This window comes from Astatotilapia calliptera, chromosome 11 (genome assembly GCF_900246225.1).
Source record: "Astatotilapia calliptera chromosome 11, fAstCal1.2, whole genome shotgun sequence".
NCBI lineage: Eukaryota > Metazoa > Chordata > Actinopteri > Cichliformes > Cichlidae > Astatotilapia > Astatotilapia calliptera.
Window position 1 is genome coordinate 30,445,635 of NC_039312.1, and position 72,089 is coordinate 30,517,723.

A 72,089-nucleotide genomic window follows, 5' to 3' on the forward strand; every position below is an offset into this window, starting at 1 on the left:
AGATTCACAATAGAAGAATCTGGGTACTGAACCAGGCTACCTGCAGTCCAGATCTTTCACCAAATGAAAAGAATTTGGAACATTATAAAAAGCCAAGCTACTGTTTCATTGAGAGGGGATGAAGGGGGAATGCTGCACAGTCATAATGTGGTCAATAGTAATACGTCCCCATCAAATTTAAAGTTTTTTAATTGTTTCTTAAAAAGAAAATTTTGTCACTGTAGACATCTGATATGTGTTCTGTTTTAATAAAATTCAGATTAATAAAAAATTAATTATTGCATTCTGCTTTTATTTACATCTTAAAAGGCATCCCAACTGTTTTTTGTAAATAGGGTTGCATAATATATCATATATGCCTTTTTTTTTTAAGTCAAGAACTGTAATTAAAAATACAGCTTGCTTGACTCAATCAATTGTGATCAGGCAGTGTAGAAAGGAACAAACAAAAAATAAAGAAAGGAAGATTTAGTTCTTCAATAGTTTTTGCAGGTGACTTTGTGGCCCTGTGATGATTCCTCATCCTCATCCCTCTCCTACACCCACCCCCTTCTCTTTTCGTTTGACCTATCCTTCACCAAGGCCCAGTGTAATCCCTTTGAGTTTGGGCAAAACAGAGTTTACAGGGGAAGGAGGGGTGAAGGTTGGACTGAGGTTAAGAGAAAGCCTGCTTGTTTATTAAAGAGTCAAAGATGTGAGCTTCCTGCTACAGCAGTGTTCTTCAGGGAATTAATGTATTAATGTACTTTATGTATTAACACTCTCCAGTACAATGAAAATGGTTTTGAAAAGCATTTTCAGCATTTTGCAAGTATATAGTAGCAAATACAGTGTTCTAGATCATCGTTCAATTGTTGCTAGTCAACACTGCATAGCATGAAGAGTGTGCTCTGTTTGGACATAAAAAACATGATCATATTGACATCACTTCATTTTTCAACTCACAGTTCAGTTTATCAATTAACTAAGCCGACAAACAAGCTTTGGTTGGGTGTCTTTAGAAGACTTTACTCTCTCATCTGTCAAGCCAGCATTCTTCTGATTGGTTACAGCAGGTAGGTGGGGCTTCTTCGCTCTCAATGACTTCATGTAGAGCTAAGAGTAGAAAAAACATTCACAAACCATGAACCCTCACTACCACCCACCCCCACCAAAAGAAAAAAACAATGTAATATGCATTTGAAACATTTAGTGATGCATTCAATATCATCACTTTGTTATTTGTTAATACTTTTTTCTCATTTTCATTGAACTATACAAAATTTCATTGGATAAAAAACAAACAGAAAATGCAGTTATTTAGACTGTTACAAAGACCAGCTAATGCTGAAACCCAACTCTGCTTTTAAATCTTTGTTAAAATGTATACAAATGTAAATAAATGTATGCAAAATAAATAAACCTAATGGGTGGGATATGTAGCCTTGGTATATTCTTGACTCATTTCTATCCTTAGCTCTTTTGGGAGGGGCAGGGGGAGAGAGAAGTTAGTGGAGACGTCGGTCCTGCATTTGAACTTAACCTGGCTGTGGCCCGGGACTGACGCAGCAATTAGCACCAGGGATCAGCATCAAAAGGAACGGCACAGTGTGAAGCTGGTCTAATTAGTCATATGAACGGAGGCAACAGACCGACCACTGCATGCCTCAGGTTGTAGGGGTGTGGGAGTGTGTATGTGTGTGTGGAGGTCTGACTAAGTGTAGTCAACAGCAGGTGAATGAGAGTCCATGTTGGTGAAGACATGCTTCAGATCAAAGCTTTCTTATGTGTGCTAAGTGACCTGATCTGATCTGTTACTGAAATAAAGCAAAACATCCCCACTGCTTCTCTGCAAACTCTCACTACTCCAATAGGATTATTATTTTCATGCTTTGGCCTTGTTGCTTATCTCATGAGCAAGATGAATTCTTATCAGAGATTATTTGAAATGAACCATGCAACAAATTAAAAGAAGCAGAATAAGGTTTTAATGGTTGAGACTGGCCCTGAACAGTTTCATAATTGAGTACGTAAGTTGTGAACAGTTCAGGTGAATAGTTGAATAGTCCTTGCACATTTGTTACATTAATTTACTTATCTTGAAAACGGTTTTATTGCCAGGATTAAGAAAGTATCATTTAAGTAATAATTCTTAAGATTTTAAATAAAGATTATAACAGGTTATTAAAATGTACATTTTATAAAAAGCAAGCTGACTGTTAACAGTAAGCGAAACGGAGGAGGAGGTTAGTGAGGAAGAGAGTAAATTAATTTGTTGAAAGGAGACAGGTTTTTTTTGTTTTTGTTCTTTGAAATCACTAATATAAAATTTGTTTATAAAGAGGTAAACAGTGCTGAACTGAAAATTTATTTGGTCTAACAGTTAACCATGGTAGCCCGTAGTCAGCAGTAACAGTAATAGCAAAAGGGTGCGGCACTAAAAAATGTTTTAATCAAAAAGATTGCTTTAATTGTTAGAAAACTGCTGCTTCACCTGTAGTTTGCATGAAAGAGTTGTCCAACTTATGCAACTTGTCTGTAAACAATCCCAAGCTACTTGGCAAGCGGTACTGAAACTGGGAAAAGCACCACGTAAACCGGAAAAAGAAAAATGTTCATCTTGTAGGTAAAAAGTATTTTGAAATGTGCTGGTTGCTGTTTTTGAGGCACAACTTTTACTTTGAAAGTTACATTTCTTGATTTCAGGTTTATTTCACATTTCTGTATGTTTCACAGCTCTGTGGGGAAATGGCAAGTGTGTGCAGACAGGTCGACATCTTCCGTGCAACCACGGCAATCTTCTAATGATCAGAGCAATCACAGCAAAGCTTTTTAGTGCACCACACTCTTTGCAACCAATTTCACCTGAGGACAGCTAACAAACTTCAGCAACCACTTTTCAACCAGCTACCGGAGGTTGCCAGGGGGTCACCGATTGGTCTCTGCGCCTAACTGAGCCCTAGAACTCTTTCCTTTATTAACATATTCTTGGTCAAATATTAGTAGGAGAATCAGCACCTCCAAATCTGAAGCCATGGTCCTCAGCCAGAAAAGGGTGCAGTGCCCACTACGGGTCAGGGATGAGTTCCTGCCCCAAGTGGAGGAGTTTAAGTATCTCAGGGTCTTGTTTACAAGTGACGGGAGAAGAGAGCAGGAGATTGACAGATGGATTGTACCGGTCCGTCGTGGTGAAGAGAGAGCTGAGTGTAAAAGCGAAGCACTCAATTTACCGGTCGATCTACGTCCCTACACTCACCTATGGTCACGAGCTGTGGATAGTGAGAAGAACAAGATACAAGCGGTGGAAATGAGCTTCCTCCGAAGGGTGGCTGGCCTCTCCCTTAGAGATAGGGTGAGAAGTTTAGCCATTCAGGAGGTGCTCTGAGTAGAGCCGCTGCTCCTCCACATCGAAAGGAGCTAGTTGAGGTGGTTTGGACATCTGACAAGAATGCCTCCTGGGCGCCTCCTGGGTGGGGTGTTTGGGACATGTCCCACTGTGAGGAGGCCCCAGGACAGACCCAAGACACTCTGGAGGAATTATATCTCTTGGATAGCCTGGGAACACCTTGGTGTTCCCCTGGACAAGCTAGAAGCGGTGGATGGGGAGAGGAAGGTCTGGGCTTCTCTGCTGAGGCTGCAGCCCCCGCGGCACAGCCCTGGATAAGAGGAAGAAGATGGATGGTTGGAAATATTAGTAGGTGGGTGGCTATACTTGACTTCTAGTGGCATAGTGGTTTAATACCTAAACAAACAAGAAACTGGGAGACTACATGTGACCATCACTGACTTTTACTTTTCAAAAGAAATTTCTAACTAAATTCTACAATATGTTTTTGTAATAGACAATAGCTATACTAGCTGTTCAATAATACAGATCTACCACAATTACTGTGGTTAAATATTATTACAAAACTACTGCAATATCTACAGAAAGTGTAATAAATATAGCAGACGTATCTTAATTTTTAAATACCACTTTCATTGTCAATATATATTTATCATTTCATCTGTCAACCACAGCACCTTAATGACAAAATCACCTTACAAAAAGTGTCAGTGTGGAGTTTCTCCTGAAGTACCAAAGGGTTTTCAAAACACTGATGACCATTAATAGTTCTAATGCTACAGTGAATAATGGGAATTTGAAAAATCCGAATGCATGGGTGCAAAAATGTTCACAAACCACATGTTTTCCACACATTCTTGGTCAATTTTAGTCAAAAACAGTGAAGAGAACATTAACAAAGAAGGAGGGATGCTCTTTATGGTTCTGATGGATGATCGTGCAGGCATTCACAACTCTTCTGATCATGCCCACTCAGCAGAAACACTGGTATGCAATGTACAACATAACAATGTAATATATGTATGTAGTATTTGTATTGTATTATGTACCATCTTTGTTTGAGAGCATCTTTGGAATTTGATGCACAAAGATAATAAAATATATGTAAATTAGATAGTTTAGAAAAAGCTTCACACTAAGGTATACACACTGCTGTTAAAGTACAGCCATTGACTGGTTGTGCATAAATCAGGTTTCTCAGCCCCCCCCCCCGGTTCCCCTTCGGGCCCTGTAGGTGAACAAAGACATGTAATATGCAGAAGTAGCTGTGATAATTGGGATTTACATTGGCAAAACAAACCTATGCACATATATTAAATATATTCCTGTAGGCAAATAGTCGCCCCTGCTGCCTGCCCTGTAATCTGGTAAAAAATCGTCAGGGAGGTGAAAGGGTTGGGTCACAACAACAGCCATTTCATTACTGTGGCTCAAATGTCCCAGGATTCAATTCAATCACAGGGCGATTATTTTTACTCAGTTTCCACTCTGCGGGGAATTGGCTGTCGTTTGTTGCTGACCTTTTCACACGGCGGCCATTTATCCCGAGGAATAATTGTTTAGATGGTTTCATTGTCATATCCCTGAGTGCTTGGGGCTCTCGTTGTGGTGAGATGTCACCTATCCTGTTATCTCCTGCCACTGATGCGTCGCAGGAAAGTACTGCAAACACTTGTATTGGGTCAAGGATTTTTTTCTTTCTTATTTTTAAAGAAACCTGTGAAATGACAGTTTTAGTCTTTCCTTGAAAACTTTTGTTGAGGTACTTTCAACAGTTTATGACTAAAAGTCACTGAAAAAAGGTGTGTTTTTACACTCAAACATGCAATGAGTATAAAAGTTCCTCATTCCTTTATTGACTCCATGTTACTGTTGTTAATTTGCTCCATGTTTATTTTTATCAGACTGCGAGGAGTCAGTTTAGGAAACCGTCAACTAGATTGAAGACTCATGGTGCAAACCACCAATTTTGTTAAGAATGCAGATACATATGAAGGATTTCATAAACTGAGATAGGATATGAATCAAATCTAGAGCAACACAGGAAGTTGATCCAGATCTCAAAATGTTTTAAAAAATAAATGTGTCCATAAACTTTGAAAACAAACAAACCAAAAATATAAACAAAAAGTATTTGTGTTATTTAAGCACAACCCTTTTTCAGTACAGTGGCAACAACTCGAGTTCTCTTTAATGATCACATTAACTCCTTAAGTGTGTTTACCGAAAGACTAAATATGAACAAACATGGACTCAGTGTAGGTGTGCTTGTTCCTTAAGCTTAATGCCATAATGGTCTTCTTCGGTTTAGGACATCGAAAGTGTCTCTCGTATGTTTATAGGTAATAAGATTTTTAGGGAATATTTAATGTAAAGTTTGGTGAAGATCAGAAAAGATTTAAATGCAGAGTTGGAGGGTGTGTGTTAATCTTAAAATGATGTTAAAACTGTTAAACATTGATGTAGGTTATATACTTTATAAAGAGTAAATCTTAACAATGCTTTTTCAATCTGGCCCAAGATTTTGAGGCAGGTTTTTGGGTCATTTGGCTTTGAATCAGCCACACAGACATTTTTTTCTGTTTTCTCTGTGACTCATCTTGTATTCAGGCACCAAGTCTAACCACCATCTGTGTCTCACTTCCAGGCCGTCTGCTTCTTTAAGGCTGCACCGGCCCCTCAAAGTGTGAATAATATTCAGTAAGGAGTAACGCTTAAGTGGGAAAGCTTTTAGCACATTATCCACTAGCAATTGCAAGGTAATCTAATTTGCCAGCGCAGGTCTCTTATTAAATATCTGCAGCAGCGGATTTGCATTCAGGAGTCTCCTAATGGGTTTAGCTGCCCGGCAGAGCTCTGGCTCAGTGTTTATGTAAGCCTCCATCTTTGAGAGAGAAGAGAGAGTGACATTGAGGACACACACTCGCACACACACTGAGAGAGGAGAGAAAGAGATACACCTTTAGAAGAAAAAAAAGTAGTCAACGCTTCAGAAATACGATGCTTTCAGGTGCTCTTCGAAATCTCAGTTTTCCGAGCTCAGCTGTGGCTTCCAGTGGTCTCTGTGATTGGTTGCTAGTGAATCAAGCAGTGCAGATGTTGTGTATCCAGGAAGAAAAAAAAGAAATTGTCTTGATAAACACTCTCCATTAGGTGACGTCTAGACCGGATTCAGTCCCTATCAAGTTAAAAGCAAGGGAAATAAAAGAAAAAAGATTTATTTAATCTGTCTTGAAAGCTTTCTTCTTTGATATAAGATTGAATGAGTGACTAAGGACAGTAATAAGATGATAACAGTAGGGGATCTGAGCCTGGCAGACCTGCAGTATAGACTACAGGCTGGACTTGTAGACCTGCTGGTGGGCCTCTTAAAAATAATGTGAATTTCCTGTTGTCACGTGAAAACTGTGTGTGTTCAAGATTAGGTGATTACTGGTGTGTGTCATAGAATGGATTAACTCCAGCACTCAGTAAGGTCCCTGTGTGTGTGTGCTTAAGGCTATCTTTGTGCAGACCAGTGGTGTAAGTTTTAGACCTTTGGAAAGTGTGGACATTTTGGTTGTTCCATTTTGTAAAGCACCCTCAGAGGGCTGATGGTGGGTTCATTCTTAATTCAGGTTAGAATTAGGATTAAGACTTGGGCATTATGCCAGTGTCAGAAAAGCAGAAGTACCAAAAATGATGGCAGAAACCCATGGACTGGTGCGCCTGGTTAAACTGGAGTTCAGTTCAGAGGACTTTGTCTGGATTTGGAAAGGTTAAAGGGTATTACACTGCAGTCAGCCAAAGATATTATTTGCTAATCAAGTAAATAAAAAAGACTTAAAATAAATTGGACTTAATACATTTTTAAATTTGGGCTAATTTCCACCTAAAATTAAATTTCTCATTCATGTTCACGTTGACTCCTTTTATAAATCATAATAATCTCATTGTTTCAACTTTAACAGCAATAACAACGTAATTTTACGCTTTTGTTTTTTATATATATTTAAACCTCACTAACTTGTCCAGTTGTAGTTTGGGGCCATATTTAGCATTCTTTAGTTGCTGGATGTGCTAGCTGTTATTCCCATTAAACAACACAGAGCCACAATTATTGAGCTTGAAGTGAGGCTGGGGTCAGCTGTAAGACAATGAAATCATTGTGGAAGATTTTTTTTTTAAATTACAGAACAACTATATAACTCAAAAAATGATAACTTCTGGCATGAATAGATAGTTTCATCTATAAATGAATTGTGAGTGAGTGTGTTCACACACCAGGCAGCACTGCAGGAAGGGGTTAGTATATGGAACACCCAGTCATCTCAAAAGGATGGTTAGTACCCAAAAGAAAGAGTGACCCAAAAAGGTTTTAACCACTTTAAAAAATGTGACTAAAATGCTTCAGTGTTTCTTTCATATCAATTCATAATTGTGACAGGAGCAGATATTGTGTATGTTAAGCTTTCCTCATCATCTCACTTCTGCTATTAATTATCAAATAGCTCCATCTTGGGCAAACATCTCCTGGAAAATCTCTGTTGTTGACATTTTGGGTTTGTGGTTCCCAACATGTGGTCTGGTGGGGGTCCTTGAGAGGGCTCCAAATATAAAGTACATTTCTCTGTTTATTTCTTTCCTTTGTGTTGTGCAATGACAGCAAAGAATTACATTTTCCGAACCATATGTTTGTCGTTTCCTTCTGTCATCACCCGAGTACAGACAGTCATAAAAATCTCACATCAGCCCTCTCCAACCACACTCTCTCCGGGGTCTTTGGCATGAAAAGGAAACCCTGTCAGGGTATTTAATTGGCTGCCTGGTAGCAGGGTGCCTGTGGGACAGTGGGACTGTGACGTGGAGAAAGAGGCAGCGATTGGAGGACAGACTGGAATTATAAGGGGAGCGTGAGCCGGAGTGAAGCGTCCCATAGAGCAGCCGGCCTCAGATCTGGCACTGCAGGACGCGCACAAGTCTGTGGAGTCAGCCCTCCTCCGCCTTCTCTCACCATGCATCCAGCAAGACTCTCAACTCGGCAGTGACAAGCGTTTCCGAAGTGACAAGTTTTAAAGCTGAGTATTTGCGCAGAAAGGCCGAAATCGAGGAGAAACTTTGCGTATTTCCCTGCACATTTTTCTTTACGTCGCTGGCAGTTGGAAGCAGGCGGAGTTAAGCCTTTCTGGGGATTTTTTTTCCTTATTCAAAGGGGAATATTCTGTTCCAGTCTCTTCACCAACATGGAGTATACTTCATCCCCGAAACCGCAGCTCTCATCCCGGGCAAATGCTTTCTCCATAGCAGCCCTGATGTCCAGCGGGAAGCCCAATAAGGACAAGGAGGCGGAGGAGAACACCATCAAGCCTCTGGGTAAGAGAAGAATTGAAGAATTAAATCAGAAAACTTAAACAGGCTCAACGTGAGTTTAGTTTTGGGGTTACACTTTCGAATTACTTCGAATTGCAGTTAAACATCCAATAATAAAAGCGAGTTTATCAACGAATGGCGTTTGTAACCTCAAAAATGTGGAACCGTAAAACAAATCAGTCACTATTTTACAAATAACGATGCGTTATAATAAAAGGAAAATGCTGAAGAAACAAATTAAATAAAGATGAACTGTGATAGCAGTGAGGTGAGGTTCTAGTCTGTAAAATGTAAAAGGAAATTCACGAGGATACATAGAGTGACAGTAAACATCCATGCAATTTATTATATACGTTAATCAAAAAGTAATGTGTTCAATGAAAGAGTTTTTAATATTTAAATGATTGCAAATAAAAAGGCTCTAAATTGACCCTGCGCATTCATTGTTCCAACATTTAATTTCCCTGTATTTTAAAGAGCATTTTCTTTTTTAATTCTTTATATTTTGTTTTGCCAATCGAATCAAAAGACGAGCTGCTTCTCCAAAATATCTTTTTATTTTTTTTAAAGCGGGCATGTCAGACAAGTATTACACTTTAATTTTCAGATTTTCTGTAAGAATGTAAATTGTGCTTCTTCTCATTAACGACAGACGTGTTCTACAGAGCTGATATGTGTGTTTATTTTATTTGACCTTATCCATGATAGAAGCCGCTCTAGTAGAAATGAGGTATTATAATAAAAATATTTATTACATTTATTATGCTGCAACACAACAGCATAGCAGGATATTTTAGCAGACTGTGGTTACATACTTGCTTTCCCTGTTTAAGACAAAATCTTGCAGTTGTTCCTGATGACATCAAAATCAAATGAGAATAATCATCCCTGTTTCTCCACAAATCCACCTTAATTAAATAAAACAGAGCAATTCGTGGAGAAGTCCTCCTGCAACCAGCAGTCCCTGGCTGACCTGTCCTCCCTGGACGGGCATGGGGACTTCAGCGCGCCCGCCGTGTGCACGGAGCCGCTCATCCCCACCAATCCAGGCATCCCAAGCGAGGAGATGGCGAAGATCTCGTGCAGCCTTGAGACCAAAGAGCTGTGGGACAAATTTCACGAGCTCGGTACTGAGATGATCATCACCAAATCTGGAAGGTAAACTACCGCTAATTTTATTTTCATATTTTGATGTAACCTATTTATTGTCCCATAAATAGGCTATAAATATATCAGAAAAAAAGACGGGTGAGAGAAAAATAAAAGACGATATTGTGAGAAATACAAATAGAGAAATGAATTATGGTTCGTTTTTGTTTGGAACTTCTTTGTGAGCCTTTTGAAAGTTGAAAAAATAAAATTAGGATAAAGCTCTTCTGCAGCTCTGTCTGACTTTTCTTTAGATAGAGCAGCGATCTAAACAGGAAGCTGCAGACATCTGATGACTTCCCGCAGGTGCTGTGAAAGGACATTTACACCGTGATCTAATGTTTCACTGACCCAAGAGCCACCTGAAAAACACACCGCAGGTTACTTTAACATAAAGGCAGACACTGCAGCTGGTCGATGTGAACCTTATTCACAAAATTAATAATAATAATAATAATAATAATGATATATATATATATATATATATATATATATATATATATATATATATATATATATATATATATATATATATATATATATATATATATATGGGTGTAGTTTTAAGGGAAACGTGAGGCAATGTTAAGGACCTGTGAACGAATTCGTGAAACTTGAACTGCATTTAACACATTTACGGACATTGGTGAGGCGTAGCGTCAAACCCAGCAAATGCAAATTAATAATTCACTACTCAGAGCTGTATTCCTGCACTGAGTATGGCTTGAAAACACAAACTGTTTGTGAATATCCGAAAAAAAAGTTAACTGTGCATTTACTTTATTTATTTTTATTATCTTTTTAGCAAGCGCTACATTTAGAAAGACCAGTGTTCTAACTCAGCAATTATTTCTTTCTGCTCTAACAAAACACCATTAGGAGGATGTTTCCAACCATTCGAGTCTCTTTCTCCGGGGTGGACCAGGACTCCAAGTACATCGTGCTGATGGACATTGTCCCAGTGGACAACAAGCGATACCGATACGCTTACCACCGCTCCTCCTGGCTGGTAGCCGGCAAGGCCGACCCCCCTCTCCCCGCCAGGTAGGCAGACCTAAACTCCCTCTCTCTCTTTTTAAAATATGTATACCCTTTTTTTAAAATCCTCTGTGTAGACTTGAATTTGAATATGAAAATGTTCCAAAGACATTTTCAATATTTTGAACGACTTTCCAAGTTAGATGAAATGACCGTAATTACGTTGGAAGAATGGGTGGATATTCGAAAAACCTGAGAACAATTCGCTAATAATTCTGCTCTTTTCTGGCACTTATGAATATTTTATACCTGATTTATTTCAGTTGCAATATCAAACTTTATTCTTTATGAAAATATGGACACCGCTGACTCTCTTCTGGTAGGCTGTTGTTTATGTAACCTGACAATCAGTTACATTTTGTCTTACCTTTAACTAAATATAATCAACTTATAAAAAAGTGGAGAGCAGACTTATATTGATTTGATTCAAGAAAGAGATCATTTGGAGGCCTCTTTTCAGTAACTATTCATTCTTATTTATTTATTTATTTACATAGCTAGCCATTTATTTCAAGAACCTGGATTTTAGAGCCCATATGAAGATTGTAGTCTTCACTTAAATGCTGTTCAATTAAAAAATGCATTGATATGTGCTTATTAACGACTTTTCTATAGTTAGCCTATTAAAACTTTTGAGATTAGGAATTATTAAATCTTACAAAATAAAATAAACACAACATATAATAATACTGAGTAAAAAAAACATTCTGACAAAGGTGTAATGCTGTTTGGCATTAATGACTTTTTGTGGTAGTTTTACATGTAGCGTAGCTAATTCGATCTCACACCAAGCGGCTGTTGTGAATTTATAAACAGGGCGTGTTAAAGTAGGCCTACTTAACCTCATAATTATAAATACAAATTATTATAATTATTATAATTCTTATTATTATTATTACATCACAGTATTTATTGTAATTTCAATTAATTGGTTAGTCGCTAAGCGATTCTTAATTTGCCAGTTTGCTGAACGTTGATTGGATAGGAAACGAACGCCTTTCAGCCAATTAGAGGTGCTGTTCTTTTTCCCCGCAGGTTGTACGTCCACCCAGACTCTCCATTCACCGGCGAGCAGCTGATGAAGCAAATGGTTTCCTTTGAGAAAGTGAAGCTGACGAACAACGAACTGGACCAACACGGACATGTGAGCACCTGATTTTTCTTCTTTCTTTTCTTTCTTCACATCTTTTTGCCTCGAAACAACACGTCAAGTATTTATCTAGCATCATGGAGGCTTTAGTGTTTCGAAACCCCGTGAAAATGAGTTAAGCTAGCTTCATTTCAGGCGAAATATACGACTTAAAGCAAATTGTTCTTTTAATCCTCCCTTCACTGACATCATCATGGCAAGGACAAGCAGAGACCAGAACAGTGCCGAAAAAATAATAATAATAACTGTCATCCATTAATAAGTCAACAGAAGGGCACAGTCTGGGAAACGCGGCAATTATTAGTTTAAAGGGTGTGTGCACTTTCTCAGTCCAAAAATAGCACCTCAATTGAATCTATTGAGGTGGATGTCTCCAAAACAAATATACAATGTGATGAGCACATAAAATTAAAAATGCTCTACACTCCTTTTATTTATTTTAGTTTTGCCAGATTCTTTCTTCTGCCGAGTAACAGTGGAATGCAGCAGTAAAAATAATGCAGTGTATACATATAAATACATATCATGCGTTTAACAACGTATAATATATACAAAATAATACATTGCAAGACTATTTTAAATAAAATAAAAAATAACAGTAATATCGCTTCTTACCCCAATAATTCTTCTCATGCTATCATATAAACTGAATGCACACAAATTCCCATTATATACTCATCCGCCATTATTTCTGTAACACTGCAGCTTAAGTCTGATCATTTGAAAGGTCAGCAGCAACGGTAAAGACATGAAATTTACTAAAATATCACAAAAATATAATGACATTATATATTTAGAATTTAGAAAGCGATTTAAACATTAATTTTTAACTTTATAAACAGAATAATTGCCCACATATACACATGAACACACACCCACCACCACCAACAACAACAACAACAACAACAACAACAAAAAGTGGTGCAGAAATATAACTTTGTACTCTTAAAGACTGAAGTTATGTGCATAATATTCTATAAAATAAAAAATATTCGGCATAAAATTTTGATTACCTGTAGCAGAAAATTACGTTTTCCAATTTGAAGACATCACTTTCAGGTATAAATGAATTTTTCATCTCTGGGCTTCTTGAACCTTTTTTTCTGACAATGAATACTTGAGCCAGTTACTGTGAAGCAGTGTTTTCATATTGCATTATACTTTTTATACTTCATTTATTTTATTTTCCAAAACTACAATTCATAGTAAGGAAATAAAGAGAAGCAAGAAAAGAGAAAATATATCATAACCAAATGTAATATACATATAAAAAATTACATATATAAAACATAAACCACAGTATGACAGGGAGGGGCTAGATTAGAAAGACTCAGCATTTGTATACAAATTCACTTTATTTAGCTTTACACACCCCGTGTTCATAGCCTTTCAAATTTATACTAAATGCTTAAAATGATTTTTTTTTCTTTATGGTTTTAATGGCAAAATTATCCTCCATGCAAATGAATCTTTTCTCAAATACATTTGTCAATTCTCATTTTGTGGATCATCTTTGTGGAAATCTTTTAAAATGAGTCACAAATGTCAGTGTAATTTGGTTTTTATATTTGTAACTTTGATGAAATGTTTGGGAACTATTTTATGCTGCACATTAATAGAACGCTTGTGGATTGCCGAATACATCCAGCGGCAAAAGGGTGTGAATTGGATTGGGTAAAAGTAAACTGAAGTTTGTGTGTTCACACAATGAATAGTCACTGCGACAGTATGACTCCCTGGTATGTTTTAATGGACAATAATAGTGCTTTGTGGTGCAGAGATGGAATACATAATCGAATAGAATATATCTGAACTTGATCTTGATGCACTCTGACTCCAGTGAGCTTTCACATCATCATCATCATCATCATCTTCATCATCTACATGTCACTGTAAACTAATTCTTGCTCTTCTTGTCCTCTGCAGATCATCCTCAACTCCATGCACAAATACCAGCCACGGGTCCACATCATAAAAAAGAAGGACCACACTGCCTCGCTGCTCAATCTCAAATCTGAGGAGTTCCGCACCTTCGTCTTCATTGAGACTGTCTTCACAGCTGTCACAGCCTACCAGAACCAGCTGGTGAGTGATTGTTGACTCCTGCAGGCTTAAGGACTCTGCCAAAAATCTGCTGCTGGTTCCCATGAAATTTTTAAATTATAAAGATTGCCACAAACTCCATTTAAGAGTCAATCTGGAGCCTTTGATTGTATCACATGGGCCTTATCAGCACAGCGAGTTGTGCTGCCTGAGCAATTTAAGGACTTCTCATCCTTGGAAAGGGTAAAGGTTGAGATTAAAAGTGCACTTTAGACCTAACGAAGATCGAGAGATACCAGGTAAAAGCTCAAGCGTGCATCCACTTCTGCCTTTAAGACAGTATAGTGTAAATAATATATACAGTACAATATAGCGAACAACTTTGTTATTTGATTGACACCATATACCGTAATTAAAGCTCATCTTTGTTAGTGCCTCATTGGTGGGTGTATGTGTTGGACATGTATACAGTTGGTTGTTTCTATACCTATTCAGTTTAAAATTTCATCTGTAATAAACCCCATGACGCTAACCTGAATGTGTAAATCAAATAACAAAGTTGTTCTGCATAATGAAAGTGCTGAATAGCTTGTCTGCTGTCTTTATCCCCTTCTTTGTGCACCTTGTAAGTAGGTGAAGTTCATCCAGAACAGAATTTCTATAAGAAAATCACGTTTCTTATGATTTTTAATTAGTTGTGAAATTCTCACAGTTTTCCCCAATAAAACTAAAATAATTGATTAAAGTTTTGTGACCTGCAAACCTTTTGGTGCTGTGCTGGTGGAAATAAATAAATCTGGTCATTTAGAATTTAATCAATTTAATTGTAAAAGTGTCAATGAAATAAGAGCTGAGAAACTGTGCTGCTTTTCCTGTGTGTCCCTTTATTTACTGCTTCTTTTGTAGCACAAAGAGGAGACATGCATACAGACATTAAAAAATATAAATAGCTTTAAAACCTGGCTATGCTTTGGGCTTCTGTGGATGTGGTAGCTGCAGAGAACCAGCGTGAAGAGACATGTTGACTCAAAAAAAACCAAACAATAAAATGAGGTGTCAAACCTGACCTGACTGACTCGTTTCACTCTCCTGCTCCTGTGTTTTCCCAGATAACCAAACTGAAGATTGACAGCAACCCGTTCGCCAAAGGTTTCCGGGACTCCTCGCGGCTGACGGACATGGAGAGGTACATGGGATTCTGGGTCCTGCACTGTTTGTTTACCTCTCTCCCCACCGCTACGGATAAGATACACGATTAGGGGGGAGTGTTACATAGCCGGGGTTGCTGCTCATTAGTAAATACAGAAGCTGGAGTGTTTATTTCCCTCTGTTTGTGTCAGTGGAGAACAGATAATCCATGCTCCACATACTGTACTCTGTCATTCTTTCTGTTCTTGCTTTCACATCTTTTATTCTTGTTTTCTTGTGTCTTCATACAACCCTTTTACTTTTTATTCCCTGTCTTTGCTTCAATTTTCATTCATCCATTTTTTAAAAATAGTTTATATATTTCTCCCCAGTTTTGTCTTTTTTCTTTTACTTGGTCTCTGTACTTTTCTTTATTTTCCCTTTTTTGATTCCCCTCAATCCTTTTTCATTGTCCCCTTTTCTTTAAAATTTTCATTTTACTTTTTCTTTTCCAGTTTTTTTTCTAGTCTGTGTATTAGTTGTATCCTTCTTCTTCCTCGTCTCTATTTTTATTTATTAGTTCACATTCTCTTTGCTTACCTTCTTGATCATCCTTCCCTTGTATTTCTTTTTTCTTTCAGTCTTCCCTTTCTGTCCTCCCTCTTTAGCTTCTTTGTTCTTCATTTCTGTCTGTCTTATCTTAAACAAATTTTAAACACTGAAACTCCCAGCTATCATCCTCGTTTCTTTCCCCCATCACTTGTGCCCCCCCCCCCCCCCCAGTCCTTTTATCTTGCTTTTCCTTTTGTTATATGTTCTATTTTCATCTCTCTATATTCTGCATGAACAAGAATAGTTTGTCTGTCCTTTATATATATACACACACACACACACACACACGTAGAGTTATAAATCACCCCTCCAAAGGATTTTTTTTATGAACGCTGCCAAAACACACACTTCTCGTAATTCCCGATTCCGGCACTACGGCCAAAATCAGCTGACAAAATCAGACCATCTGCCCATTTCCTTCAATCAAATATCCCAAACAGAGACTGTCGAAAAACAGCCAGACAAACACTCCTCCCTCCTTCTTCTCCTCTGTCTTTCTCTTTTTTGAGGGCTGTGAATTAGACCAGATCAATTGATCTTAGGGAGCTGCAGAAATCACATTAGTCTGGAGTCGGCCACTGCACTAAAACACACTGTAATTCAATTGGCTGCAATGACTGATTGAAACCAGCATGCCCCGCCTCTTCCCCTCCTTGTTTGCCTCCCGCCTGATGCTGCGTATTGTGGGAGTTCACGGTGGCCCCTCTGCCGGAGGGGCCCGACGCTGATAAAAACACACACATTTGTACTCCTCTGCTGACAGATATTGCACTTTCCTAACCTAATTGGAGGCAAAGGGGCTGCAAGGAGGGGGGCTGCTAATGTGAACGCATGGCTCTCGTGATGCAGACCACTTGCCTGTCCACCCAGACATGCACACGCACTCGTGAACACTCACTACCCCCACCCCCCCGCAACAATTTGTGTCACTGTGTTTGAGAAGTGCTGTCTGACAAGACTCAAATGAGCTAATGCACTTTGTTGGATAGTAAACACACACAGAAGACGCACACACAAACCAAAATCTACATGCACAGTCAACACAAACGTTAAAATACACAAAAGGGAAATTCACACTTAGACATGCTGCCAAAAAAACATCACGTAAAGAGGAAAGATCCTGTTACTGCACAGAAACAAAGAATGGACCAAAAGGCAGATACTAGAAAATTGCACTGGTATTAAAAATAAATCTGTGACCTGTCAGTTTCAGTGTCACTAACCCCTGAACATTATCACATTAGATTATAGGTGAAAAACCCAACTCATTTAAAAAAAAATTTATTCTGCTCTTGATGTTGTATCTGTTTTATGTTGTCAGACATTAATGGATAATTGAAGTTTCTATCAAAACGATTCAACAAAACTATTCTGCAACTATTTTATTAAGCTCCTAATCAAATATTCTAGAAATTATGTTTTACAAAAAAAAGTGACATAGTTTCTTTTTTGTTAAGTCTGCATCTCATCAAATAAAAAATGTCTTTTAAAATATTTAAAATGACAAAAAGAGATTTATTTTGGGGCTCTCTCTTCGGCTTTTGCTGTAGGGAAAGTGTTGAGAATCTGATCCACAAGCACTCATACGCCCGGTCGCCAATCCGAACCTACGCGGGTGACGAGGAGAACCTGAGCGAGGATGGACACGCCTCACACACCAGAGGTAAACACTCATAAATGCAGACACCACAGATCCTGAGAAAGCATTATATTTAGTAGATTTCTTTCATTTCCTTTTTTTTCCATCTTCCATATAAAATAGAAACGCATCATTCTCTTCATCATTTTCTGCAGTTACAATTTAAGTTAAGGAAGTTTACCATTTAAAAAAATATAGGTGTACTAATATTTGAGGGATAATTACAGTGCCACTGATAACCGAACATGACCTGGTGAGTGTATGTGGGAAGAAAACACAAAAGAACTACAAAATGCATAATAAAAATAATATAGAGGCTATTTGTCATATACACAATATATGACAAATATGATATTTTGATATAGTATTGAGATGAAGACCAATATCTGAGTTTTCTACTAAATGTAAACCTGTTTGTTTGGGGGGGGTGTTTGGAGCTTTATAACGTCATAGAGTCAGGAGAGAGGACTTCATTTTAGCTGATGCAACATCCAAAAATAACTGAAAAGAATAAGACTGCAATGTCTACACAAAGCAGGAATCCAAAAAACAAGCAGCTAAGTAACAAAAAAGGCAGAAAATAAAACTAGAACAAGAAACTCACCTTTAAAACAAAGCAGGAAGTATCACAGTATAAATAACTAATACTGAGACATGAAGACAAACACTTTACATAATGAAAGATGCAGGAGAATAAAGTAGATCAGGGAAACTAGAAAGATGGCAAAACAAACTAATACAGCAGATGTAGTACAAAAATCCCAGAGACCATGACAGGAATTTAAAGTTGGTTTAAATCCAGTTTTATTACATTTATGTGAGCCTTTTTCTGAAATCTATTTGTATCCCAACTGAACTGACATTCATCTGTCTCTTGTAGGCTCAGCGTTCACCGCCTCAGATAACCTCTCCCTGAGTTCCTGGGTCACCACGACTTCAGGTTTCTCAGGTTTTCAACACCCACAGTCCCTATCGGCCATGGGCACCGGCACCGCTTCCCTGCCCCACCCCATCCAGGGCTCCCTGCCCCCTTACAGCCGACTGGGCATGCCGCTGACACCCACCGCTCTGGCTGGAACCATGCAGGGCAGCGGCCCCTCTTTCCCCTCCTTCCACATGCCACGCTACCACCACTACTTCCAGCAGGGCCCCTATGCTGCCATCCAGGGACTCCGCCATTCCTCCACTGTGATGACACCATTTGTATGACTCTATCTTGGGGAGGAGATGGATGAACCTCGCTCTGACACTCACCCGTGTTTCGGAGCATCAAGCTCTGTCCTCACTCCTCATCCAGTTTGTATCTTTCCCTTCGGTCTTTGTAAATAGTTCACCTACAGTAAGTGAGGTGACGGTCATGACATAAAGAGGATGAGGTGTACTGACAGCCAATCAAAAAAGGACTGTGGCGCCATCCTTTGGACCTGCGGAAACACCAGCAGATCCTGTGGTTTCTACGAATGCTTAAAAGACACTGTACAAACACTTGTGACCTCAATACAAACTAAAAAAATCTAATGCAAGGTGATAACAGGAGTATGTTTGATCTTGGCCCTTCTTGAACAGAAAGTGGATCTTTGACTTATTTAAAGAAACAAGTAGAAAACCCTGTCTTCCCTTAAACAGGCACTAATGGTAGCAGGGGCTCGACCGGCTCTAAAGATGGCAGGCAATTCTGTGGTTCTCCAAAATGACTCACAACTCCACCGGATGGACACCGAGGCTCAGTCTGTGAACATTTCAGCATGTCATCAAGCCGGAGCAGCCATCTCAGGTTTCCTCTGTTTTGGAGAAAACCAGCCATATGTACAGTTGAAAGTTAGAACTTAACACTGTTTCTCCCACAGTGTTTCGAAAATAATGTCAAAAAACATGTTAAAATGCATTGTACAAAGGCAAACGTGCTACATTTACTCATAGGAAAATTGTCACTGTGGAGTTAAACAAATAATAGGACGCATGCTGACCGCAGTAGACATACACACTTTATATGGAAAAATATGAGCCAAAAAAAAAAAAAATGAAAAGGTGCTTTTTGCTTTGTTTAAAGGACCAGTTAATGGAAGCAGCAAAGTTGCTCAAACCACAGATGTATCGAAAGAGCTGGATACCATGCTACTACTGCTGATTTTTTTTTTTCTTTCTTGGTGCCCGTTTAAATCTCTATAGACACCTGAAACTCAAGGTTAATATGATTGCTGTTTGTTTAAATAGTGTTTAATCAGTGATCTAGAGGTGATTTGATAAGGTTCCTAGCAAGAAGATATTTTTGGCATTTTTAGGCAATTTTCCTCATATTTTAGTATTCCTAAAAAAAATGGCACTCAAGTGTCATTCAGAGGAGTCACTTTTAATTATGTGTAACTTCAAGACAAAGTACAGTCTAAATTGTTGAGTTACATAACAGTTCACTTGCACCACAGTTGTCATGAAAGGGGAAATTAGCTACAGAGGCCAAAACCAGTTTTTGTCACAGGCTGTAAACCTGTTTAATTCTCCTGTAAAGTTGGGCATTTTAACCTGGGTCAGCACTGACTCACTTTAGCAACAAGCCTCAAGTGGCCATTTAGGGAACTGCAGTTTTTGGCACTTCAATTTATTCCAGTTCTTATAACACGTCCATGGTAAACACATGCAGACCTTTAATCTAAGATTCATCTTTGAATTTAACACAAGTCCCACCACGGACCAACAGCAAACTTTCTAGACAGAGGTGTAGATAACCCAAAGCTATCATGGCCTCGTAATCACCACGTTTATCTGTGATAGAAGTGTCATAACGTCGAGTTCTTCAGCATTTAATTTTTTAAATACCTGATCAACTTTACTTCAGCATACAGTGTAGCTCAGTAACTTGTCCTTGACATCTGAAACCAACGATCCAACACGCCGCTTGCTCATCTCTGTGGAGTTGAGAAAGTACGCTTGGTTTGACGAAAGTCGTTCGGTTTAAGAATTATTTCACACAGACTGATGAATTTCACTATCTTTGTATAGTGACTGGACTCTAACTAAAATCACTTCAATGACACCTTTTTTATATAGCTGTATATTAATTTGCTTAGGTTAGTGAAAGTGGTTGAGTGGCCCTTATAAATCTACTCTGACTGGCCTCTAATGGGCTGAATTACGACTCATTCACTGTAGTCTGTTTTATATCAAAAGGCACATAAAACAGCGTGAAATGTACAGTAGAAATATAAACCCCGACTCCTCCTTGCTTTCAGCCTTTTGGTGGTCTGTCTTCATTGGGTGTTACAGAGGCTGAATGTGTGTATGTGGTGACAAGACACAGCTGGAAATATTGGCTCTTGGGTCTCATTTAAAGCATGCAGAAATGAGGAAGTTGGCTCACACACTCGGTTACAGTCATTTATTTTAAAAGCTCTGATGACACACAACAAAGTCATTTTAGCCAGTATCTGTGGTCTATAACTGAGTCCTAAAAACTGCAGTTGATGATAAATCATCCAGGCCAATATGCAGACTGACATCAATGTAATCTGAGCCTTTATGCCAGAAAAATCCAATTAGTTTGTACTCAAAAAGTGAAACGATTTACCTTAACAGTTCGATTAGTTCAACCTGTGCTGTGGTACAGACTTTCATTTTAAAGATGAACTCAAAAAATAAAAAGAATAATCCCATCACTACTGATAAAATGTGCGGTATGGATGGAGTTTTTTTGTTTGGTTTATTTTGTGTATTTTGATTAAAGGTGTCCCTTTAACACTTCTCTGCAGTTGCACAGCGATCAGCACAGAGAAAAGATTGAAATTAAGCTGAAAGAGCAACATGAGTTGGTTAAACAAACACTGTAAATGTCCCAGTTTGACTCATACCATATATTAACATCACATGTAGCCTAACGCAGCAGAACATGGGTGTAAGAGTTGGCAGTACTTGATTTTATCTCAGCTGTGTAGTGAGCAAGACGGGGAAATGTACGTGTTGTGGAAATCAAAGTCCTTTTCTGTTGTTTACTGAATGGTGATTTCCATGTTGATGTAAATGTTTAACACCTCTGAATCGCAATTCACCACTGAAAATGATTTGTTTTTGAAATTGTTTTGTTTTTAATGCCATAATCCAAATACACCCAGTGAGATTGTGTTTTGATGATTTTTAAGTGCAATATATTTATTTTATTCTGCTGTATGGAAATAATGTGTAATGTACTATGCCGCATCTAAAAAAAAAAAACAAAAAAAAAAGTTATTTGTAAACCATGAGAAATATATATATATCACCACCCAGACACTGAGCGCCTTTTATTGATGTTTTTTCATTTACATCTGCTTGATCAAAATCACAGATACTCAGTAATGGAATGAAATATTTATGTTTTGTCTTTTCTTGAAAAAATAGATTATAATCAGGTATTTAGAAAGGTTTGTGTAATTCTGAAATAGAGTAAATATAAAAGCAAAAACAAAAGTTCAGTATAAAAAAACAAAACAAATGAAGCATCATCAGGATTTAAGCTGCTTCAGCACATCCTGCATCACCACCTAGTGGTCAGTCTGCATCCAAGCCTCACTTAATGCTGATGGTATTTTTTTTGCTCTCTGAAACTTTGAAGCTTCATGCACTTTGACAGCTGCACTAATCAAGAACACCACAAGTCCAGATAATACCAAAGAGCTTTGTGGTTTTGGTTATGCAAATGATGAGAATTTTAACATTTTCAAACTAAGGCTGTGAGTTACAACACAGCATTTAACTGCATTCTATTAGTGTTGTGGTTTATCTCTAAATACTGGAAAGGTAATCAATTTCAGTTCAATACAGAACTCTTTACTTTACTGTGACACTGGGCAAACTAATACCAAACTATAAGCCATTAGGTTGATTTTAGGTTTATAAATTGTGTTCATTGTAAAATGAAACCATTCCTATGTTACAGTTTGGAGCATGGAGCGGTTCACAGGTGATAGCAGGAACTGATGCCACAGGTTAACCGGAGTGAATCTGAAGCAGCTACATGAAACTCAGCTGCCATTTATTCAAGTCTTTACATCTGTGCTTCTTCAACTGACCTCCACAAAATTGCAGTGGAAGGGAAGTCGATATTTACAATGGGGGCGGGATTTTTTAATTCAGTGGTGTAACATCAGGCCACTGCTGCCCTGCTCCGACTGCAGAGTATAGAAAAAAATGTGTGATGTAAATGATCTAAGCAGGAGCTAAAAAAAAAAAATCACACTATATCATCTCTTTAAAAAAGAAAAGTGTAATTTATTTCGAATAATTCAGTATGTTTATTTATTTATATATATATATATATTGATTACTAGGAAACAAATGAAAGTGGTCACTGCACTGGTATACATATCTCAGCTATGTTTAAAAACTACCGTATTTCCTGCTTTTCATAAGCATGGCAATGAAACCCTGATAAAAACCAGGACATAGCAGTACATAAAAACTTTATCTGGGTGCAGAGGGTAAGAAAAAACATGGAGCACAATTAAGATGATACAAACTATAATCAGGACCAGTGTTGGTCAAGTTACTTGAAAACAGTTACTAATTACTGATTACTTCTCCAAGAAAGTAATCCAGTTACTTCACTGATTACTTATTTTCAAAAGTAATTAGTTACAGCAATAGACCTTTCAGCCCAATTTCTGCACAATCCATCATATAAAATTGAATCAAATTATTTTCAAAAGTAATTAGTTACTTTATTATTTCTATTTATTATGCATAATACAATTGAATCAAATGCTTTAAAAATTGCTTTATGAGTTTTAATCTTTTAACTTTATGCACATTGCATCAAGCAAAAATTAAATTATATGTTACTGTCTTTGTCTTGAAGAATTGTATTTAACATTTAAACCTATTTTCTGCTTATTCCACCATATAAAATAAAATAATGGTTTGTTTGCATTCACTCTTTCAAATAGATGCAAGTAAAACACAGCAAAAAGTAAATAAAATCAAAGACTCAGCGTCAGTAAGTCCTGTCTCTCCTAAACCTACTGTCACCTGTTTAGCAGGAGTGGGGCCGGTGGAGGTTTGCCCGGTGCTGCAGTGGTCATGTCAGTGGGGGGATCTGGGGGTTTCTCTGTGAAGTTCACATTCCTTTGGCAGCGTGCTAGGTGCTTGCTCAGATTTTAAGTTTAATTTTTCGCTGTAGAAAGAAGTTTTCTTCCCATGCAGGGTGTACAGCGGACGCTAATGTTTTTCTCACTTTTTAAGGAATCAAACTCAAAGGAATGTCAGTACGTCCACGCTTTAGATGCTGGATGGTCGTACTCTCTCCCGCACTCCATATTATCCATTGTTAATCTGCACGTCTGTTGCTGCCACAGACTTTGCACGCTCCTACGTCATTGTCATGAGACACAAACAAAATTACGGTTTTGAAACGCAGTAATGCAGTGTGCTTACGGGAAAGTTACAGTAATCTAATTACTTTTTTTGCAGTAGTAATCCCTTACTTTACTCATTACTGAAAAAAGTAATCGAATTAGCGTTGCTGCCCATCTCTAATTTAGTACGAACTTAAAATCCTTCAGACTGCCTGCAGCAGAGTTTATTCCTACTTGTGATGTTTTACTTCCATGAAATTAGCCTTTTAAATTTATAATAAATACAAACAACAAACATAAAAAGAAAAAGCATCAAAATGTGTGCTTTATGCCATTCTGGAGCTTCTTTCACTGCATTTGGACTTGATTGGACTTTCAACAAGTGTCCAAGGCGACTATGACAGTTAGCCATCATGAACAAAACAAGGAAATTACTACCATTGTTAAATAAATGTCCACGTGTCCTTTTCCTGATAAGACACACTGAAAACTGACATAAGGGTGGAATTTTTGTTTCCATTATTGTTAATAGAAATATTATGCAGGAATTGGGTAACCATGTATTTAAAATATCTTGAGAAAATGATTTAAGGTTTTACCAAAACTGTGACCTAATTAACAGCTGATCTAAAGATAATACGTTGCAACGGATGTTCATACTTATTCTAAACGTTAAAATAAATGATGCAGATACCTGAAGCCAAGAAATTTTAGTTTTTAAATTTGAATTATTATCTATTAAAACATCTAAATGCTTTAAAATATATATATCTTCTTCATCACACTATGTTTAAACACTTCACCACTAGCAACGAAGAAATATCTGATGTAAATATCAGCCAACAAAGCCGATATTGGTACCAACATCAATATCAAATTTCATTTTAAACAGTTAAGAGGAGGTTAAGGTTGCCACAGACAAGAACACAATCATCCACTCAAGAAGTCGTTCAATTAGCTTATTGTAGTGAATCGACTTTTGCAACACCTGTGAGGTGATGTGCTTTGAAGGTCAGTTTAAATCAAAGAATTGCAACTTCATGCATTTATGTTTTTTTAAGGAGACAATCTTTATGGCAGTGCTTGAGGTAAATGCCTGAATGTGTAAAAAAAAGTCATTTCTAGAATACATTAAAATAAACAAGTGAGAAATGAAATAATCTCAAAATCGACATCTTTTAATGCAATCTAGAACATTAAAAAAAAGAAAACAATGTGTGCACTGATGACTCTGTTGCACACTCGCACATAAAAACACAAGCAGAAAAAGTCTTCTATCACCAGACGCATCACCCGCCACCGCAGACGAACTGACAGATCGATGGCTGGACGTTAGTCACTGTTTCACCAGGAAGAAGGCCCTACTTCTGCCTTGATAAGAATCGGTTACATCCTTTGAAAATAAATAAATAAACAAATAAATAACATCCAGCGTGGCTTTGATTGGATTAAAGGGAGAAGGGAAGGGCAAGACAAGCCACCATGAGGTATGGCCCAACAAATTGGAGCTAACAGTCGGGCCAGAGAGTCCATTTTGGGGCATAATTTACACAGTGAGGAGCATGAGCTGAATCTAATGTCATTTCCATCAATTTTGCATTTTGGACCCCTTTTTTGCCTCCCTCGGGCTTTTAGCGGTCATTTGAATCATCTGGCAGAGGACAGTCGGCGAGCATTACAATGTCGGAGACGACATTTAGCAGCAGAGTGAGAGGTGGTTCTTTATGGTGTGGTGACTGGCTGCAGCACAGCAGCGCGTATCCACGGCTGCACCATCTCACAAATGGCTAACAATATGCTAATAGGTTAAGAGTACTGAATTGCTCCAGACAAGACACTTAATGGATGCTTTATCTGCAGGTCAGGAGTCTCATCAGCTGCAATCTCTCCTGCCAAGACGTGCCAAGTCAAATTTAGCGATAAAGTGCTTTTAACAAACAGGCCGCAAAGTGCTTCAGGCAGGACAAAGGACACAAACACACGGGAGAGTTTGTGGTGAAATGTGAAACCTGTTGGCAAACAATGGAAAATTGTTTTAGAGGAAATACACCTTGAAAGCAAAGTTGTCCGAGGACAGACAGATACGACAGACAAAGTACAGTCTAATTTCACTTCCTGCCCACAAACGCTTGGATTTCTACTCAAGAGCAGATGATTTTGCCAAAAGGTTTCCCAAATGTAGTCTGACATTGACGCTGCTGCAGTGGTTTCCAGATTTCTTCTGATATATTAGTTTTAGTAATGCCATTACGAGATGAGAAAAGTAAGTACAGTACCTGACTTCTTCCGTATGCTTCGCCACATTTCAGAGGGATTTTATACCATTACATTACCCCGACAGCTATGTTTACATGGGCGATTGTGACTTTGAAGCGTAGCATTGCTTTGAATATGATTTGACTATATAAAGAACAATAAAAAGACCTACTTCTTATAGATAGGTCATTTTATTGTTCTTCACTAGAGGGTAAAAAAGAATATATAAAAAAATGATTTTAGTTATCATTTAGACATCCATTAGTAGAATTATTAACTGTTATGCGCATAAGTCATAATTGCCCCCATTTTAGCTCTGTTTTGGTCTCCACCAGCTTCTTTTCAGTGAAGGAGGTGCTTTCCCTGAAAGCAGATTCAAATTATTTTGGAACACGAACTGAGAAAACGAAAAGCATCAACAGTAAAGAGCAGAGCAGTGATAATTCCCACTTGTTACCAGAGATGGGCAGTAACATGTTAATAGTAACACGTTACTGTAATCCAATTACTTTTTTCAGATAACTAGTAAAGTAAGGGATTACTATTGCAAAAAAAATAATTAGATTACTGTTACTTTCCCGTAAGCACGCTGCATTACTGTGTTATTAAACCATGATTTTTCTTGTGAGAGTGTCTCATGACAATGACGTACGAGCGTATAATGTCTATGGCAGCAACAGACGTAACAACCTAGCACGCTGCCAAAGGAATGTGAAATTCACAGAGAAACTCCCAGATCCCCCCACTGACATGACCACTGCAGCACCAGGCAAACCTCCACCGGCCCCACTCCTGCTAAACAGGTGACAGTAGATTTAAGAGAGACAGGACTTACTGACGCTGAGTCTTTGATTTTATTTACTTTTTGCTGTGTTTTACTTGCATCTATTTGAAAGAGTGAATTCAAACAAACCATTATTTTATTTTATATGGTGGAATAAGCAGAAAATAGGTTTAAATGTTAAATACATTTCTTCAAGATAAAGACAGTAACATATAATTTAATTTTTGCTTGATGCAATGTGCATAAAGTTAAAAGATTAAAACTCATAAAGCAATTTTAAAGCATTTGATTCAATTGTATTATGCATAATAAATAGAAGTAATAAAGTAGTTAATTACTTTTGAAAATAAGTAATCAGTGAAATAACAGAATTACTTTCTTGGAGAAGTAATCAGTAATTAGTAACTAATTACTATTTTTCAAGTAACTTGACCAGCACTGCTTGTTACTACATGCAACACGGTAATGTCACAAGCAGCCATTTCATCTTTTGCTAATACAGCACCCCCTGTTGTGTAGATTTGGCATTCGTGAAATACGTGGCTCACAAACCCAAACCAAGTTCTGTATCATAAAATGCAGCTCTCAAAATGACAGTCAGCTTATAACTTACTCCCTTTTAACTGTTTTAACCTGACCCAGCACTGGGCAGTGTGATGGCGGTGCACTTTATTTACAGTCTGCTTTACTTACGGTGCTTTTCAGCTCCTCACCGCCAGCTCAGCGTTGCTTGCCTGCAGCTGTTGCTGCTACTCCTTCTCTTCCTCGGGCCCCAGCATGCTACTAAAATAGGAGAGACATGATGGAATTGAAGAAGGTCAGCTGTGACATCCAGCCTCCCCTAGCACTGCCCCTGAACCCCCTGCTCCACCCTTCGTCTGCAGCTCAGCCACAAACAACACCCCACCACACAACTGTTCACATTTACATCAAAATGATACACGATAGCCAGAAATTGGGTGAACTTGAAAGAAAAACACAAACAAGTACAAATAAATTGGATTAGAAAAAAAATATATATATATATAAATTATTTATATAAAATTTATATTAAAAATGTATGTATTGAAACTCATTAGTGTTGTGCAATACTGCAAACTTCAGTATTGATCTGATACCAAGTAAATACAGGGGCAGTATTGCCTGTACTTCTCACTTATAAAGGCAGCTTATGAAGAGAGCAGTCTGTTTTGCCTTTTGAGATTAATTCTCATCAATTTGCACATTTGGAACATGTTTGAGGTACTTTTTTCATTTCTAAACAAAGCTAATAATGGATCCAAAAAATTCACTGGGCTATATACTGAACTTAGAGGATAGTTTTGATCCTATTATTACGGTGGCCCTGAGAGGCCAAACGGACTGCAACTTAAGAAAACACCAGCAAGAAAAATGATACAAAAGCACACAAAACACAACGGAAATAGGAAAAAACAGATTTCCAAAAGCACAAGGGAAGTGTTTCTGGGGAGACAATACCGACGGACCAGTTGCAGGAACCAAAATATGCTAAGAATTGCGCAGGGAGACACTTAACAGAAGTGGAGGATCTATCGGTTTTGTGAGAAAACAAAAGATGAGAGGTAAGTGTGTTAGCCTAACTATTAGTCTAAAACTCTGTCATCAGTATTATATGAATCATGATAAAACACACCTACCATTTTTTCAGTTCCTGCAACTGGTCCGTCGGGTTATTGTCTCCCCAGAAACACTTCTTTTGTTGTTTTTTCCTATTTCCGTTGCAGTCCGTTTGGTCTCTCAGGGCCACCCTATATTATGCTAGTACCGTCCAATATCAATATCAGCGTTGGTATCGATACTGTCGATATCTGGCTCAATCCATCCACCTCTATCTCACATTTACACAAAGAATGTTAACCTTGTGCAAATAAATCCATGAGAAGAGACTGATGGCTCTAAACTGACTGCTGACTGTAGGTGTGAATGTGAGAGGATGTGGTTGCCTGTGTACATCTCCAGGGTGTACAATGACTTTAGCCCTGTGTGATCTGGGATAGGCTCCATCACCCCAAAACTCGGTTAAGAAAACAGATATGTGGAATTCAGCATTAAACCAAGGAATTTAAAATCAGGCAGAAGTAAAGACAAAATGGGAGACAAAATATCTCAAAGTCTCAAAAAAAGGGATAGATATTAAGCTAATAAGTCATCTCGCTTCCCTATTCCTTGGGGAGCTTCCCATTGCCTGCGCCTCCTGAACAGAAGTTCTGAACAGCAGGTGGGCGGGGCTTCTGTTCTCACATTCAGAGCTGTGTACCCAAGATGACCATATAAGAGATCCCTGGTCTCCTTTACAAAACCAATAGTAGAAAAAACTTTACTTATTACTCCACTAAACTCATTACTTAACATAATCATGTTTTCTTTGAACATCAACCCCTGCAACAGAAAAATATTTTAAAAAAATTTCTGTCATATATGGTCAATCTATTGTAAAGTTGCCGAATTGTAATAATGACTTTGTCCTGTGTTCTTGGTTGGGTCTGTCTTGAAAAAGGTTTTAATCTCAGGCAGACTTCTATTTGGTTAAATTAAAGGAAAATTGAATTATACTCAGTATGGGACACTCCTTGATCAGTACAGTGAAACTCAGAGTAAATATCAAATTTGAGCTCTAAGCATATGCAAAAACAAAGGGATTTTTTCCTGATGTAGATGCACTTATGTTGGGAACCAATTGAATCACAAGATAATCACGTAAATCACAACATATCCTGTATGCACAGTGCTTCTGACAGTCGACAGCAGCACAATTACACTGGCCAAAAGACACAAACAGAAGTTTTACTTGCATTAATGGACACACCCAAAGAAATCCACTTAACATGTAATATAATTACAATGAAACCCATATATGCTAGCCTACCACACATATACTGTATATTAGTATCGACAGATATGCTTTACATGAAATGTAGGAAAAAAACAATTTTAGTGGTCTTACAAGCACAGCAGGCAACATTAGCTAAAGGCAGGGCGGCATCAAGAAGTGTCTGACCATAAACTAGCGAAACGTTCATAAATAATGACTGTATAATTTTTTATTTATTTTTGTATAATGATGGCTGATATGGCATAAGTATTGGTGTAATATTGATTGGCTCTAAATATAAAGTTACCTCTGTCAACTGCCTGAGGCTAAAGTCTGAAGTTTCAAATGTAATATATACTCACCAGATGCTTTATTAGGTACGATTGCTGTTACAGGGTTGGAACCCCTTTTTCCTTTAGAGTTGCCTTAATGTCTTTGTGGCAAGATTCAACATGCTGCTTAAAAAATTCATGAGAGATTCTTTTGATAGATATTGACATGATAACATCAAACAGTTACTACACTTCCATGATGTGAATCTCCCTTTCCACCACATCTCAAAGGTGCTCTATTGGACTGAGATCTGGAGACTGTGGAGGCCATTTGAGTAGAGTGACCTTACTGTCATGTTCATGATGATCTGAGCCTTGTGACATTATCCTGTTAGAAGCATCCACCAGAGGTCTAGAGGAACACTGCCATAAAAGGATGAACGTCATCAGCAACAACACTCAGATGCTGTGGTGTAAATCGTGTTCATTGGTTCTGAGAAACCCAAAATACCCCACACACCATGACACCATCATAAGGTAGGTTGGATTCATGCTTCCATGTTGTTTATGTCAAATTCTGACCTTACTATCCAAATTGAATAAGAGAAATTGAAATTGAGACGATGTGATAAAATACTGTAAAATGCACCCACAGTTCCTCTTAAAAACTAGCTTAAGATATTCAGTTTATGGAGTAAAGCTAAAAAATCCCACTGTTGTTGGGCTAGGTTTGCTGTGAAACTGACAGAAACACTATATGAAGTTAAAACTATAAATATGACTAAACTAGATCAGTTTTGTCCATTTTTTAAATCAACTTGCACAACCTGTTTTTTATATATTGTTAATCCACCTTCCATAACTGGAAAGCATTTTGAGTCAAGCTTTGTTGTTTTTTGGATGTGTTTGCAACAGCCTACAAAAACGTGTGACTTAACTTGAGGATAAATTTACAGAGAATTCACAGCAATTAGTTATTTACGGTCTCTCTGTTACTGGAGCAGCAAAGCAAACGTAGGTGTTTTTCACTGTGTGACATATATGGATACATCCAAAGTAACACCTGGCCTAAACACACTGTACCACGTTTACAGCATGTGCTCAGTCAAGGCACTTTTACTGAAAGCACTGCATCCCCATATCATCCTCACAGGTGTCACACTCCATCTCTCCTCTCCATCTCCTCCGTGTTCACCTAATGAACTCAGTCTATCTCTTCTCCCCCCGCTGTGGCAGGTGTCCAGCCCAACTGCTGCCTCTCCGAAGACAACGAGGCCTGATAGCAGGGAAACAGGAGTGAGCCGGCTGCATAACAAGGACTTATTATGATGATGAAATGTCCTACAAGGCCCCAAACACCCTCTTAAAGAAATCTCTCCCACTGATAAGGGGAGTCTCAGCCTCACCCCGGAGCTGTGTGGAGGTAGAGGAGAAAGTGTGTGTGTGTGTGGTGGTGCGTCCTAACCTGATTGGATCGGCGGCTCAGAGGGGGCGCACGTTACAAAATCAAATGGCCGTCAAGCCGCTGTCATGCATAATTAATTGGACCTTCCACTCCCAACTACACAAAAATCCATGGTCATTCGATTAGGGGTTTTTGGAGGACTCTCTGAAGTGCATCGCTGTCTGAGCTGCTTCCCAGCTCACCACTCTATCAGTGAGGATTGTGTCAGCCTGCACATGTTCAGCCAGGTAAATTTTAAACTTTCAAGCCCCTAATTCATTGTTAGGCTGTTTGTTGTAAGGACCAGCTTTTTACACAGCTCGGCAATCGAAACATTTGCTGATAGTCATTAAAATTTGTAGATGCAGAAAGCCTGCAGGTCTCAGCAGGTAAAGTTGGGGAAAAAGCCATGCTCTGTGCTGAAGGCTCAGTTTGTAGTGCAAGCAGTCAGAAGCAAGCTAACCCTGTATTCAAATCTTCCATTTTCTTTTTACTTTTAGTATATAGTCTTCTGAAGCTGCCTTTGCCTACTGTAGGGGTTTTATTTTATTTATTGCTTGTTTCTGTACAGTTATGTTTCTGGGTCAGAAAAAAGCATGTAGTAAAATGTGACCAGATGGAGCATTCAGGTTCACTGGAAGCAAACAGGAAGCACTGTTAACAGGACAAATGTACTCTGTAAATGTATCATTATGATTAACTTGCTGAATCAGGATTGGACTGCCAAACTGTGAGATTATTGGTGCCGCCATTAATGACCATCAGCATCTGTATGAAAAGAGAGCGTTCTCAAAAGGCAGAGACCACCACTGTGGACCCAGACTGCGAATGCAACAGTATATCAGCTGATCTACTGTCACATCCATCATCACACAGGCTTTGTATTAGAAAGGTTAAAGACCCGCTAATATTTTCATTCTCACATGCACTCCTGTTGGGATAACATTTAGGAAAGTTCAGGCAGCAAAATATGCGTGAAAAAGATTCAAGTGTTTGTACTTGTTTACATTTCCCACTTCAAGCAGAGATAGGGAGCCCAATATATTTTATTTTCAGCACAATCAGTGGAAGCTTTCTACTGACCTTTTAAGTTGGAGAGGTTTGTAATGGCCAGGCATCTTAATTTTCCTCTCTGTCTTGTACTGTCTTTACCTCGTGTTTTAATCTGACCCCCTTTTGCTTTTTGCTGTGAAGAATTTTGCACAACAGTTCAGAAACAGAAATCACACACTGATTAAGTGCCCGAACAAAATTTGTGTAAGATGGGACATAATACATAAGGAAACAGAAGAAAAATCAGAACTGACTTCCTGCAGACATCGAGCTTAGGACGCCATCTTTGAAAGACATCTCAAATCTTAAAATGCATCTGGAGAACAAAGTGATGAGAAGAGCTACAATCAAGGATGCATCCTCTGTGGAAGTGTGGAAAAGAGATGAGATGCACAGCTGTAAAGGCCAGCACAAAACCTGGCCAGAAAAGGCTTTCAGAGACAGAACCTTTATATTCTTATTTTTTTTGTCATTTATTATTGAAATGTTCAGTCAAACTCTCTACCCTTCAACTTTTTTATCTGTATATTCTTTAATATTAAGCTACACTGTAAATTTAATTAAAAATAGATTTAAATATATAAGCACATCTGACATCTGAGGTCATATGATACATTGGTATACTTATATTTTACTGAAATCACTTTAAAATGACGGCCTCAAAGCACAAGGGCGTCTTATTTTGTTGCCTCCTTATGTCTTTTCCTCAACTCCTGCTGCTCCCATATCTCTGATGGATGGAATAAGAGTGAGGAAAGAAGGAAAGGAAGAAAGGAACTGCAAAAGTATAATCTGGGAAACGAGAAGAGGAGGATACAATATCTGCGTGTGAATGCCGCCCCCTGCTGGACATCAGTGGAACTACATCAACTGCGCACTAGAGAAAGTACACCACAGCAGGCAAATTAAACTGCAGCAAGATTTTTTATTCAAAAAAAGCATATATTCAGGAATTAAAGATGCATATACTTACATGTGTAAATAGATATTTAAAATACACAAAGTGGGAAAACAATGTGCTTCAGTAGCTGCAATGTCTATATGCACACTGTGTGCATACATGAAAATGTCTTTGAGGATGTGTTTTCCATGGTTTGTTAAGGAAACGTTTCCCTATTATTTTAGAGAAATTCCTTACTTTGTTTTTCTTTTTATTTCTGGGTCACATCCATTATTTAAAAAAATAATGAAATAAAATATTCACAAGCATAACCATATCACAGCTCAAAATGGAAGACAACTCCCTTTAGCGTCTCTCGTCATCGCCAAGTCTTAATGAATTCACAAGCGATGAAACAAAAACAAAAACTTTCACTGCTGAAGCTTTTACTCCATTAACACAGCACAGACATGACTTTACCAAAGGTTCCATTACTGCAGCAACACACTGCAACTGCTCTTACACTTCATTCATTGGTTGAGGACAGGAGGCTAGGCGGGCACTTCGGTCAAGGAGTATTTGACCACATGGGATTGTGTGAAGATGCGTTTGGGTTATTTATGGCCAGTAAAGGTTTGGTGGGGGTGGGGGGTGGGGGTCCTGTAGCAGGAAGAGGAAGTATTTTTAGAAGCAAGGGGGTCTACCTAGTTGTCTGGGTGGGGTCGTCCCTCGGGGATCAGTGAGGTGAAGAAGGTGCTGATGAAGGACCACGCGACTGTAATGAAACTCGGCTCGGCAGCAGCAGCCGCCGCCCGGCCCTGATCCTCCGCTCTTCCACCTCCATCCTCGCCACTGTCATCGTCCTCCATTCCTTCGTCCATCAGTCGTTCCTTTGCCACAAACAAACAGAGACAAAAAAGATTAAAGACGTTCTCTTTCAGACATATTCTGGACTGATTGCTTTAAACTCCACCTTAAAATGACAATAAGACCATTTATATTTTGAAAGCGCTTCCTGTGAGTTGGCAGGATATTATGTTGCATAATGCGCTGCAAGTTTATGTTTACTTGACACATCATCATGTACACAAATGAAACACTAAAAACCAAACGCAAACGAGTGAAGCTTAAAGATGAAGTCAGTGTTAAGAAACAGAGAATAAAAGCACTCTGAAATGCCAAGTTCCTTAAACCATTTTCCCTTTGCAAACAACCCTACAGCAGAAACCTTCCTGCTTTCATTTCTGTTTTTATCAGCACATCTCTCTGCTGTACTCTCATGTTAAGACTCAGAAAAGACCTGAAATTATTTGAAAAGATATGAGTGAATAAGAAGTTGCCTATTAAAAACAACTGTCTTTATTTTTTCCAACAAAAAAAATAGGCCTTGTTAGAATAAACAACTCTCTTGAACAATTGGTTTTATATTAGAGATTAAACTGCTACATGCTTAAACAAAAGACATTCATTTGGCCAAACTCCAAGATATTTATAATATCTAGTGACATCTACAGTCTTGTTTTGAGTTGTCACATTATCAGCAATCTGAAATTCTTTTTTTAACAAAGGATTTTTCTGTTTACAGGTAAAGGATCATCCTAGGACTGCTGTTGATCAGCTGTAAAAGCTATAATCTATTCTATAATTTAATACCAAAAATTATGATTTTCACATTGTATGTATCCACTTCAGACATCAAGGTAGCAAAGAAATGCACAGAGATCAGCAGGCCAAGACAAGAAACTCAAAGTACAGTGCAAAGTATTCTGCAGTCTCTGCACATATTTCAAGTGGGGCAAGTGCTGATTTTTGTCACATCATCATTGACTTCCAAAGATGGGAAACAGTCCAGAGTGTACTTGGTGTGATGCAGCCAAACTTCATCAGGTCGTCTGTCAGTCTGAGAAATTTTAATTGATATTTGTCTTTGAAAACAACAAACTAGAAAAGTAAGGCAGAAAAACAGTGACAGACAGTGCCCAGCTCACCATTTCCTGCATGTCCTGGTGTCTCTCTGCTTCCTCCTGTGGAACTCTTCCTCCTCCTCTGAGGTTTTGCTGCTCTGGCCTGAAGGGAAACCAGCCAGCCTGGTGCCTGAACCATAGACACACACTTGACTTTAAAGTTGTTTTTAACAGATATATCTAAAATGACTGAAATGATTGGTGAAAATAAAGTTGCAGTAAAAACACATTCAGTACACTGTCATGAACACAGATGTGAAAATGTCAAAATTAAAAGTACAAATTATACGTTTTTTGTTTTTACAACTTCTGCAGAATGAACTCACAAGTAGACGAGCAACATGGCTCCGACCACCATGACGAAGCGGCTAAAAGAAGAGTAGAAGTAGACGATACTGAGCAGGACGCCCACGCGAGACAATGTGTAAAGCCAGTCCAGCCAATCGCGGTTCATCTCGTCGTCATTTAGGACGGCTCCGCCCTGAGCGTTCATCTGGATGGGGTTGGGCGGCTGGTTCTCTGGCAAGGCGTTGGGGGCCGCGTTAGGTCCCAGTGGTGGCTGCACAGCATTGGGTTGGGCAGGCTGATGGGGTGAGGGGGTGGGGGAGGAGGGAGGGGAGGTGCTGGGAGGCTGCGAGGCAGCTACTGCTGCTTGACTGAGAAAGAAAATGGAGATAAAAAGAAGGAGAATAGGGAGAGAGAATGGAAACAAAATAGACAAACAAACAAATCAGCACGCGAAGTAATCATAGTAAATAAATGTAGTCTAACAAATATGTCACTGGGCAAACTGTCACTGGCATGATGATAGCAGGACAGTTTTTGCACTTACTATTGCATGTAGTAGTGACGAGCGTACATCTGTTGCCACCACAGCATCTGCATTGGCATGTACATGGGGTGGGGGGGCATGTTGGCAGGTAGGCCCCCATGAAAGGGAACCTGAGCAGCATCGGGCCTGTGGAGGGAGGAAAGCGTCATATTTGTTATTAAAGGCATTAACACAAAGCTGCACAACTGATACACATTCATAAACTGATGTTCCATCTTCAGGGTCGTCCCATTAGCTTCTCAGAACCACAGACCTGCTTTCAACCTGATGTCAAACAGAATATCTCACTAAACTTTAGTGAGTACTTATGTCATTAGCACCTGGCTGGCAATCTATTGCAAGACCTATTTATACAGTGGTGATTCCTTTGATTTAAATCATATTATTTTATTTTATATTTTAGCACAAATTTATATTTTCTATAATTTAAAGAGGCATAGATTAGTTTGGGGGTAAATGCTCAGATGTGACTCTGTCAGAACTTTTTCCCATTAATATATAATAACAGATAGCAGACATTATAGCTCTTTGCTCTGTAAACCTGTTAACTTGTCTTTTTATTGTTTATTAAACAAACGAAAAACAATTCAAAAAATCAAAAAATAATTATCATCTTTCAGGAACCATCTGAATTTTCTCTCTAGCCCAAAATTGTTTAGATTAGATTAGATTAGATAGAACTTTATTAATCCCTCGGGTGGGTTCCTCTGGGAAATTCGATTTCCAAAAAAGCACAGCACCGACAGAAGTTACAGAATTATATATAATTATATATATATATATATATATATATATATATATATATATATATATATATATATATATATATATATATATATATATATATATATATATATATATAAAATATATAATTATATAATTATATATATTATATATATATATATATAAAATATATAATTGTATATATATATATACACACACACACATACACACACACATATAAATACAGAGACAATATAAATAAAATATACGAAGGGGATAAATAGAATAAATAGGAATAAAAAATAAAAGTACAAGTGAATTGCACATTTCAAGTATATTGTTGAGGAGTAATGTGAAGTGCATGTGGTAAAATTTAGGCAAAGCTGATTTTTCTGTTTGTGTTCAGACAGCAGTACCTTGTGAATGCTTTGTGCTACCCTGATACACGGCACTTAAAAAGTGCTTGTAAAATTGCCCCTCTCCTGTATAGTGATACCATAAAAACTCACAAACGCTCATTTAGAGCTAAAAAAAAGCCCAGTCTCGTGTCTTGGTGTTGTTTGCTTACCACTGAGGGATACCAGCGGTGCTCTGAGGATATTGGGCGAAGCCGCCGCGGTACCTCAGCCCATCAAAACTCGCTGGATCAGAAGAGGAGGAGGATGAAGAGGCTGACTGACTTTCCTGATTTGGTGTGGTGGCAGGAGATATGGAGCCAGCACTCTCTGAACTCTGTGTGAACACCAATAACAAACCAATAATTAAATCAAGCACACACAGAAAAGATCAAGTTTGCCCTGAGAGAAGATGAGAGGAGCATGGAGGCTGCAGCCTAATCAAACAGCTTTCATAGTTTTTACAGGAAATCACAGAAACACATCCAGTTAAAGTTGATTGCAACTTAATCAGAATAAGTCTCTAACTGTTTTAATTATGACAGGTCAGTTTAATAAAATGTTTTTAAAAACATTTGCTTACCAGAGCTTTTAAAACTGTAAAAATACATTAAAAGCACGAATAAATTGTGTTAGTAAGTGTTGATCTACTCACGCTGGAATCAGAAGCAGTCGTGCTGGAGGGACTCCGAGGCATAGGTGAGCCGGGGGGACTGTGAGAGGTACATACGAGATGCATCATGTGGTATTCATCGTGCTGTGGGTCGACAAGGCCAGGGAGCGATCCAGATGTGTGGGAGGAAGAAAAAGGTGGTGGTGGAGAAGGCACCAGCAGATCACAGAGACAAAGCAAGAAAGAGAGAGAAAGAAAGGATTAGAGTGGAAATGGCCAGAATTCAGACAATGCTCTTCGTTTGTTGGTGACACACATCACATCGGCTATTGTTTCCCAGACTGCCCGTTTCACTTCCCCCACAGATGGAAATGTCTACGAGCAACAGCTAAACTACTACTGAGGATGTGAACAACTGACTACACATGCCTCCTGCACGGCCATCAGTCCCTCACACAATTTGTAGCTACTTAAATACCAACAGTTACAAAATTGCTTACACATAATTTCCCTATGGATTAATAAAGTATGTTGTTCTGACTTAATGCGCTACAACTACTCTACTGTAATTGTGTGAGACAGCTCACTCACAAACATCACTAATAAATTAGTTTCAGTGTTTTGTTTTCTAAAGCAAAGTACTTCTAGAAGCAAGGCAGACAGCCAAACACCTCAGAGGATGTATTTGGCAATTATATCAAAGAATCATCTAAACCACCTTTGTTTCAACACATTTAAATTCATGAATCTTTGAGAGCCGTGTTGGCTTCTTAAATTTCCCTGAAGAAGGAAAACAAAGATTAGTTTATCTCAGTTTTCATCTTTTGTTTCACATTTGGTTCAAACAAAGGCTACAAGTGGGACTGCAACGATACTAGAACACATTTCTTTCAATGCTTAAGTAACATTATTTTGAAGATTTAGACTGATATAAAATATAAATAAAACTGTATCAGCTAAATTGTATTAATATTTAAAAATATAAAAGATTTTTTTCTTCCTTCTTATTTGCAGGCCAGTAAAACTCAGAGGCCACTGATCTGCGTCTGCTATGCTGGACACTGAATTATAATAAACATTAATTATTAACATCTACACTATCAGGACATCTGTTTTCTGCAACAGGAAACATTTCTTTGAATCTGAGGTCAAGCCTGAGCTCTGAGAATGTTGATATGCTCGTTTTTCTTCATTGCTGACACCACATAGTCCTTTAAAGGCTTAAAGACACACACCTGCTCACTCACTAGCACAAAAACAAAACCAAATCTACCTCTTTCTTTTTTGCTTACAGTTTCATAAAAGTCTTACAAGAAGACAAAGCAAAGCCTATTTTATTTTATGAACTGGCTCCGTTGCATGTATAACTTCTTTTGCTTGAGATTATTGTACTTGTGATTAGTTATCTTTGAATTTAAGAAAATGTTTTGGTTTTTTAGGAAGATGTTTTATGTACGTTGTAGGTGATTTAATATTTTTATTGTTCATTAATAAGACAAACATATTTCTTACCCGGTTACTCAATGGATTAGAATAGTCAAATACTAAAGTAACTGACAGCTGTGGCACTAATTACAAGCCAGTGCGCTCAACAAGAGTAAAGACACATCACGGTTTTGAACTTTGGAACAACTTTTGAAAATTTAAATTCAAACTCTGAACACACACAAGGTCAGACAAGAAAGGTAAGTTATTTCATGAAAGGCAATGCAGTGAACTTTATTTTATGCTTTGTTTTGTTAATGTTTATACTGTAAAACAAGGTGTGCTGTGTGCTACCTGGCTTGAAATTTAAAGAAATCTATATGATCCCTTATAGGATAAATCCAGATCCAATATTTTCTCACCAAGGAATTCCCAGGAACTTAACATCCCCTCCCAAAAACTCATCGATACGTGGCTCTCACCTTTCTAAGCACATCTCTGAGCTGCAGGTGGTCTTGAAGGAGCATTCCTGAGTACACCAGCCGTTGGTCTTTGGACAGCTGAAACACAAACATCACACAATGAGACAAAGAAGTGATACACACACACACACACACACACACACACACACACACACACACACACACACACACACACACACACACACACAGTGAGGGTAATTTTTTTTCCTTTCTTTCTTTTTTTAAATTATGCTTTTAAATATTCTGAAAATGACAGGCATTCAGGTCACTGTCTGACACAATCACACCAGTCTCCTCTATATAGTGTAACCTGATGCAGGATGATAAAACTGCTGGGCTTCTTCTTGAGACACCAAGCAGAGCTTGAACTGAGCGTCTGAGCAAACACAGCCCTCACAGTAAACTTAAACCCAAACATCCACAAACATGTTTTTATGGAAACACTGCCAGCTACTACTCTGTCACAACCAGCTCCCTTTAACCTTCATAGCTAACTCGGTGCAGCAACATCAACATGTTTTTGTTTCCAGTTGAGAAAAGCCTTTTGGTAGCTGATAGCAAAGTATGAGACATCAAACCTGTCATGTTTGTAAAGTGATTAGGTGCCTTGGGGTTAAATGAGAGTACTGGGCTGGATTAGATTTCAAAGCCTACTGAAAGCCTGTGATGTGTACAATCAAATATTCAGTTCTTCACAAGACTTTCGCTTCTCCTTATCCGTTTTATGAGAGCAACTTGACCGAGAAGGAATACAGACAATTCATTTTCACTGAAGAATCAAAGCAAAGTTGTCTTTGAATCACTGTGTTTCCACTTTTTCAGGAACATCACATCAGTGGTCAAATGATAATGTCTGCATGGGAGTAGTATTACATACTGGTGCATTAGGATCATCTGTAATACTAGAGAAGTACTCCAGTCTTAAAGTGGGGCACACCTCTGGGTGAAACACGAGTCTACAAATATAACCCCATTTTAGCACAGTGCTTGCTGCTGTGCTCTTTACCCTGCTGAAATATGAAGACCTCCAAGAAAACTTCATCCTGTCTTTAATTTTAAATCCATGTATTCTTTTAATAAACTGACCCCCCCCCCCCCCCCACACACACACACACACACACACACAAAAAAACTCGCCCCACAGAAAATCTGATTATTCTGTATCAAACATAATATGAGGTTGGGCTCAGCAATCACTTGGATTCAATGAAGATGTTGTCTGTCAACAATTAATGAATTAAATAAAATAATCTCAAAAACAAATACTTTGCTCTTTGTACTAATTTTTTCTATACATCTCTTATTTTTGTTGTATTTATATATCAAGCACATCCGTTTCCTTTACAAAGCGCATTTTTGTTTGTTCCTAAAAGTGAAACTTAATGGTGCTGTAGTTCAGCTTTGAACAACAGAACAGAAACAATCTTTGGTCACTAAGCTCTATCTAGAGGAAGTTAAAGTTGGACCAAGATTTGAACCACTGGACCTGTGGAAAGACTCTATTATGCATTTTGCAAGCTGCTAGGGACCAGCAGCCCAGGCCTTTCTTCCTATTGGACAACATGGTGTACATCATCTCATTTACATCTATTTTTTTTAAACTTATATCTGTAAACTGATGATAAATGCCTTTAATAAATGTCAAGCAGCCTACTGAAAAAATGAATTACTGTTTCAAATTATATATGATTATTAATCAAAATAATCATGATTCTGGTTTCTTTCAGACGGACAAAACGCTACTCACCGGCTTGCTGGGGTACACACTGGAGATGTGACTTTTCAGCTTCTCCACAGTCCAGTTAAGGAAACAGTTAATGGTCTGGTCTTCATACTTCTGGTTGGGGGCCTTAATGACCAAGGTCACAGGACTATCAACTGCCCCAGAGTCCATGGCTCATATTACTAGAAAGTGGGCTCTGAGGAACCTTCACTGACACAACTCAGGACTGTCCTGAGGAGTAAGCTACCTCAAATTCTCTCCATTCTGGTACTTGTATAACACCAAAAACAGTCAATGCTGCAGGTAAGGGGCTGGTGGGTCCCCTTTTACAATATCTGCTTCATCTCTAGATCTTTTATGAGTTGGAATTCTTCTGGTAGCAGGTTGTTGGATTTCTGTTTTTAAAAAAGAGAGAGAGTAGCATATATAGATTACACATTATCCTAAAACATTTTGTTTTGATTTATACAAAGTATTTTTCTAATATCTATAATTTTATTTTTTGAAATTTAAATTTTAAGCACACATGCAACATGGAAATCTGTGTGGTCATCCTTCAGGTAAACTTCAAAGAAGTATTAAAGGGATAACTACTGCAGCTGTCCCTGTCCATGTCTGTGACAGAGTTAAATCCCTCCCCAAGTGTGCCAAAAAAACCTCTTAAAATATAGGATAAATAAACTAACTTACAAGCTATAAATGATTAATAAAGATAAACTCCAGCTTAACCATTCAGGGTTACGAGGCTGGAGCTGGTGTAGACCCTTGGCAGGTCACCAGTCTATAATTGTTCATCTGTCCTACCTGTCTGACACTCTGCCCCAAACTTCCTGCAACTGAGGAAACTGATCAACAAAAAGCTCACTTTTGCATACTGTAATAAGCAATGCACCAGCTCACTGCAACAACAATTCACAGCTGGCTCACAATGAAAAGCAATGTATCTACAAAATGTAGCACACGCAAGCGAAAATAACCGCAGGTGAGACGGAGGGGTCGGGAGTTTCGGTTAAACTTCCTGATACCTGCCATGTTGGCTCATCTTTACAGTAAACAATTAAAGCAACTTTAACTATAAATCACACCGAGTCGGGTTAAACCTGACGGTTTAGAGTTAGGTGAGCTATTAACACCGCTTATCTGTACAATCCTCAGGCGAACACACTAACACACATAGCAAACTAGCCTCACTGGGCCGGTCACTCCGATCAACTCGGCTTTTATTTTGACCCTTGGTTATGAAGCCAGGGTAACGCCGTTAGCTTCTTGGCTAATGCTAGCGTCGCTGTGGTTTGGTAATAATTCGGTGGGACTAGCTAGCCTCTCCCAAGGTGACAGCACATTTAAAGGTCTAACGATAATAAATGAGAACACGTTGCATCAGAGGGCTTTCTGTTTGTACCTGTTTACTCTGCAGTCAGTCAGTCAGCGTCGACTCCCCGTCCCAGCTCGGCTCGCCTGCCTTGTTGTTGTAATGTCGGGTGTGAGAGCGGAAACACGTCATTCTCTTTGCAACAGCTGATCAAAAAAACAAAGAAAAAACAAAACAAAACCAAAACCTTGCACCGCAGTAATAAATACGCATTGAAGTTAGTATAGTTTCGTGTTTTTGATTTCACTTTGAAATTTAGAATTGAAAATCTACAGTTCTGGTTTAGTATAGTGGTTTCAATCTATTAGTTTATAGTCTTGTGATATAAAGGTGTTTTAGAAGTTGACCATATACATTGTAATTTCAAAGCAGACAACAGTAACACGCAGACTATAAGAACCAATATTTCGTTCCTGGTCATTTTATTAGGTACTGCCTTTTCAGTAAGTCATTAATGCAAGTATATAGTATAGTAGTATAGTAGTATAGTATATAATGACAATGATTCAATATATTTAGGCATATAGACGTGGTCAAGACGAACTCAAGTTTAAACCTAACGTCAAAATGGACAAGCAAGTTGATTTAACTGACTTTGATGATTGCATGGTTGTTGGTGCTGATCTGGATTTTCTACACAACCAAAAAAAGAGAAAACAGCCATTCAGCAGCAGTTCCCTGGGCCAATTTTAAAAAAGCCCCGTTGATGCCAGACCGCACCAGATGCCACTCTTGTCAACTTAGAACTGGACACTGAGGATAAAATCTGCACCAATCACCAAAACTGGACATGTGGAGACTCTACATATATTGTTTGGTCTGATGAGTGTCAGGAAAAATACTACATAATCATCCAGCAAAGAATGACTCACGCAGGGTTGGAGCTTTATTTTTTTTTCTTCAGCAATGTCATTTAATTCCCCAAACATAAATATGAATAATGACTTCATGCCCCCAGTCAGCAGGTTTTGGCTTTATATATAGCCATGTTATTTCAAAGTGGAGTGCAATAAACTCTAAAAAGAGCCTAGTTTAAATTATTTATAGCTATAGAAAATGTAGATGGCAGCATATTTGCGTGTGCATACAATTCACAACACTGGTGCTGCACTTCGCTGATGATATGATGCAATATCGTAATTTATTCACCACATTTGGTACTCAGTCTGGTAAATTTTAAGCAAATTTAGGTCCTCTGTGACATGATGTTCTTACACAGTATAGTTTTGTATTGCTTTACCATTTGGTTACTAAAAGTGGAAAAACATGTAATACAATTAAGAAAACTATTTTTGAGACTTACATTTCATTATTCATCATTGACATTTTAGATACATTTTTTTTAAAAAGTCTATTTGTTTTATTTGTAAGATTTTCAATCTTTCCACGCCTACTTCAAATGAACCTCTTAAACAAAGGACTGATCGTTGGAATGGCACTCCACCACCAGAGGGCAGTGTAAGTTGCCTAACAGGCAAACTACATTTGGAGAAAATGTTATGCTTTTGTCCAACCACACAGCCAGACTTTAAGTCTCAGCGCTAAAGTATTTAGCACCTCCTCAAGTGCCGCAAAATTATTGAGTTTTTCCTTTCTCAAAATATTCGCACAGATTGTAGAAGTTATTATTTTAGGATTGTTTATACCCCACATTCTACAATAATAATGCTATTAGTTGCCTTTATTTTTTATCGGTGTTTCATAAATATTGCACATGCGGAATAATTTCCACTGAATACATCTTTGCATGTACTAGAATAAAATCCAGAAATGTTTTCAGCCATATTTCTTGCTTTTTGTAATGTGCGGTATTGATTTTAAAGTGCTGATATTAATTCACATCTGGGCAGCGAATTTGCAGTAGGCCATATGGAAAAGTAAAACTGCCTTAGCAGTTCAACAACTCTTATTTTCCCACAAATGACGTGATAAGCATGCTTCATTAAATGACACAGGAATGAATATGGGTGTGTACAGATTTCCTGGGTGCTTTGTGTGTTTATCCCAGGAAGACTTGCTGCATGGAAACTACTGATTACTGTTTCAGCTTGCGCAGAACCTCCTTTGTCAGCTGTTTACTGTATTGGTTGATCTTCCAGTGTCCCGGCCTCCATCCCAGCAGAAAACGATGAAAGTCTGTCCAAGCAAATGCAAACATTTCCCTCCACTCTTTCTCAAGGGCATGAAACTCCACGTCTTTTTTTAACGATAGCTTTAGTTCTGAAAAATAGTAGTCCAGTAGTCCTGGTACCCTCTTTTCACACTCCCTCTCCTCCATACAGCTTCCTAGAAAATATACAACATCTTTCATCCCGCAGCCCCCACCCACATACTGAAAGTCCACAGCTGCCACATCGTTCCCACTCTGGGAAAAACAGAAATTAGCTAATTTGGCATCTCCATGAACGATGGTCTTGAAGCGGCACTCACTGAGTATCCTGTCAATGTCGCCTGCTGCTGCTTTGAGCTCAGCATCATCCATGGCTTCCAACTCGTCTGGCCGGGTTTCCAGGTGCCAGTAGGTACCGACAGGCCACAGACCCTCTGGTGCCACACCCAAGAAGAGAGCGTGAAAGTGAGCAAGCCAGCTCAGGCAAGCCTTTATCTCCCTGTCTGTAACGCTCGTCCTAAAAAGAATAAAATATATTTTTTAACCACCATAAATTATGTTTGTTTCACTATTTGGCATGTCTTTATCATGGCTTTAAGGATATACCTATCCAGGCTAATAAAGGCTCTCTGCCAATTTAAGCTGATGATTCACTCACCAAATTCCACGTTTATACTAGCTTTATGCTGTCTATGGGTGGGAAATCAGCCATGACTGCTTAGGTATACAAACCATATACTTTATAAACATACACAAATATACACAAGTCACGGAGGAGGGGTGGGGGTTAGTATATCTGAATAACATGAACACTTCATAGACTTTTATGGATTTTATGCAACATGCTTTTTGAAGCTTTTTTCAGAGTTTCTAAGCTTATACCTCCTCTGATCGTAACCGGCCACGTCCAGATCCTCCAGCACGATCAGCATCTCATCGCCATAGGAACAGGCAGCTAGGCAGGCAGGGATGCGACAGCTCTGATTGGTGGAATAGTTTTGGTACCAATGTGTCTCCACCTGGTAGGATTTCACTTTACGTGTGTGGGATCGATCTGTGTTCCAACCCCCGGGGTGCTCGGCTTCCTCTGGAAACTTAACGTGTTTTACAACCACGGAGGGCCGGTTACAGCCCTCCAGGTGCAGCCGGACTATCTCCCCATAACCACTCCACAGGGTCTGGATCTTAGCACCGACTCGCAGAGATGAAGCATCACATGCCTGCAGGATGAGGTCCTGGTACTCCTGTTTCATTTCCACAGCTACGGCTGAATGAAAGAGGAGAGTTAGCAACATTTAAAAAGCGTCCTTGTATGCGCTGCTGGAGGTCTCTGTTGAAGTGTCGCACTCACCTGATTCTTAAAAGTTTTTGCAGCAGAACACCAAAGGTTTCGTTTCACCCACACGATTCACTGAATACTGAATAAGTATAATATCGATTTTCTCGCAAATGTGTCAGGACACCGACACGGTTTAAATCATCCTACGGTTCAGGAAGTATTCGGCATTTAAGGAAACCCGCGCGAAAAGTGTGCAACGCTGCCACCTACTGGACTGGAGTGCACACAAAGAATCCAATAAAAAAATGTCATCGCTCATGGACAATGAAATTGGATGCAATCTTAGCAACCCAGAGAAGCCATTATACGTCTGTGATTGCATAAAGTAGTTCTTATTATAGGTTTGTGAGCAGTCCAGATTTCAAGCACTCTAATGTAACATCAAATATTATTTTTTTGATTATATAAACAAAATAAATAAACTTTATAACAGCATAATGTCATCTCTTTTCTCTCAGCAATGTGTGAGTGTATTCTTAATGAAATTTAATAAAGAGTAAGATTAGCAATACAATAATCAATACAATTTAATTTAAATAATATTAAATGGTTGCTATGGTAAAAAAACGTATTGAAAACATTAGTAACTGTCTAAGTAAATATATTTCTAAAGGTCTTTTTGACATGAAATTCTCACCAGATGTCAGTAACAACTGATCCACACATGCAAAGAAATCAAACCACAGATGTCTATAAATTAAATTATGTGTAATAATGTGAAATGACACATGGAAAAAGTTTTGAAGACGCTGAAATTTTTCAACAACTGTGAAATTTATTTAATATTTTGTACAGAAGCCATTGTTGATGATCACAGCTTTAAGATGCCTCCTGTTTGACGAAACTAGTCGCATGCCTTGCCCAGTCGTGGTTTTGGCACGTCCTTCCACACAAACAGTCTTTAAATCCTGAAGGTTCAGTGGGCCCCTTACAAGAACTCTTAGCTTTAGTTCTTTCCATAGATTTTTAATTGGATTCAGGCAAGGTGATTGTCTGGGCCATGCTAGCAGCTTGATTTTTTTTTCTCTGAACACAACTGAGACTTTCCTTGTCTGTGTGTCCGGAATCATTGTCGATTACCCTCATTTTATCTCCATAATCTTTAAATGGCGGCAGATTTTTTTAAAATGTTTTTTTATTTTTTTAAAGTCAAGAATGTCTCACTACTACTACCTCCAAACTTCAATAGTGTTTCTGGGGTCATATACAGTGCCTCTTGACCACCAAACATGGTGTATATTATGGGACCCAAAGAGTTCAGTTTTGGTCTCATCTGATCAGGCTATATTTCACAGGCTTTTCTAAATGTTGTCCAGGAACTTTTAAATATGCTTCAACATGCTGTTTTTCAGCAATGGAGTCTTGTGTGGTGATTATACAGAAGGGCCATGGTGGTTGAGAGCAGAAATTCTTCTGTAACCAATGTGATCAGTATTTTTGCAGCAATATTGTTGCACAGGTCTTGTGAGAACTCATTGATTTTACCCATAATAAGATGTCTCTCGTGTGACACCTTGGTAATGAGACACCTTTTTATAGGTCATCAGCTGGGACTGAACCAGCTGATTTCAGATTTCAGCTGGTGTCATGACTTTCCCTGCCTTTTTGCACCTCCCTTTCGCCACGTGTTCAATACTTTTTATCCCCTGGGTTATTTCTCATTATTACACATAACACAATGTATGGACATCTATTGTGTGATTTTTTTTCCCTTTGTGCATTGCATAGATTGTTACCAACATCTGGTGAGGATTTCATGTCAAAAGCACATTTAGAAATACATTTATTTAAATTTAACTTAGAAATTTATGACATGTTCAATAAATACCATACCATACCACCTTTATTTATAAAGCACTTTAACATAAAACCAGAGTTCACAAAGTGCTGTACATGCTAATAGCATAAGTAAAGAAAATTAAAATGAGATATAAGATAAAATAAATAACTAAAAAAACTAAAATAAAATATTTTACCCGCTGCAAATACAAATCCCACCCACTTTGAATTGATAAAATAGAGTACAAAATAAGAAGAAAAGATGCATAAAAAAGAGCAGAAATGTTTTCAGGATCAATGGCTGGGCATCTGGATTGTTTCAGTAGGCCAGAGCAAAATAACTGTTCTTCCTAAACAGGGCAAGTACCTTAAAAAGTGACCTAGTTTTGAGACAGCTTGAGTAATTTTGAGACTGGTAAACATTTTCCAAACATTTTGGCCTGTAATGTTTCAAAGTCATTTAGATTCATAATTTATTACCCATTTTACTGTATGTAAATGCTCTGTGGTTCTAGATAATGGCCAAAAAGCATGCATGCTGAGATCTGTGCAGGGGGAATTATTTGTCTAGATATTTTCATCACAAACTGGAGATGTTGTTGCTTTGCAGCCAGTTTTTAACAGCAGGAACTATTTTAGAGAGGATCAAAAAGACCTGCAACCAAAGAAGAATTTTGTCTTTAGCTTATGTCCACACAGTCAAAGATGCATCACAGCTTCATTTTTGGCTTTGTCGGCTTCATTTTATGAGAGAGAAAACAAATATGCTCAAATTCTAAGTTTTCAAAATTTATAATCAAACAGTTAGAATTTCAAATCAGTTTTACATGGCATCATTGAGACAAAGGCTCCCACACCGAGGCAGTAAACACTTTTATTGTGTGTGGTAAAAACAGAATGTTAACATGATTGGTCAGAAGTTGGAGGAAATTTTTAGGTCCGACATCCGGCTCACGTTTCATCTCCTGCACCTTTTGGACATCTCCCTAATAAAGAGATGACACTTCTCACATCACCATGGCAACCATCCAATGTTGCTTTCTGGCCTGTAGAGTTAGAGAAAGGGGAGGAATTGGGGAGAGAGAAAACTTTCAAACACCAGAATTTATAGACATGTTTTGGTCTAGCAGAGTCAGCCTTTAAGTTTTGTACCTTGTGGTGCCAACACTAGTCCAGGGCTCCAGGCAGACTATCCCCATCAAATTCCTCAGTGAAGGGGCTTTACCCTGTTCGTATCTGTTAGTGTTTGAGTGTAACAGTCTAAATCTAAAACTATTCTACAATACACATCCAAATGCAAATGTTGAGGTTATTGTGTAATATCGAATAATGGGGGTACATAAGTATGAGTATATGAGCCTTAAAGATAAAAAAAATAAATTGTAACAGCTTCACAAACTAAACAATTCTTATTTTTAGAATACAATAATCCTTTCAGTCGGTTAGTATTCTGAAAGCAACTAAAATTCTAAAGGTCTCTTTGTAAATAAGGAATTTCTTTTGGTTAAAATGAACACAAAAAGGTTCCTGCAGAGAACAGTTATAACAGTATTAAGACTGAGGGTATGGAAATTGACTATGATGTGTGAAAATGAGCATTGGTTAAGTGGATATACTAACCAATTATCCTAACTATATACGTGAAGACCACACCTGCTGACATCATGAGGTCACCGGACTACGACAGGGTGAACACAGAGAATCTAACCCAGAGAAATAACAACACACATTCTCATTTTCCAGCTGTAGATAATTGAGAATCACAAATTAACCAAACATAAATGTCTTTGAGAGGAAATCCACAGAAGCACAGTCTGTGGCCTTTCTAAGTGAACGCCACAGCTGGGCAGCAGATTCAAATTCAGAACTTCTTTAGTTTATATTTCCAGTAGCTTATCCACAGTGCTATATGTATACAGGCATAGCTCACTTGCAATATGAAGTGGAGGCTTAAGGGTAAAATTTTACAATGGAAGAGCTTCCCAGGGTTTGCATTTGTAATCCTTGTTTGCGTGTGTTTTGCATACAATATACAAAATGCATTTGCATGAACACTGAGTCTACACAAAGAAAATTAACCACAAAACCTCCACGCTGTGTAACCCTCTTACTGTAAATAAGTGCAACAAACAAAACAAAAGATTCTGGGTTACTTTCTATAACAGCATACAATGCACTGTAACAATTCAAGTCATATATCAAATGTTATAATGCATTATAAAATTACTTAATACATATATATAAATACATCTAAAATAATAAAATAAATATACAGATACATACATATAAAAACGTAAATACAGTCTATTTGCACATTTATATACAAAATAATGGAGGTGCAGAACATGGTCCATTTGGATTCAACATCTTCAGCCTGTCTCGAAATGCTGTCGAAGTTCTACCGGAGGTGGGAGTTAAATATCGGACCCTGCAACCTGCAATTATGGACATCCTTATCTTTGAACATGGTGTGTTCATTATGGATAAACTGTCGTGTGTTGACACAAGGTCAATAACAGAACAGACAGGGCAACAATTAGTTTGACTATAAAAACTTTACTAAGGCTTACAAATGACACTGATCAGATCAGGCTGAAACATCTGTGAAAAAAAATGAAAATCTTTCACTTTATTAAGTTATTACCACACAAATGGAAAATCATCCTCACCGGGGGAGTATTAAAGATGAATGCACTACCAGTAGAACACAAAGCAAATCTAGTGCTTCTGATCATGTGTTTGTATTGCAGACATGAACACCGACAGCTGGAGACTTAAGAGCTGGGTAATGTTTCCTGTATACTTTTTTTCCAGTCTGGTACCTGTCGCACATGTATAGCTCGTGTGCTGTAATGTAATTTTTTTTTTGCAGACAAGTTGGCACAGTCATAAAAATCATGTACAGTACATTAAAAGACACATATATAACAACATTCAAATGTTTGACACAGCAAAAGACAAGTCAGGAAAAAACTTGTCCTGACTTGTCCCATAATTGTCATTTAACAATATAAACCTGAAGCTACAGTCTCACACACCAACACAAATCCCTATCGTAATGAAGACACACACACACACACACACACACACACACACACACACACACACACACACACACACACACACACACACACACACACACACACACACACATATATAGTCAGGTCCATAAATATTGGGACATCGACACAATTCTAACATTTCTGGCTCCATACACCACCACAATGGATTCCAAATGAAACGAACAAGATGTGCTTTAACTGCAGACTGTTGGCTTTTATTTGAGGGCATTTACATTGGGAAGATGGCCCCAACTGACCGAGTGCTCAGTGAATACCTCAGGCAGCAGAAACCCAAGAAAGAGGAGGTAGGCGAGGAACCATCATGGAAGGACAGGGCCCTGCACGGTATGTACCACCGGCAGATAGAGGAGGTGGCTGATATCCAGAAATCCTACCAGTGGCTGGACAAAGCTGGACTGAAAGACAGCACAGAGGCACTAATCATGGCAGCACAAGAACAAGCTCTGAGTACAAGATCCATAGAGGCTGGGGTCTATCACACCAGGCAAGACCCCAGGTGCAGGCTGTGTAAAGATGCCCCAGAGACAATCCAGCACATAACAGCAGGGTGCAAGATGCTAGCAGGCAAGGCATACATGGAACGCCATAACCAAGTGGCCGGCATAGTGTACAGGAACATCTGTGCCGAGTATAACCTGGAAGTCCCGAGGTCAAAATGGGAGATGCCCCCAAGGGTGGTGGAGAATGACCGAGCTAAGATCCTGTGGGACTTCCAGATACAGACGGACAAAATGGTGGTGGCTAACCAACCGGACATAGTGGTGGTAGACAAACAGAAGAAGACGGCCGTAGTGATCGATGTAGCGGTTCCGAATGACAGCAATATCAGGAAGAAGGAACACAAGAAGCTGGAGAAATACCAAGGGCTCAGAGAAGAGCTCGAGAGGATGTGGAGGGTGAAGGTAACGGTGGTCCCCGTGGTAATCAGAGCACTAGGTGCGGTGACTCCCAAGCTAGGCGAGTGGCTCCAGCAGATCCCGGGAATAACATCGGAGATCTCCGTCCAGAAGAGCGCAGTCCTGGGAACAGCTAAGATACTGCGCAGGACCCTCAAGCTCCCAGGCCTCTGGTAGAGGACCCGAGCTTGAAGGATAAACCGCCCGCAGGGGAGTGCTGGGTGTTTTTGGTTTTTTTATATATATATACACACACATATTGTATGTAGGAAGTAAGACAAAGCACAAAGCAAAAATGAAAACCAGCTCAAAGAGTTTTCAAAGTTATCTCCACTTTATAAACATTAACAGGGTTGTATTATTGTACATTAAGGGTCTTTACCTTACCATATAAAGCACTTTGAGACAGCTGTTGTTGTGATTTGGTGCTATATAAAAATATAAATAATATTACAAAAAAACAGGTAGAAACAGGGCTGCAGCCTGACTGCTCAGCCGCTTGTTACCTAATGAAGTCCAGTGGCAGCTGGCTTCACTGCAGCTCACAAATGAAGGCCTAATTTGACTGCAGTTCTGGGCTGGGATCTGCATTCATTCAGCTTCAATGTCACTCTGGGTTCTTGGATAATGGAGCAGGTGATGCAAAGAACTGAAATTGTGTTAGCAGCACAACGCAGCTCTTTCTGTCATAAATGCAGTTTGCACTTCCCCATTGAACTCTTGTTTTTGTGCAATATAAATAAAAAAACTAAAATTAGCTAATTGAAGTGCAAGTGCAAGAAGCAGGATCGATAGGCAAGCAGACTAACAATTTCAAGGAATTCTCGAATTCTACACAGATGAGTGTATACCGATCTTTCTTATTGGCACATAAGCTTCATTATATATAGGCAGATGACAGTTAAACTTCAATGTCACCAGTAGAATTCACTTTTTAGTTGATTTGCCAGAGTTGAGTCACACACTTGCATTTTTTGTTTCAAATTTGTTGTAATATGCCTGGCCGGTCGACTGGATATTACAGTGAAGGGATGTAAAAATAAAAAACAATAAGTAAAACTTGATGAAAGGTGAATTGTATCTGTGTATCTGACTAGATAAATACAAATAAAATATTTTTGTTTTCTGATGTCTACCCCTTAGTCAAAGCCATGCTGTATATATAAATGGCTGTTTTTAAAATAGAACTGGTGTCACGAGTTATCAAGAGTTTAACATAAGACTTGCATATCATAAGAGTTGCTTTAAAACAGACCTTCCCAAAGTGTGGGGGGGGGGCATGAAAAGGGGGAAAAAAACAAAACAATGCTTGGACACTGCTAGCACAGGGCGCCCACACAAACGCAAAGCAGGAGATGAAGCATCTCTGTATATGTTTCCAAACCAACTTCATTCTAAGCCAAAGACTAGAAAATACGGTGAAGCATATCTTCCCTTTGGTTTCACCTGCACAAGTGCCGAGGTAGGTCTCCCCTGCTTAATTGGTTTTCCCTTTGTCGGGAGCAGCGCTGGGCTCTCCAAATCACGGACAAACAGTATCCCACATTCTTGATTTTTAGTTCACAAACTAAATATTTTTCTTGTAAAACAAAGGGGGGCCCAGCAAAAAAAGTTTGGGAACCACTGCTTTAAGCAGTCTTTATCTAGGCTAGTTTAAGTTTCACATTGTTACATATTGTTTCATTGTTACTATGTTTAATGTTATTGAAAAGAAAAGTTAAAAGGGGGAAAAGTCGCACTGGTCACATTTTGCAAAAAATGTCCTTAATATATCCTTGAAAATTATGTCCTGAGCAGAGACATGACACTGATTTGGATTTGGCTAAAGAAACAAATGTCTTTAGTTCCTGAAAGATTTGAATTAATGAGATATGAAAAGGAGAGCAAGCGAGAGCCATTAGAAAAGTAATGATCCTTGAGAGATCATTTTCAAAACACATTAGGTAAATCTGTCACAGTACTAATTCCTTCTTGTTGAAGAGCTGAAATTGTTGGGTAGGGCATCACCCCATATCTCACTTAAAAAGAAAATAGTTTAATATTTGAAGATTTCTTTCTCTTTTCTTTTCCTTTTTTTTTTTTTACTATTTTAATTATTTATGCTAATTTGATTATAATTGTTTAATTTGCTATTTTGTATTCATTATACATAAAATAAATATCTCAGGCCTTTTCTGGCTTTGAATTATTTGATTTACAAATAGTTCGTTTTTAATGGTATGGACTAATTCTGTCTGAAATAAATAAAGTGATAAATCTTTTTTTAGTACATTTGTAAATAATTAAACAGTCATAATCTGCATAGTGTGATCACAACAGGCTAAAGACTGAAAAGAAGCCAGCATCACTAAGAGAACAAGCTTTTTGGCCTAAGTGCCCAGGTCCCCTGGGTGTGCAGCTGCTCTGAGCGGAGGTTTTCCCCTCATAGCGGAAAGATTTCTTTGAAAGGACCCAAGGCAAAATAGTCAGTGACGAGTGGGATCTGGAAGTGTTATTATTAATAACACTCAATTGTAGGTGAAATCTTAAGCGTGTGGGGTGAAGGTACAGACGACACAGGAGCTCTAGCTTTTTTCTCCGACTTTATTCACCACCAGACATGAACCCAACATCGTCATTGAACACGCGTCAGTGGTCAATGCGTACTCCGCTGACGGAAATGGGTGGGCCAGCAGGGCAGCATTGGCCAGCACCTACTTCGCCACGGTCCCATTCCTCAATGAACGTAACAGTTCCGCAACAACAAGGAGAACCAAAACTCTCTCATTCCTCCTTTCATTTAACCTCACTCTCTGCTGCTCTTCAACCAAGCCAACCCATCTCATCTTGTTCCGCAACATCAAAAACATTGATATGGGCATTCTCACTATCAGATTGGATAATAGTCAGATTCCAGACTTCTATTCTCCTCCTGATGATTTAGTATTATATTATAATAATTGTCTACTCTATTTCCTAGATTCTCTGGCTCCTGTATAAACCCACTGTTTCCTTCGCTCGTTCTGCTCCATGGTGTACCTCTGATCTCCCAGCATTGAGGGCAAAAGCTTGGCAACTAGAGCGTAAATATAAATGCAGAAATCTATAAATGTCATGTTCTACAGTATAAAGATCCCATCAATTAGGCCAAACAAAACTTTTACTCAGGTATTTTCGGTTTTTATGAGGGTAACACCAGGATCCTGTTTTTGCCTCTCAACAAACTTCTTCAACCCTTTGACACTTTACCACCACACTAATCACAGTACAGAAAATTCTTTAGGGTAGGTCACAAATAATGGCTTATTATAATAATAGATTAATTATGGCCTCTGGCAGTGGACTCATCTCTTTGCTTGTTGTTTTAGACCTAGGACTTCCAGATACAGACTGGTAATGGCTACCAGACATAGTAGTAGTGGAGAAGCAGAGGAAGACGGCGATAGTGATAGAAGTGGCTATACCGAGTGATAGGAAGAAGGACCACGAGAAGCTTGAGAAGTACCAGCTTGAGAAGGATGCTGTCTCATGGTGATGATGAAAAACTAGTTCAATTTATTAAATCTAGACTGGACTACTACAATATATTCACACAATATCTCCGTTCGTTAAGTTGACAAACTGAAGCCTATATTATAGCCTATATTTTGTCTGCTTTGGCTTCAAATTGCACTGTAAATAAAGTTATTTTGGCTGTATTACTAATTTGAGTTGGTTAGTTTGTATCAGCCTTAATAAACTGCTTGCTTATGTTAACTAGTTCCTGCCCTCCTGCGTCCTTTGCATTTGGGTCCTCTTTCTGCTTCAAGTTATCTGCGGTCTGCAAATGCTGACACTTTTCAAATGACTAAAGTTATTAATTGATGTCATTATGCATCCAGAAATTAAGTGTGTACCTGGTTTTATAGTATGCCATTCTGCCAGACAAACACCATCTAGGAATCATACTTTTGTACTGACAATGTAAAATTATTTACTAAATTAACATATTTCCACATAGTATGTTATTAGTATTATCATTTAATATAGTAGTATATAGTCTTCATAAAATTCTCCAGTGAGGGAAGGAAATTAGATGAATGCTAAACGATAATTTTTTGTGAACTGGTAGCATCAGTGACAAAAGCTCCGCCCTTTGTCACTGATGGGGACACTGCAATTACCTTGACATAAACAAAGAAAACAAGGTTGTTTTACATTCTGTATGAGTAACATTTACATGATCAGGATCTGGAAAGCAAAAGCGCGTAACTAATATAGTATCTAGTGCAGAGAAAATGACAGAAACCTCAGCAGAATACTTTTCAGGAGAATGGCAACTATGGCAACTCCTCCATCTAATGTACACAGTGCAATAGTTAGACCCTTCTGCACATGCTCTACAGTGCAAATAACAAAGTTTCATAGTTTACAGTTTAGAGTAAAATGCACCATATATATCTCTGTAATATTCAATTATACTTTATAATTGAGTTGTTTATATATATTAGAGCAATTTCTTATATTTTGTAAACTTTGTATTATGTTGTATTATTTAATTAAACTCAGTCTGTTACTATTTCTATTGTCTTGAAGCAACTATAACCACATAATTTCCTTAGGGAAGAATAAATTATCCTTATTCTGATTTTGTAGTATGAACCTATGTACTATAAGTCCTGCTGCATTAACACCATCTGGGAATCCTAGTTATGTACTGAAAATTAAAAAGTTTAATGAATTAGCATGTTAGCATGTAATACAGTATTAGTATAGTAATGTATGGTATTTAAATAAAATCCTCCAATGAGAGAAAGAAAAATATATTCTTGGTGAACTAGGAGCATTGCCATCAGTAACAAAGTCTCCACCCTGTATAATGCTGTAATTACCTTGACATTAAATTAACCAAAGAACAGGGTTGTTTTGCATTCTAGATGAGAAACATTTACATGATCAGGATCAGAAATGCAAACCAACACAAAGAATGTAGTATCTGGTGGAAACATATATATACATATAACAGGAACCTTCAGCAGAACTTTGTCAGAAGAATAGCAACTATGGCGGGGATCATGCATCTTCTGCTGCTGTCAGGTTAGTGTTGTAAAATAATGTTAAAAGTTTTGTCAACCTTTCAAACATCTTTAGCTTAGTGTATAGTGCATTTCAGTAAAAGTAGCTTTTTTTTTTCTTTTTTTTTTAGCATTTTCTATTAAAGCTCAGTAATGAAGTGGTAATAGTAGGGTAACACGGCAGAAACAAGACCGTACAAACAAACGTACCACATAATAACCTGTTAATATCCAGGAAATATCATGGTAGCAGCAGTGGTTACACTGTGAAGAGGTTGCTGTGAAACTGACAGGAGCTACTTGTAACGTAGTGCCAGTAACGTAATGTAAATACAAATTTCAGTAATCTTACTGTATATTTTATTTACAGTATTGTTTTACTTTCCTTTACAGTATCTTCACTGTTTTTCCATTTACAGCATTACTGTAGTTCCTTTTACAGTAGTTCTACTGTGATCTCATTCACTTAATTTTTACTGGAATGTCTTGCGCCGCACTTTTTCTGTATTATCCATTTACAGTATTACTGTAACATCCTTTGTGGTATTTCTACTGTTATTGTTTATGGTACTTAGATTGTAGTCTTGCTTAAAGTGCTTTTGTTGTATATTCATTTACAGTACAGTATTTTCATTAAATACTGTAAAACTGTGACACACTGTGAACAGTACTGTAAACCTACAACGTAACTGTAAAAGTGAGATACTCAATTAAGTTTGGCCTTTAAAAATGCCTTAAATTGATTGTAGAACATTAAAATGAAAACTTTTTTGGAAATTCAGTCTTCAACTTGTGGGTCTCAATAGTCTATTATATTAAAGCACTTTAAAAAGAAAACTATTACAAATTTTATAATATACCAAACTGACTCTGGAAATCACAACATCTGACATTAACCTCTGTGAAAATCTTGCCTTGTGAAAGCTAAAAAAACCTGGGCATCAAGAAAAATAAAAATACAATTTTGGCAAAAATATAATTTAATATTTAATAAATATAATTAAATATAATTAATTCAGCCTGCTGGTCTTCCTCTGGACCCTCTTTACAGACTTTTGGCTGATCTGTGACTTTGACGGGCATTTGGTTCCATCAGTATTCGTATGATTTGTAGAAGATACAGACAGAATGATAGAATGAACCTGCTATCATCTCTCTTCTTCTCCCCCCTTCCTCTCCTGTTGCTACTTCAATCATGAAACTGATCAATGATCAGCTGATCGGCTTTTCTCTCTTGTTTGTTTATCAGCGGATGTCGCGCTAAACAACAGCAGCACGTTTAAGCTTGATCAGCTGTTGTTAGAATTTATTTAATATTAATTTCTAGTATCAGCTGATGTTTGCTGGAGCCACAGCCGTAAAAGCTGCTGGTCATGATATCGGTTTGGATATGTTGTGAGAGGGAAACATGCAGATGAAACCAGGAGATGTCATTACTGGATCATCAGAGCTGAACAGGTGATGGAGAAACAGGTTTACCTTTTAGGTGACATGAATGAATTGAAGGGAAGTTATCAACTGTTTCTGAGAGACAAATAACACCAGGATCCTTTTCTAAGTAGCTGACAGCTGGTAACAAAGTTTTGCCAGGGGGGCAGGTAGGGCATTAACAGGGAAAGGGGGGCACAAGGAAATACCTTTCTTTCTTATTCTCATTTAAAATATTTAGCTTTTATTAAATAACTTTCTGAATCTTGCGAACAAAGTTTTTATCTGACGTAAAATGAATAGAAATCATACATATACCAAAAAGACAGTGTACATCACTGTCACAACAGCGTTTGTTTTCATTCAAAGGCTTTATGGCTTTAATACCTGGTGGGCCGGTCTGTAGTCAAAATGCCCAATTTTTTGTCCCAGTCCAGCCCTGCAGGTTAATACTGGCAGTGTCACCATGCCAGCTGACTGTATTTCATCATCAGCCAGTGTTGTTCTTTATACATCAATATTACCAAAGTTTATCATAACGCAGCATAGAAAGTATTTACTTGCTTTCAGGTTTCATTCAAATGACTTTTTTCCTGTTTCAAAATTAAAAAACGGTTTGTAAGAAGATTATCTTCTTTTTTAACAGGCAGATAAAGTTTTGCATTGGCATTGGCTAATTTGCCAATTGTATGTTAAAAATGTTCGTATTTTAATATTCAAAAATGTTTTTGCCCAAAACATATGTGCACTATATGTCAGTAAAAATACTATGCAAATATTGATGTCCTCGAATGCTGAATAAACATTGACAAGCACTGATTGTATCTCTTGTACTTTATCAACACAGTATCTAAATACTTTGCACCGTAGTGGTTAAAACCTCATTCTAATAAGAGTTAAAAGCGTTTTCGGTTATTAGGTTTATAGGATTATTGAATTATGGTTAACAGTTGGTAGAATTTTTTTCTTTTTAACATTATCTGCCAATTACATCTGCCACCCTTCTCCAAATCTGTGCCCCTACCTGGCCCCCCAACAAAAATTTTCTAGACCCGCCACTGCATCTGTGAGGCGTGAGCGGTGTTTGTTTTTAACATAGTTCACGGAGGAGAATAGCTGCTGACATAATGTGGATCCGAAAATCCCTAATTGGCCTACCTGGGGTTGAAAGTCTCGATAAATGCACGGCATTTCGGCGGGTACATCGGCTTCCGCGAGTGTGACGCTTATTCTGTGCAATGAAAAATAATAAAATATAATTTTATTTTTGTATTTCAATATCACAATAATCTTCCAATTTAGAACTACAAGTTAAAAATAAAAGAACTAAACACAAATAAAATACACTTCAGCTAAATACTTCTAATTTATTTTCCCAAACCACCTGGAGCTGCAGTATAAGTAAAAAGAGCCGCATGCGGCTCCGGAGCCGCAGGTTGCCGACCCCTGCCCTAGGCCATCTGACCTCAGGAAATCACATGATAGGGTGGGGCTAGGTTTCACAATGAGCTCACCCAAAACTCTTTGGGGGGAATGCTCCTACAGGGTCTTTCAGTCAGTAGTTCCCCTATTCACTCCCATTCCACTGCTGTGAAAAAAAAGAAGCACACCATTTATTTAGGTTTAATATGGATTTAGATGAAATTAAAAATAGTTAGGACAATTGTAATATGTTTTTCCTACACTTGTGGAAAACATAGTGTGCATTACTTTAAATTGTCCCCTTTAACACAAGGCACTGCTGGAAAGAGCCAACTGCCACAATTGATATTACCTGGATAATAACATAATATCTAATGATGTAAATATATTGCGACTATCTGACAAATTCTGATAATTAAGCTCATGGTTTTTCTATTGTTTTTAGGTTTAACATATTGTTTGAATCTTCTACCTTAAAGTGTTTGTTAAGCAGATCTGCAGTGTTCATAAACCCACTTTATTTTTGTTCTAGACTTAATTTTCAGTGGTACACATGTTGCTGAAATGTTGACAAATTTTACAGTAAACATCTTTAATTACATTCTAAGTAAAGTTTTGAAATATCAGTTTTTGTGTGTGATTTTTAAAGATCTGACTACTGACAGTAGTGGGTTTTATAATGGCTTGTCATTAAGTATTTCATATATTTCTGTTCCACAGGCCTGTCTTTTCAATTTTCACATGGCCTCCAGCCCCAGTTTGTCTTCTTTCAAACACCAAAGACCTGGTCTGAAGCCCAGAGCATCTGTAGGGAGCAATGTTTCGACCTGGCCACCATTAATGACATGAGAGAGATGGAAATTGTACTTGAAGCTGTCAAAGATAAATATGATGATGCTGTGTGGACTGGCCTTTCAAAAGGCACGACCTTCAGGTGGCACTGGTCTCTGGCAGACGACGACTTCTACAAAGAGGGAGAAAGAAACTACTTGTTGTGGAGCTCAGTAACGAATAGCAACTGTGCAGTTTCCAGCAACGGGAAACTGAATATGTTGTCCTGTACCAACCAAAAATATTCAGTTTGCTTTGATGGTGAGTCATTTTAAATAGTTGTTTTTGCCATACTCTCATCATGTGTGCATTATGTTCTGTTTTGCTTCCTCTGTCTCTTTGTCCTCTTGTTATCGTGTGTGTGTGTGTGTGTGTGTGTGTGTGTGTGTGTGTGTGTGTGTGTGCGTGTGTGTGTGTGTGTATTTAAGTCCTCAGTTTTCCCTTTTCCTTGTCACATCGTTGTTGTTTACCTGACTGTGTGTGCGCTCTTCTAGAGTCTTAGTGTTGCCTAGTGTTTCCTGGTCGCTGAGTATCAGAAATAAAGCGACTGTTTCAGTTGAGCCTCATATATGAGTCCTGCATTTGTGTCCTTCCCTTGCCTGCAACCCAGCAAATCCTGGCAAATTCATGGTTACCTGTTAGAATGTGTCTCTGATATTTAATGGAAATCCATCAAATAGGTAAATTTTCAGAGGGAGGAAGGAGACAAGACAAGACAAAAGACAGGCTGTGGAAAAGAGTTAGTGTTTAATAATAAGTAATAATTAAATGAAAAGTGGTGTATACAGTGATTGCATCAAGCTCGTGCCAAACACTCAAACTGGTTTTCACTAAATGTAATGGCACTTTTTTATTTTCAAATCTTATTTATCCTTCTTTGATTAGTACTGTAATATTTGTAAATAGGTTTAAAGTTAAATTAAAAAAAAAAACCTGTCTCTTTATTTTGATCAGTAGTTTGTCAGTACATAAAAACTGTCTTGCTTTGATTCTCTGGAATACTACAGAACACACTGCACACTCTCTTGGCTGAAACCTGAGGACCATTGCTACATAGTAAATGTTTTAACTGTGAATTTTGTGGAAATGAAAAGTCAGTGAAGCTCATTTTATTTTACTTTGCAGCAACAAAACAAGGTGCAGATCAATACATCCTTAACACACAAAACATGGTTTGGACTGCTGCTCGGGATTATTGCAGAACACACTACACAGACCTGACCAGTCTAAGGAATGATGCTGAGTACCAGATAGTCCAGCAAGTAGCCAATGGCAATGAAGTGTATGTTGGCCTTTTCAGAGACCCCTGGGAGTGGTCAGACCAGACTGACTCCTCATTTAGATACTGGAACCCAGACAAGACTGTCTGGACTGATAGCACTCAAACCTGTGTTGCTATGCTGAAGGTAAACTCTGGTAAATGGGGAGACAGGGCATGTACAGAAACACATCCTTTCGTCTGTGATTGCAGTGAGTAAAACTCTTTACTAGAAAATTTATAAAACATTTATATTTCAAATAGAAAAAAAAATATCTATGTCTTTCTCCATGACAGAAATGTATAAAATGAAGGATCCAGACTAACTCTGTTTACATCTGTTTATATTAGGGAACAAGCTGAGTTTCATTAAACTGAGGATCAGCCCACAGGACTCAATGCTGGATCTAAGTAATCCTTCGGTGCAAGCAGACATCCTGGAGCAAGTAAGTGATGCAGATCTTTGTTAATGATGAGCAGTTAAATTTGAGTATATCATATATATGTTTATTTAGATTGCGACATGAAATAACTACTTCATCGCATTAGGACCTTCATGGTTTTGCTATAGTAAATGGAAACATGAATATTCTCTGTTTAATAGATGAACCAGAAGCTAAGGAGTTATAACACGACTGCTGTTTTTCATCTAACGTGGAGAAAACAATCTGATGGAAGAGTTTTTACCAAGGAGCCTTGAAGAAGTGGCTGACGAGAGAAAAATCAGGGGAAGTGATTAATATGGATGATAAATGTACTTTAACAGACTAGCACAGAGCAATGTGAACATAGAATAGACACAGTTTTACAGATTAGAATATTTTGGCGCGTAACAGCAAAGCCAGATTACAGACATTTGCCAACGAAACTATGTGTAAGAAAAAGTACACTATGATAATGAAAAGTTATACACCGTCTCTCTCTCTCTCTACATATATATATATATATATATATATATATACACGAATATATATATACACGAATATATATATTCATATATATATATATATATATATATATATATATATATATATATATATATATATATACATATATATATGAATATATATTTGTGTATCTTTTTTCTGTCCTTACGTGTGCATTTATGACTGTTTTGCATTGGAAAGTTTTTAAATTTGTTTTTGAGAAAACAACATCTAGCACTTGCTTGGATTAACTCGTTGCAATTCAAGGCAGTACGACTCGGCTCAACAATTTTTCAGTCGAGTTCCACCTAAGGCTGTTTTTATGCTCGCCACGTGGCTTGTGTCATGGGTGTCTCACGTATCACATAACATCCTGTGTTGTGCGACACAGTTTTTATTGTGTGTTGCCCAGTCATGCACCTCTTGATTTTTTTTTAACTTGTGTCAGATCATGCCTGTTTATACCTCCATCACTGAAACTCAGGGACATACAGACACACAGAGTGAGATGTTGCAACTGTTGTGGAAAGAAAGGATGCAAAAAAAAAAGCTTCCAGTTGTGACTTCTTCTTGTTCGTATCAGCGAGTATGACATGCATTTCATTGCCTTGTACATATGGCGTGTGCAATGACAATAAAGATGAATTCTATTCTATTCTATTCTATTCTATTCTTCTATATTGTCTTAGTAGTGACACCTATTTTTTTGGTGAATACTGCAACAGCTTCTTACGTCTTAACAGCAGGTATGAATGGTTGGATCTGTGTGATGATGGCATGGCAGTGAGTAAAATATGATCACCCTATGTTTGCTGAATGATAGGTACCACAGGCCTTCAAGCTTGCAGTATTTAAACCGTTATTTACAAAGCCATCACTTGACAAAGCTGTCTTAGGTGGGTCCTCTGTAGAGGAATGATTTCAGTCGGGCTTCAGAGTTAATCACATCACAAATACAGCTTTAGTGAAGGTTATAAATGATCTTCTTATGGCCTCTGACAGAGGACTAATCACTGTTCTTGTCCTGTTAGTGCAGGTACTGGTCAATACTACTGAAAATAACATTTTGTTACAGTGATTAGAGCTTGCTGTAGGCATTATAGGTACAGCACTACTGGAGTTTGAATAATATCAATCTAATAGACTCAAATGAGTTCATGTAAATGAAGAGTACTCTTTACACTAAGGTTAATTATGGAGGTCCACAGGGTTCCATAAGACCCTGTGGACCTCCATAAATGTAGACCTTATAAATGTAGAAACTTAAAATAATCTGCAAAGCTCTCTCAAAGAGACTAGAGAAAATAACCCCCCTCTTAATTCATCCTGACCAAACTGGTTTCATAAAAGGTAGGCACTCATCAACAAATACATGTAGATTACTTAATTTGATAGACTACTCATACAGTAAAAACCTTGAAACTCCAATATTTTCTTTAGATGCAGAAAAAGCATTTGACAGAGTTAACTGGAAATTTCTATTTGCAACTTTACACAAATTTGGTTTTGGATCCTCTTTCATTAACTGGGTAAAAATATTATACAATTCCCCAACAGCTTGTGTCAAACCATATGACCAAACATCCTCCAGCTTCTGTCTCTTGAGGGGCACCAGGCAGGGATGCCCACTCTCCCCTTCACTGTTTGTCATTTTTATTGAACCACTAGCAGCAGCAATTAGACAGAATTAAGTAATTAAGGGCATAAAATGCAAGAACGTGGAACATAAAATCAGCCTTTATGCGGATGATGTGTTACTTTTTCTCCAAAACTCACAAACCAATATCTCTGGGGTGATTGAATTGATAAACTCTTTTGCAAGAATATCAGATTACTCAATTAACTGGTCAAAATCTACAGTCCTCCTGATTAATGGCTCCTTCCATAATTCTTCTACACAACTGCAATCGGGAAATATAAAATATTTAGGTATTAATGTTTCTACCAAGCTTGCAGATCTAACTAAATTAAACCATATCCCACTTTTAAAGAAAGTAGAAGGTGATCTGGCTACATGGAAATGTCTACCCATATCACTCATGGGAAGGGTTGCCGCTATAAAAATGATGGTCTTACCAAAAATAAATTATTTATTCTCAATGATCCCAACTAAACCGCCACAAGATTGGTTCAGATCTCTAGATTCATGTATGTCCAAATTCCTTTGGAAAAATAAACCCCCACGTATAAGCTTAAAAACACTACAAAAGACCAAGGATAAAGGAGGACTAGAACTGCCTAACTTTCAGCACTACTTCTTAGCCAACAGGCTTCAGTTTATCTCAGGATGGCTAAAACATACCCTCTTAGATGAACCTTGGCTAGATGTAGAACAAGCACTTTGCAATAATCTATAGATTTCAGACCTACCATTTATCAGCTCAAACATCCAACGATATGAATGCTTCAAAAGCGTCCCACCATGCTGCTCTTCTCTGACAGCATGGTGGGAGTTTCTAAAATTGACGGCGTCTTCATTAATCCCATGCAAACGTACACCTATCTGGAACAACCCTGACATATTACAAAACAATAATATGATAAACTTTCCAGGTTGGAGTGGTAAAGGAATCAAATATTTAGAACATATATTAGAAGGAACAGAATTTATTTCATTTGACAGACTAGTTACACAATATGGGATCAACAAGAAAAGATTTTTAGAATATCGACAAATTAAATCCATAGTAAAAAAAAGAAATTTAAACCGGGTCAAGTTGAACTACAAACACCACCAAGTGTGGTACAATTTCTTACTCTTAAAACCCCAAAATTACTTTCCAAAATATACAGAATGCTTTCTAAAACAGATGAATCAATATCACTTCCTATTGCAAAATGGGAAGCGGACTTATCAGTTAACTTAGACCAAAACTTCTGGTCTCAGATTTGCTTAAAAACCTTTCATCTAATTAGAAATCCCAGTCTTCAATTAATTCAATACAAAATACTACATAGAGTGCACTATACCTGTCATCGGATGTTCAAGATGGGCTTTACGTCTACCAACAACTGCTCACACTGCCAAACCAATTCACCGGACAATTATATCCACGCTCTTTGGTTCTGTCCACCAGTTCAGAAGTTTTGGCGCGAGATATGTGAAGACTTATCAAAGTGTCTGAAATTTAACATTCCAACTTCCCCCTTAGTGTGTTTGTTGGGCAGCTTAGATAATGTCACTACAGAAAAGAATATAGCCCATATGATTTTCACTGCCCTATGCATAGCCAAGAAAACAGTCCTCATGAACTGGAAAAATAAAAATAATCTTAATTCTAACCAATATAGAAATTATCTATTAGATTACATTAGTCTTGATACAGCCTCTGCCACCACATCAGATCAATTGCTCTGGGCTCCTTTGATCAGCTCCATCACCTAGTGGAGGAGGGGGGGGTCATAGTTTGGTCCCACCTTCGCTGTTGTGATTGGTGTAGGGGTAGGGACAGGCTTGGGGCGTCGGGGGATTCCCCAGGAGCATCTTCCTTGGAGGGCTCCTTCTCTGGGCTGGAGCCTTGGCTGGGCCTTGGGGGCTTGGGTCCTGGTTGTTGTGTCGCTGGGGTTGCAGGCGGGTGGGTGTATGGGGGCCCAGCCCTGGCGCAGGGTACCGCCAGTGCATCGAGCCATCTGGGGGGCTCTTCAACTGGTGGGGGAGGCTGTTACATCTTGCAAGAGGTCTCCTCTCTTCAGGAACTCACTCTGCAGAAGGGAGAGATATAGGAGAGGTGGAGGAAGATCTCAGCCTGGGCGTCTATTGTCTTGTGTAGTCTGGAAGATGAGTGGATGACAGGGTGGGTGCAGTTTTCTCTGTGAGCTGTCCCAGGCTCTGTGGGGCCGGGCACGGGCACGTCACTGCAACTCCCCCTGGCTTCTGCTCCGCGGCTGCTGAGTGACCCCTCATCTGGGGCTCTCCTCAGCTCTTTCTGGAATAGTGGCGCAGCTGCCCCTCTGTTGGTCTTCCTTGGTCTCTTGTGTGCTGAGGGCCTCTGGATGTCTGGAGTCTTGATCTCCTCCATACCTGCTTCAAGCCCTGGAGGACGGGGCTGTGGCTCCCCACATCCTCTAGCAGATCATTACATGAAGGAACCTTTTAAATACAAGCGCGTTCATGCTCACAGGTGTACACACGGGTGCTCACACACACAAACTACACCCTTTTTGGCTTCTACCTCAAAGCACACTGTGCGCTGTCGATCTTACGTGCTGCACAATAATGTTTAATATTTACTATTATATTCCCATAGATCATCGTAATGATGTTGTTTATTATATTTGCTCTTTTTTTCTGCTTGTTTTCTCTTTTTTCTTTCTCAACAGGTGATCCAGGTGACCGATATATGTATTCTCTGTCTGCTTATTTTGTTGGTTTTTGGTTTTTTGCCCTTTATCACCATTCCTCTTCCCCGCTGTTTTTCTTTCCCTCTTTCTTTCTCCCCTTTCTTTTCCCCAGTCAAGTCTGTCCCATATTTAGCAGGTTAAAATAAAATAAACAATAAAATTGGTCTTAGGTCGTGTCTCTTGTTTAGTATAGGTTCGGTTTAGTGCCTGGTCTATGCCTGTTTCTTGTTTTATTGTGAAATGTTGTGCCTCATGTCAGTGTGTCTAACTTTGCTCCCCATGTCTCGTTAGCCCAAACCCTCCCCGTTGTGTCTCCCTCCTATTTTCCATTCCCTGATTACTCCCCTGTGTAAGCCCTGTGTTTTCCTCTGTTCCCTGTCGCGTCGTATCTTCAACTTGCTGTGTGTTCGTGATTTCCAGTCCTCCAGCACCTCAGTTTGCATCGAGCCCGGGAGGCAATACAAGTTCGGGACCGAGCCGGCTTTGCCGCTGCTGTATCGCAGTGGCCTCGGCTCATTCTAAGACATGTAGTGACAATATTGTCGAGGCTGAGAAATCATTAACTCAACCACAAGTTGCAACTTCACCACAAACGTTGTTGCAGCCAGCCACTCCGGCTCTTTTTCAATCACCCACTCAGCCCTTAGCTGCAACCCTTTTAGCTGCCCAGCCAGAGGCCCGTTTAGCTGCTCATTCACTCAATCATCAACTCCACCTTCACCACAACTGCCACTACAAACTGCAGCTCAGGCATCAGCTCTCCCACCAGTTCATACTTCAGTACAACATCCAGTAGCTCAGCTCCCAGTGTCCCCTGTAGCTCAGCTCCCGGTGTCACCTGTAGCGATTTAGTCCCCTAGTAAGCTGGTACTCTACACACTCACTCACCTGGTCATCTACACATTCAGCCAGGGGTCCCTATACCCTCTGGCTCTACATCAGCTCCTGCTGGAAGCTCGGATGAGTCCATCCAGCCCTCCGCGGCTCCCACCCCGCCACCTGCCTCATCCGCTGGGGTTTCTGGAGAGCCCGGCCAGCACATCCTCATCTCCGCTGGAGGGTCCGAGGGGCCGCTTCAGCCTCCTGTATCCGCTGGAATGCCTGAGGAGCCCGTCCAGCCTCCTGTCTCCGCTGGAGGGGCCGAGGAGCCCGTCCAGCCTCCTGCCTCGTCAGCTGGAGGGCCCGAGGAGCCCGTCCAGTCTCTTGCCTCATCAGCTGGGGATCCGGGAGGACCCAGCCAGCACGTCCTCATGTCTGCTGACGGTTCTGGCGAGACCGTTCAGCCACCACCGGCTCCACCACCTGCAACCTACACTCCACCACCTGCGACCTTCACACCACCACCTGCAGCAGCAGCTTCATCCACGCCGCCTGCAGCAGCAGCAGCTTCATCCACGCCTGGTCCAACCTCCGCTTCAGCTTCTGCCTCGCCTGGTCCAGCTTCTGTGTCTTCGTCAGCCTCGCCAGTGACTGCCACTTCACCGCTGTCCGACCCAGCTTGGCCTGAAATACCTCGCCTTTGCCGGCCACTTTACAGGCCCTTGGTTGGACGTCTTCGCCGTTGAGGGCGGCCCCGAGACCGAGGTCGTTGCCGCCGCTGGCTTCGCGGCCGGCCTCCAGACCTGCTTTATTGCCGGATGTCACTGTCTCCAAGACCATCATCACCTATGCAAACCATAAACCCTGGTTCTCTGCAAAGCTACGCAACCCTATGAAAATCACAGACTCTGAATTTAATTCCAACAATAGAGAAGCTTACACTACAGCCAGAGCAGACCTGTCACAGGCCATTAGAGGCAAAGTGGGAGTATGCAGAAAAGATCAATACACACTTCACAAGTTCAAAGGACAGATGGTGCATGTGGCAGGGCAAACAATCACAGGCTACAATACAACACCTCTGGCATGCAGCAGTGATCCCTCCCTGCCTGACAAACTAAAGGACTTATTTGCACATTTTGAGGCAGAGAGCCAGCAAGAAAATGCCCCCCTCCCCCACAGACCAAGTACTCTGCCTGTCCACAGCAGATGTTAGGATAACAATTCGCAGAGCAAACCCATGAAGGGCTGCAGGACCTGACAACATATCTGGCCAGGTGCTTCGGGAGTGTGCTGACCAGCTCGCAGGCATCTTCTCGGACATCTTAAATACACCACTTAGCTCAGCTGTGGTACCTGCATGTCTCAAACCCACAAAAATCATCCCTGTGCCAAAGTCCACTGTGTCCTGCCTCAATGACTACTGGCTGGTGGCACTTACGCCCATCATCACAAAGTGCTTTGAGAGGCTGGTGTTGAGGCACATAATAACTCAGCTTCCACAGAATCTGGACCCGTTACAGTTTGCTTACTGCTCAAACTGCTCCACAAATGATGCCATCTTGTCTGCTCTTCACCTTTCTCTCTCCCATCTCGACAAAAAGGACACTTATGTCAGAATGCGGTTTATTGACTTCAGCTCAGCATTCAACACAGTCATTCCCCAGAAGCTGGTGAAGAAGTTGGACCTACTAGGAATAAACACCACTCTCTGCAATTGGATCTTTGACTTCCTAACTGACAGACCCCAGGTCTTTCTTCATAGGAAATACCACCTCCAAAGTCCTCAGAGTGAGTACAGGATCGTGGCAGGGCTGTGTGCTTGGTCCACTGCTGTTCACCCTGCTAACATGTGACTGTACTGCAGAGTACAGCTCAGCAGTCGGGACTCAGCACTCAGGAGCTGTGGGAGGCACCTTGGCAGCAGAAAATGATGGAACTCTGCAAATATGAAATAATTTTGTCTGTAATGTTTGGAAATATAATTACAAGGGTAAAGGATTACAACGTGATCATTTTAAAAAAGAATTACTATAAAGTGTTTTCCTTATAATGCTGTGACTAACTCCAGTAAACACGGACTAATGCTGTTTTGCATTCTGAGTGGGAAGCATTTGCATGACCGGCATATGGGAATCACAGTTCATATTTTAAAAAAAAGTAGAAAGGAGCAAGTGATATCACTCTGGCACATCCATCCTAGACAGACACTGAGGGCTCTCCAGCTCTCCCATATTTGCCACAAATTGACAAGTACGGCAAGGATCATGCATCTAATTCTGCTCCTGTCAGGTCAGTGTTGCTAACTGTCAAAACAGTGATCCTTTTTTACTCTTTAGCTGGGCATACCTGTGCATTTTAAAAGACAAAAACAAAATAATAAATAAATAAATAAAACTTTAATAATACTGTTTGCTTAAAGAAACCCTAAAGGTTAGGGTTTAGGGTTTATATTTAAATGATGCTTTCTCTGTGTGGTTAATGAATGGTGAAATAATATAGGCTTTTATAACTCAACAAGTGCAAAAAAAAAAAAAGATGTTTGGTCGCCCTATCTAAAAAAGCCTGAGCTTTAAAGCTCATAAGTTGTCCTATTTTGTCCCTTTGTTTGTATTTTTTAAAATATTATTTTGAACCTTGTACTTCGTTTTGCAAATTAATTATTTATATTTCAGCTGTTTTTTCTTATTCGTAATAGTTGTTTCAATGACCTTAAATTGTTTGTTAGGCAACCCTGCTGTGCTAAACTGTTTTATACAAATGAACTCACTTTACTTTTGTCCTAGATTTCTTTTTGACTGGTACATATGCTGCTAAAATTTCAACAAATCTAACAGTGAACACTTTTAATTAAATTTTAAGTAAAATATTAACACATCATTTTTTGGTTATCAAAGACTTACTTACAGATTGCAGATCTTACAATGGCGATTGACTATTTAATTTGTGGATTATATTTATTCCACAGGCTTGTCTTTTCAATTTTCACATGGTCTCCAGCCACAGTTTGTCTTCTTTCAAACACCAAAGACCTGGTCTGAAGCCCAGAACATCTGCAGGGAGCAATGTTTTGACCTGGCCACCACTCATGACATGAGAGAGATGGAAACTCTCCTTGAAGTTGTCAAAGATAAATATGATGATGCTGTGTGGATTGGCCTTTCAAAAGGCAAGACACGCAGGTGGCGCTGGTCTCTGGCAGATGATGATTTCTACAAAGAGGGAGAAAGAAGTTATTTGTTGTGGCGCTCAATAACTGATGACAACTGTGCAGTTTTCAGCAACGGGAAACTGAATATGTATTCCTGTGAGACCAATAAATATTCGGTTTGCTTTGATGGTGAGTCTTTCTTTTACATACTGTATGACCAGTGTTGGGAAGGTTACTTTTAAAATGTATTCCGTTACAGAATACAGAATACATGCCCCAAAATGTATTCTGTAACTTATTCCGTTACGTTACTCAATGAGAGTAACGTATTCTGAATACTTTGGATTACTTAATATATTATCGTGCTTTTTACAACAACGTGAATGTACTATTGCTGTGTGATTTATTACTATTACTGAAGGTCCGCGACTCCGAACTGTAGTAAAGGGACCTCTGACTAATACGGCGGGGTCCCTGTCGGCTCATAGCCGAAAAATAGCTTTACTTTGTTGTGTGGGTCAATTTTTCTTGCGAGAGACAGAGAGAGGCGTAGAAAGACTGCTCCAACGGAACTTATTGTTTTCGGAGGAAAACACGAACACGGTGAACAGTCGAGTCTTAATAGCTTACTTACAACTGGGCTCGTCAGGCACTCTTCTTGGCTGCAGTGGTTATTATTATATTTACATGCTTCCAGCTCCCGTTTTTCCTCGACGGCAACTCGTACCTTTCCACTCGCCTTTTTCTCCCTCCTCGCGCTCACAGACACATAACGTGTATGGCAGTCCATTCTCCCTGCAACACGGACTATACTGCCCATGATGCTACATTCTTTAGAGCTATGCTTGTAGCATTCTGCCTGTTAGCTT

The 72,089-nt window shown here is 38.8% G+C and overlaps 3 protein-coding genes and 1 long non-coding RNA gene across 6 annotated transcripts; 1 reads left to right on the forward strand and 3 right to left on the reverse strand.

Annotated features, from left to right (window-relative positions):
* Positions 1-7,718: 7,718 nt before the first annotated feature.
* On the forward strand, positions 7,719-21,435 carry tbx20 (T-box transcription factor 20). Of its 2 annotated transcripts, none has more exons than XM_026184004.1 (8): positions 7,719-8,677; positions 9,601-9,832; positions 10,703-10,867; positions 11,897-12,005; positions 13,938-14,096; positions 15,164-15,240; positions 17,342-17,457; positions 18,314-21,435. In XM_026184004.1, the coding sequence occupies exons 1-8, from the start codon at positions 8,548-8,550 to the stop codon at positions 18,640-18,642; spliced, it is 1,317 nt and encodes a 438-aa protein (XP_026039789.1). In that variant the 5' UTR covers positions 7,719-8,547; the 3' UTR covers positions 18,643-21,435. The 2 variants fall into 2 exon arrangements, with proteins under 2 accessions (XP_026039789.1, XP_026039790.1); XM_026184005.1 differs by having other exon boundaries at positions 17,345-17,457.
* Positions 20,274-28,477, reverse strand: LOC113031701 (uncharacterized). The gene is made up of 3 exons (XR_003273767.1): positions 28,452-28,477; positions 27,487-27,576; positions 20,274-20,336 (listed from the first exon to the last, which is right to left on the reverse strand). It is a non-coding gene; the product is annotated as an uncharacterized LOC113031701 (long non-coding RNA).
* A 4,823-nt stretch (positions 28,478-33,300) lies between these two features.
* herpud2 (HERPUD family member 2) lies at positions 33,301-42,941 on the reverse strand. The gene is made up of 9 exons (XM_026184006.1): positions 42,835-42,941; positions 41,457-41,827; positions 39,710-39,787; positions 37,845-37,946; positions 37,363-37,526; positions 36,072-36,197; positions 35,566-35,895; positions 35,264-35,369; positions 33,301-34,165 (listed from the first exon to the last, which is right to left on the reverse strand). The coding sequence occupies exons 2-9, from the start codon at positions 41,601-41,603 to the stop codon at positions 33,980-33,982; spliced, it is 1,239 nt and encodes a 412-aa protein (XP_026039791.1). The 5' UTR covers positions 41,604-41,827; positions 42,835-42,941; the 3' UTR covers positions 33,301-33,979.
* A 268-nt stretch (positions 42,942-43,209) lies between these two features.
* On the reverse strand, positions 43,210-46,461 carry pkdc (protein kinase-like domain containing). 2 transcript variants are annotated; one of them, XM_026184008.1, is made up of 4 exons: positions 46,266-46,461; positions 45,797-46,181; positions 45,235-45,431; positions 43,210-45,090 (listed from the first exon to the last, which is right to left on the reverse strand). In XM_026184008.1, the coding sequence occupies exons 2-4, from the start codon at positions 46,165-46,167 to the stop codon at positions 44,840-44,842; spliced, it is 819 nt and encodes a 272-aa protein (XP_026039793.1). In that variant the 5' UTR covers positions 46,168-46,181; positions 46,266-46,461; the 3' UTR covers positions 43,210-44,839. The 2 variants fall into 2 exon arrangements, with proteins under 2 accessions (XP_026039793.1, XP_026039792.1); XM_026184007.1 differs by having other exon boundaries at positions 43,210-45,431.
* Positions 46,462-72,089: the final 25,628 nt, after the last annotated feature.

Coding starts and splice junctions, on each gene's coding strand:
- tbx20 (XM_026184004.1), top strand. CDS start 8,548: ATGGAGTATACTTCATCCCCGAAACCGCAGCTCTCATCCCGGGCAAAT. Junction 9,833..10,702: donor ATCATCACCAAATCTGGAAG/GTAAACTACCGC, acceptor AAACACCATTAG/GAGGATGTTTCCAACCATTC. Junction 17,458..18,313: donor ACACGCCTCACACACCAGAG/GTAAACACTCAT, acceptor TGTCTCTTGTAG/GCTCAGCGTTCACCGCCTCA.
- pkdc (XM_026184007.1), bottom strand. CDS start 46,167: ATGAAACAGGAGTACCAGGACCTCATCCTGCAGGCATGTGATGCTTCA. Junction 45,432..45,796: donor GCCGGTTACGATCAGAGGAG/GTATAAGCTTAG, acceptor TATTCTTTTTAG/GACGAGCGTTACAGACAGGG.
- herpud2 (XM_026184006.1), bottom strand. CDS start 41,603: ATGGACTCTGGGGCAGTTGATAGTCCTGTGACCTTGGTCATTAAGGCC. Junction 35,896..36,071: donor CGTCACTACTACATGCAATA/GTAAGTGCAAAA, acceptor TTTCTTTCTCAG/TCAAGCAGCAGTAGCTGCCT. Junction 35,370..35,565: donor GCCATGTTGCTCGTCTACTT/GTGAGTTCATTC, acceptor TCTATGGTTCAG/GCACCAGGCTGGCTGGTTTC.